General features: G+C 34.2%; 2 protein-coding genes, 3 non-coding genes and 1 pseudogene across 5 annotated transcripts; 5 read left to right on the top strand and 1 right to left on the bottom strand.

The window, feature by feature from the left end:
- The first annotated feature begins 14,721 nt into the window (after nt 1–14,721).
- LOC145586856 (11-beta-hydroxysteroid dehydrogenase 1A-like) lies at nt 14,722–21,377 on the top strand. The gene is made up of 6 exons (XM_081643802.1): nt 14,722–14,930; nt 19,085–19,277; nt 20,035–20,120; nt 20,245–20,376; nt 20,453–20,617; nt 20,762–21,377. Exons 1-6 carry the CDS (start codon nt 14,748–14,750, stop codon nt 21,050–21,052), a joined length of 1,050 nt encoding a protein of 349 aa, XP_081499928.1. The 5' UTR covers nt 14,722–14,747; the 3' UTR covers nt 21,053–21,377.
- Nucleotides 21,378–23,363: 1,986 nt separating this feature from the next.
- LOC145574975 (11-beta-hydroxysteroid dehydrogenase A-like) lies at nt 23,364–27,039 on the top strand (annotated as a pseudogene).
- LOC145600275 (recQ-mediated genome instability protein 1-like) lies at nt 24,766–45,380 on the bottom strand. Its single transcript, XM_081656200.1, has 9 exons — nt 43,747–45,380; nt 42,410–42,580; nt 41,614–41,759; nt 39,901–40,070; nt 29,199–29,701; nt 28,658–28,768; nt 28,441–28,569; nt 27,618–28,235; nt 24,766–25,533 (listed from the first exon to the last, which is right to left on the bottom strand). Exons 1-8 carry the CDS (start codon nt 44,368–44,370, stop codon nt 28,065–28,067), a joined length of 2,025 nt encoding a protein of 674 aa, XP_081512326.1. The 5' UTR covers nt 44,371–45,380; the 3' UTR covers nt 24,766–25,533; nt 27,618–28,064.
- Nucleotides 45,381–56,599: 11,219 nt separating this feature from the next.
- LOC145608827 (small nucleolar RNA U31b) lies at nt 56,600–56,688 on the top strand. The gene has a single exon (XR_014105905.1). It is a non-coding gene; the product is annotated as a small nucleolar RNA U31b (small nucleolar RNA).
- Nucleotides 56,689–56,737: 49 nt separating this feature from the next.
- Nucleotides 56,738–56,825, top strand: LOC145608662 (small nucleolar RNA Z195/SNORD33/SNORD32 family). The gene has a single exon (XR_014105861.1). It is a non-coding gene; the product is annotated as a small nucleolar RNA Z195/SNORD33/SNORD32 family (small nucleolar RNA).
- Nucleotides 56,826–56,988: 163 nt separating this feature from the next.
- Nucleotides 56,989–57,081, top strand: LOC145608669 (small nucleolar RNA Z196/R39/R59 family). Its single transcript, XR_014105862.1, has one exon. It is a non-coding gene; the product is annotated as a small nucleolar RNA Z196/R39/R59 family (small nucleolar RNA).
- The last annotated feature ends 15,008 nt before the right edge of the window (nt 57,082–72,089 follow it).

The raw sequence follows: 72,089 nt of genomic DNA, 5'->3' as shown, positions 1-72,089 counted from the left end.
AAGGAAACCAACTATTGAGGAAAAAATCATGAAATAACATACTTCCTCTGTTTTTTATACTTGCAACACTTTTCTTTTCACGCTTGTCGATGCATGTTTTGAATCGTTAATATCTTTGATTATCAATATGTAAAAGTTATAAATTTTAGATATTAAAATTGTACAAATCAAGACGAATCTATCAAGATCCCACATGACTATATTTTTGCTTATGTATAAATCGTCAAATCTAGTAAAAATGAAACACATGAATAGTGTAAAATTCAAAGTGTTGCAACTATAAAAAAAACGAATGAAGTATGTTTAAGCCAAACCTCTTTACATCTAAGGGGAAAAGGGCCTGAAACTTTAGGATTAGTAACATTTCTGTATATTGCTTAGAGAAATTTGTGAAAAAGGACCTTTTAAGTGAAAAGTTGTGAAAAGGGACATTTAAGTTACTAGGGCAGTCAACGCGCGTGTTGCGCGCGAAGTGGTTAGCCATTACGACTTAATTTTTCTTGGCCTACTTTTGCACTTTTTTTAGGACAATGTTGAGATAATTTATTGGTAAAAGAATATCTCTCTATTGCATAGGCATTGTTTTTTGCATTTGTAAGTTGAAAATTTAGTGTGATTGGTAAAACTTATAACACAATATAATTAGGTGATTGCTAAAATTTATTGGTAAATTTGAAAGTTACATGCAATTAAGCCATAACTCCCATTAAATATCAAACATTTTAAACATTACTATTCTATTTTCCATTGAATTTCTAATTAATTAGGCAGATCTTCAAATTCATCCATCTAATAGAGTCTTCTAATTAATTTCAATCATGGGAAATAGACTGATGCATACAACGTGTAGAAAAAGTCTATTTATATGATGAAATTTTAGTTGTCGGTTAGTTTATGAAAAAGCATGGTATGTTATTATTGTGTAAAATAAAGGACAGTCACAGTAACTTTAATTGACTTAAAACGGATGGTTATGTGCTAACCTATACCATTGTAAATGATCGGGTGCTAAATTGTTGGTCCTTCCCCTTGGACATAGACTATATATAAATATGTAATAGCAAGTTTGCATGCATAATAAAAGTCAAGCAAATAGCCAAATTATTTTTTTAGGTGTTTAGCGAGCCATAAGGGGAGAGGTGAGAAATTGATAATCGATCCCATGATCTCCTGAAATCAGGAGGGAACACTATCAAGAGGTAGCCAGATTATAAAATATTGGGATTTATTTCAGGAAACAAGATAATTGTGAATATTGTGAAAATATATCCTAGAGAATATTGTGAGCTCGCTATTTTAGGTTATTTGGTCTTGCCCTCCAAGTATACCTAATATATAAATATTGTATGTGGCCATTGTGATTAATGGGAATTACACAGAGAATTATACGATCATATTTTATCATGGTATCAGAGCCTGAGTGAGATCCAAAATTAATTTGGGATTTATTTCAGGAAACAAGATAATTGTGAATATTGTGAAAATATATCCTAGATAATATTGTGAGCTATTTTAGGTTATTTGGTCTTGCCCTCCAAGTATACCTAATATATAAATATTGTATGTGGCCATTGTGATTAATGGGAATTACACAGAGAATTATACGATCATATTTTATCATAAAACCGTATGAGTGATATGACAACTTCATAGCACGTCATTATGAATTAATGATAACCTCTTTGCAAGAAGTGTTCCCGAAACACGTACAATGGAGTGAAAATCTTAGAAGAGACTCCATTCCACAACATAATTCTTAAGATACTTGTTGCTGATTGCTACAGTCATTCCCATGAATTGTCCATTTTCCTCTTTCAACTAATAAAGAAAATAGAAATACCAGCAAGCCTTGTGAGATGCAAAAATACCTGTGATAAAATGTGGAAGAATAATATATATTGATAGAAGTCATTTTTATACCAAAAAAAAAAAAAAAGGCAAATCATTGGCTGCCAAAACAACCTACAACAAATTAATTGAAAAGAAGCATTACATTATTACAATATGTTGAAATCAAGGTAATCGAATATAGCAGCAGAATATTGCAAAAATTTGGGCCGTATCGATCTTCGATAGAATGGGAAAACATAATTTATATGATTTCCCTCTAAATAATAGTAATAATTTTGAAATCAAAATAGGATTCTAATTGCAAGTACAAAAGCTAATACTTTGTTAATTCAGAAGCAGAAGTACAAAACATTTATACTCACAGAGTGACGGTCATGGAAGCTTGGTCAATGACTGAACAAACAAAATCTCCACCCTTGACATAATAGAGAAGCAAAGAGAGTTACCGGAGCTACCGGTGACCCACCTCATAGAGACCCTGTCCGCCCTCTTCCACCACCTCCCCCTCTCCTCGTTTCCTTGTCATTTCTTCTTTTTCCCTTTGTTTCTTGGATTATTTCTTCATATTATCTACTTTTCTTGGCCCCAATTTGATTATAATTGTTCTTGATTTAGAAATTTTGGAATTTTTTTTTGCCCCAATTTGATTTTAATTGTTCTGATTGTGGAACTAGGTACTTCAATTTAATGGAGATGTGAACGGAGATGGAGAAGAAATAGAAAGTTAAAAATTAATGCTTAGTAAGGGAGGTGAACAGAGATGGAGAGGAGAGTGAAAGCTCAAATTTCATTTTGGGTGAGAAAATAAACAGACAATTTGTCGGAAAAAAGTCAAAAAGACAAAAAGTGTAAGAAAAATACAAAATTACAAATAGGGGTAAGAAGGTAATTAAACATTTTGAGGGGTATAAAGATCCATGCACTGTTCATAAGAGCAAGTTTCTACTTTTTGAAAGGTAGGGATGCTTCCTCCATTTTTTTTAGTTGACACTGTTTGACTTTGACACTATTCACACAACACACTTTGACTCGCTTTTGTAGTTTATAGATACGATAAAACATATTCATGTGGGATCTTGTTTGAATCGTTTCAAGTATATGTTATTAATATCCACTTTTTATAATTTTACAATGTTGATAATTAGAGATATTAATCTTAAAAAATCTGTGTTGGCAACCGTGATAAGAGAAAGGTGTCAACTAAAAAAACAGATGAAGTATTTTGTTTTTAAGGGGTACTTAGCTTGGGTGAGTTTTCTGTGGTGGTCAGCGCCGGAGTTCTGTCGTTGACTTTAATGCGTTAGTCATGTGAGTTAAACAAAAAAAGAAAAAAAAAAGTTCCCCCTAAATTTCCTTCCTATTTGAACTACCCCTTTTATTTATTTTTTTTCCCTTTTCTCTTTCTTTCTCTATCCCAAAATTTTGGTTTTTTTTTTAAACTCATGTGAGTAACACGTGAAGGTCAACACCGAAGCTTCGGCGTTGACCACCTAGAAAACTCACCCAAGTACCCTTAAAAAAATACAACTTAAAAGGTCATTTTTCACAACTTTTCACTTAAAAGTTCCTTTTACAAAAAGAGAAAATACAAGTTTATCTTCATGATAAACAAATTTTGTTTATCATGAGGGTATAATTGTCAAACTATATAATTATGTCTGGGTAGTCTTGTAATTTCAACAATATGTGAAGTTAACAATGTTAACTTTGTGAAGCACAACATTAATGAAAGAAAAGCTTCAAGAAAATTTTCAGAAGCTTCAATGGAAAAAGTGAAGCTCGAAATTAGCTTCAATGGGGGAAGATAATACCTTTACCCTTAGGGGTTCACCATGCCCTTAATTTCACCCTTTTTCATAGGGTTTTCGTTTTATTTGGCGGCGAAGCTACCGGAGATAGTGGTGTAGGATGTAAGGGGTGGAGATTGCAGAATGAAGAAGAAGAAGATGGAGGATGATGGAGAAGTTAGTTTCAATGGAGGAAGAACGAGAATGAAGGAAGTAGATGGGTAACGTGAGTAATGTCCGTTACTTTTGCGAATTGAGGAAGTAAACAGCTAGATGTCACTCAGTCAAAAAAATTATTATTTTAATCAATCTACACTATTTTCAAGACAAGATAAACATCTCATGTTTATCATGAAGATAAACTGGGGCTCCCCCCCTCACAAAAAGCAACCACTTAAAAGGTTATTTTTCACAAATTTCTCTACTGCCTAAGATAGAGCCACTTGTAACTATTAGTTTAATATCTCACTTTATAAATATATACAAACAATATTCAATTAAGTAAAATATTTCATAAATGATACTATTTACAAATTTTACTTTAACTACATTTTGTGGTTAATAAAAAAAATATATAATCAAATTGTAAATTGTTAGATTCATATCATGGTACTTATTTATAGTATTAACTGTTTTGAATTTTAGAAAATATTAAACTCGTTGTAAATTGGTTGTGGTAGGTTAACTCATGAACATAGTTATCTAAAAAAAATATCGAATATTTCCATAGTGAACAAATTTTAATCATCTCTATATGTGTTCAATACCAGCTTTTGAGTAGTAGTTGAGTGTTCGTACAATAGAGAACAACTACCCCAAAAAATATTATAGTTTTCAAAATAAAAGCGAAGAAAAATAATTGAAAATGTTGATTTACACTAAATCATGAAAATGAAATTGATTTTGAAATATTGCGAAAAAAGGTCTTATTATCATCATTACATGAGTTTATACAATATTTAATTTATTTTTTATATACGTGAATAGTTTTTTTTAGTATTTTGATGAAAACAAGTAAAAGAAATATAATGATACTTAGATTTGGGCACGTCAGAGGTTATAGGGAAAAAGAAATTTTGTAATTTTATGCTTAATGGGAAGCATGTGCTATAGCATGAGTAGGAATTTACACTGATCTAAAATCGAGGATTTTTAAGGATTGGAGATCGAAATCGAATCATTCATTCCGGTTACGGTCAAGACTTCATTTTTGTTCGTTCTGGTTTCGGACTTGTTAACTTCTTTACTGAAGAAAAAAAAAAGACCACAAAAATTTAACTACAGTATTGTATAGACTTATGTAAACCAAATTTACCAACAACCTTCACATAAAAATTATAAAAGTATATAAAAATATAAATAAATAAATAAATAAATAGAGATATTTTTGTTTCTCGGTAAAACAAGTAATCAAGTGCACAAATAAAAAAATCGTATCAAGCATCAATTGTAATCCAACATATAATTGATTTTTATGTTAATTCAAGATTTTAATTTCATATTGAACAAAGAATAAAAAAAAAAAGAAATAATAGTGGCACATAAGTGATTTCAATCTATTGGTATTAAGCAATGAGCGACAAAGACTTCGTGACTCCGACAAGCGCTACTAGGCGAATGTAGTAGCCGATAGTTATTTCCTCAAGCGTTGAGGTCGAAAATGCAAGAATCGGTGAAGGCTTGAGGGCGTTTTTGCTGGTGTAAGGAGTTTTCACGCGCCGACCCAGTTTGTACGGTCGTCGCGGTGGATGAAGGGAGTATTTGAGGGCATGGCTAAGGTAAACACGTGATAGGACAGAAGAGTGAGTGAAAGAGTGAGGGGGTGTGCAGCTGCGCGACTTAGGGAGTTAAGGTTGTTAGTTGTGAACTGTTTTGTTGATTTAAATAAAATAAAAGCAATTTTAAAAAAGAAATACAATTTCATCATATTTCAGGTCTAGTTTACTCGGACCGGACTAAAAACCCAGAATCATTGATTTTTAAAGATCGAGATCGGACCTGAATCCATCGATTTGGTCCAAACATGTCCGATTCCGGACAGTTTTCAAGTCCGACCCTGCTTGTGTACACCCCTTAGCATGAGTATGGCTTCCTTTTTCTCTAAAAAATCTACAAAGTCAAATTGAAGTAGGGTTTGAGATTATATTTTTGTTCACATATATATTAGAAAAATTTGTCAAAAATAAGTAAATCTTTACTCGATCTTCCTAAAATAAGCAAACTTTTTTATTAACTCAAAATAAGTCGACTATTATAAAGTATCTTCTAACAGGTTGGCTTTATAACTAACCGATTGTTTGGTTGATGAAGCTGCGTGTTTTAACATGATTGGTTCATTTTAAAATTTTAATTAATTAATATTAATTATCTCAATTAATAAAAATAAATAAAATAAAAACCCTTTCCCTCTCCTTCCCTGCCACCATCCACTACCCCGCTAGCGCCCCCTTATTCCATCGGCGCTCCCTTTCCCTCTCCTTCTCTGACCACCATCGCTAACAAATCCCCCCTTTCGTCACAGACTAACCCCCACCCGACTCCCCTTTGTTTCGCATACCATCCCCCACCCTAACACCACTACTGATGAAACGCCTTTCCCCTTTCGTTGCTGTTATAAACTAATTAACCTCCAACGAACACATTGATTTTGCGATTGACGATGGTAGCTCGATGTTAGGAATAGTGGAATGGTTGGATTTGTGGGTTGATGAGGACATTGATTTTGCAATTGACGATGGTAGCTCGTTGTTTTGGTTGTTGTTGGTGTTGCTGCAATGTTGGCTAAGCGTTGGTGGCGATTTAAGGCCTGATGTTTGTTGTGAGTTGTGTAGTGAGAAGACAGTCGGGTTGCGTTAGGGGAAGGAGAAAGATGGCTTGGTGGTGGTGAGATATTGTGAGCTACTGCACCAATGTGGATTCTCTTAATTTGAAAGTAACAAGATATGTTAGGGCATTTATAGTCCTTCAATGCATATAACATTGGCTAAATGTCACAAGTGATGGGTAGTATTTGGTAAGAAAAAGATTTTTTTTTTTTTTTTAACAAAGGTTGAAAAGGTGGAACAACACTAAAAAAAAACTACACACTACTATTAAAGTAAATTAAATGTATTGTAGCCTCCCCTACAATTTGGTAAGCCTGGTGAACACGCTCTCTGTCCGCCTTGTAAATACAACATCAGTGAAAGTGGACCATAGGAATTATTGATTATGTCTAAGCAGTCAAAGTAAAATGATGATGTCCCCAGATCATCACCCCTTAAGAGAGTAACCAAATTATAAGAATCAATGAACACAAGTGGCGACTAGATGTTAGCATTTGAAGCCTACTTTAAGCCGTACAAACAAATCAAAGCTACGGAGTGCAAGGATGAAGTACGTGAAGAGATCTGGAGGATCAGCGTTGTCAAGACACCAACCCATTCCTGCTCTTCATGTGTCTTTGAACCACATACCATCAATTTGTATCTTCACCGTACCGAGTCCGGACATGTATAAGTGATCCCTAAATATGCCACATAAAATCTAGGTAGGGGCAAACCATCGACAATAACAGGAGAGGAAGAACTCTCCAAAGTTGGATCTTCATCCAATTAGATAGTATGAGTATGTAGGATATCCAAAATGTGCAAAGCGATTGGCTTAAGTGAATTAAGAGAGAAAACCCTATTATTCCTATAAATAACCAAAGCCCCCAAAGAGTACCAATGAAGTCAAGGTGCTAATATGGGGACTCGAAAGCAATTTTTTATTATTAGTATAGTAATAATATATTGAGACAATTATTGTTTTCAATTTTACGGGTTTTTTTTTCTTAAATAAAAGGATTTTTTTTTTTTGTCAAAAACTACTTTATAAAACCTAAATCTTGTGAGAAACTACTCTTAAATATTTTCCTATATATATATAGAAAATAGATGAACCCAAATGTGGTTTTTTTTTTTCTTCTCATTTTAAAATTAATTCTAAATTTTAAAATGAGCAAAAATTATTAAAAAAAAAACAAAAAAAAACAAAAAAAAAAAACCTTTAATAAACCTTACACCTGGGTGTATAAAATTTTTGGTTTTTTTTTGTAATTTTGCAAAAAACCATCTTTTGTAAGAAACTAGTCTTAAATTCATGCGATGCACGGTTATTTATTGTATCATATTTTTTATAATTAAAATATTATGGGATTTCAACATCATACATAATGAGTTCATATATAATAAGAAGAATAGAATAAAGCCATAAAATTTTATCAACAAAATTAAGAATAACCAAACAAAATGTTTGTTTATTTTCATTTTTATTGTAAATTAGGGAGTAAAAGAAAAAGTAAACATTACTAACGAATCTTATAGTAATAGAAAATTGTTCAATAATTTATATAGGCATCCTGTACTCCACATTACAATTGGGTTTATGAACAATTAACTTTCCTTGATATAAAACACTAGTTTTGGTTTAGCATTTCTATATTTATATTTTTGAAAAAAAAAATTGACAAAATGTTAAATTTGTGAAGGTTATTTTCTTTTGACAGAGGATTTTTAAAAAACGTATACTTAAAATCTATAATTTTTTTTCCAAAACATAATTTATTTTTTTTTTGAAAGACGAAAACATAAATTATTTTTTAAAATAAAAAACAAAACATGTACAACGTATTTAATTAGTAGTCGTGGTGAGTATGCACTAAAAAAAGAACGATTTCCCTTAATATAGTTAAAATAGAAATTAATTCCCATTATGCTTCGTTTTAAAAACAAATTCCCAAAGTAGTGTCCACGTAGGATTGGTTTTCGGTTTAACTTAAAACCGCTAACGGTATTAGCGGTTTTGCAATTTTTGTAAAATAAAGTCAAAGAGACCTGTTTTTATTGAAAGGAGATCTCTTTGAAGTTGTAAGTGTAATTGCCAGCGCTCTCTTTTCTTGTTGTGGGCTAAGAATTAACAAGGACACAAAGAGACCTGTCGTATTGAAAGGCGGTCTCTTTGAAATAATTTTCTTGTATACTATGCCTTGTGAATTAACCAAGGACGCAAAGAGACCTGTTATTGTTAGAGGCGGTCTCTTTTTTAAAACCGCTATTACCATTAGCGGTTTTAAGTTGAACCAAAAGCCAAAAAAAAAACGATCTTACGTGGACACTATGTAGGGAATTTATTTTTAAATCAATGTATTGTGGGAATTGATTTTTATTTCAACAATATTATGGGAAATCGTTCCTAAAAAAAAAAAGGGGGCTTTTTCTTTTGACAGATGATTTTTTTTAAAAAAAACGTTTAATTTAAATCTATTAATTTATTTTTTGAAACCAAAATCTATAATTAATTAATGATTAAGGCCTTTTTTTTACCAAAACATAAATAGTTTTTTTTTTTCAAATAAAAAAACATGTACAACATATTTAATACTCCATAATAGCAGTGAGTATTCCCTCAAAAAAAATAATAATAATAGTAGTAGTATACATAGAAACTTGGATTACCTATTATCAAATACCTTAGGATCATAAGTCATTGGATTCTATTAACAGTTGTATAGATAGATTTTTTTTTTTTATTTAATTTAATAACTGAACTCTAAGTTTAGCTATTATTGTTGTTATCATGAAAAGCAGGCAATTATTGATTTTACATAATTATAAATTAGTTCAAAGGGTATCTATAATCTATATATATATATATATATATATATATATATATATATAAAGGGGAGTTTTTTCCCGAGTTTTTAGAGAGCCACGTAGGATCTAATTTTTCTCAGCGCGCCATGTAGGATTATAAATCTTAGTAGTAACCAATTAAATAAGAGATTATTAATTTCTTTTAGAATTAAATAATTTAAATGTCATGTAAGCAAAATTGGCGAATGAGATTTTTAAGTTTAAATTAATTAAATATTATATATTATCTTTTAATATTAGAAATTTTATCTAAACATATAACAAATTTTAGGCTCATAAATACAAAAAAAAAAAAAAAAAAAAAAAAAAAAAAAACATTATTTAAAAAAAATCAAACAAACCGTGCATCGCACGGGCTTCATCTAGTATAATTTAAGAGTAAGTTGATGGTTTCTCCAAAACCCCAATCCTCAATTCTCATGCACTCCCCTTTTATTTTTTTTTATTTATTTTTTTAATAACTTCCATGTTTTTTTTAAAAAAACAAAAATAATCCTCCAAATAACTTCCACTTCTTTCCTAAACTTCCACTTCTTTCCTAATAATAATAATAATAATAATAATAATAAACACTTCCACTTTTACTATTTTTATTATTTTTCCTTTTTTGAATTATTATTTTTCCTAATAACACACATACTATCCATTTTAATTAATATTAAAAAAAAACAAAAAATTACCAATTTTATTAATCTACTGAGTATCGAAACAAAAATAGCACGTTTTCTACGCGTGGTCGATTGGAACACAAAAAACACTAACTCGATAACTTCTGACCGAGCTGAGTAACCCCTACTCGACCAAGTATCCCCTAACTGATTAACCATCTTGATTGACCGAGTAACCCCAAACCGAGTAGCCTCCGATCGAGTAACCTTTGACATATCGTGTAACCCCTGATTGACTGAGTAACCCCTAAACAAATAACCCGGCCACACGATGTGGCCAGCCACATATGAAACTTTGTGAAACATAAAATGTATACATCATCTTTTTGATGCAACTAGCGACAACGTATGACCACTTGAATTGCAAAAGAACAAAGTAATCTTTATAACCTTGACTAATATTTTAAATATTCGTTCAGCAACTACCTTATTATTAATTCAATAACAAAAATAATTAAACAACACATTTTTTGTGTGACAAGTTGTAAAAGAATAAAGTCACTTCTATAACACGAACAGAGTAACCCTCATAACACCAACAAGTTACCTCACAGTGAATGGATGAACCCTATAAAACTAATAAAGTAACTCCCATATGAGTTGGACACACGGTGTTATAATAGTTAGTTACCATATCAAAATCAACTTTCCGTATTTGAAAAACAATTTTTGTCATTAAATATATTTTTAATATCATTTTGTAAAATATATATACTGTGCATTTGCACGGGTACACTCTAGTTTATACTAATATAAGAACTTCTCTATACTTCTTAAATTATTATATTTAGGGGAAAAAAAATACAAGTGAAAGTTAATTTTTGCTTGTTAATTTGGAGATGCGGCAGTTATTTGGAGTTACAGGTTTTTTTTTTATTAAAAAAAAAAGAAAATTTAAAATGTAAAAGTTAATAAGATTTAAGGATTAAGATTTTGGAGGCTTGTCATTAAAAGTTTTAAAAACAACTCTTAAATTATATATTAAACTAGAGTGTACCCGTGCAAAATGCACGGGATATATATTTTATAGAAAGACATTACAAAAATCCAATAACAAAAATATATTTTAAATACGTGAAGTTGTTTGTGCTATAGCAACGGACTCTTTTATGTGTCTGGATACTTCGTGTAGCTAGATATTATAGAAGTTACTTTATCAGTGTTATAGGGGTTACTCTGTCAATGTTATAGGGGTTACCCGTTAAGTGTTATTGTTGTTATCTCGACAATGTTATAAGGGTTATGTGTTTTGTGTTATAGAGGGTTACTCCGTCAATATTATAGGGGTTACTCCAGTCTGTTTGTCGGGGAAAAAAAAATATGTTGTCACATAAAAAACATTATGTATGTATCTTTTGTTTCGATGATTATTGAATTAATAAAGAGGTAAATAGTGGAACTTATGGTAGCGATATTACTAAAAAAAAAATGTACACATAATTTTGGAAAAACATGTGCAATTATTGTAATATTGGTGTTTTTAAAAAGAAATTGGGTAATATAATAAAATATTACGTTGGTAGTTTTTTTGGGGTAGTGCGTGTTATTAGGAAAAATAACTGTGGAAGTTTTTTTTGGAGGGTTTTTTTTATTTTTATTTTTTTAAAAAATGACAGGTGGAAGTTATTTGTAGGGAAAAAAAGGAAAAAAAAAAAAAAAAAAAAAAAGGGATTAAATGAGAATTGAGGGATTGGGTTTTGGAGTGATGTGGTGAGAAGTTGTTAAAATGACTCTTAAATCAGTGTTATAGGGGTTACTCTGTCAATGTTATAGGGGTTACTCGTTAAGTGTTATTGTTGTTATCTCGCCAATGTTATAAGGGTTATGTGTTTTGTGTTATAGAGGGTTACTCCGTCAATATTATAGGGGTTACTCCAGTCTGTTTGTCGGAAAAAAAAAATGTTGTCACATAAAAAAACATTATGTATGTATCTTTTGTTTCAATGATTATTGAATTAATAAAGAGGTAAATAGTGGAACTTATGGTAGCGATACTAAAAAAAAAAAAAAAAAAGTACACATAATTTTGTAAAAACATGTGCAATTATTGTAATATTGGTGTTTTTAAAAAGAAATTGGGTAATATAATAAAATATTACGTTAGTAGTTTTTTTTGGGTAGTGTGTGTTAAATAGGAAAAATAACTGTGGAAGTTTTTTTAGGAGGGTTTTTTTTATTTATTTTTAAAAAAAAATGACAGGTGGAAGTTATTTGTAGGGAAAAAAAAAAGGAAAAAAAAGGGATTGAATGAGAATTGAGGGATTGAGTTTTGGAGTGATGCGGTGAGAAGTTGTTAAAACGACGACTCTTAAATTATATAAAAGATTGGTTTAATAGAACTTATAGAAGCAGTATAAAATAGTTCAAAGCGTGTTTTTATACTAATAAGAACTTATCTATACTACTTAAATTATTGATATTAACAAATAAATCTATTTCTAAACATAGTACTCCGTATGATTCAAATAAAATCTAATTATCGGATAACTATACTTCAAAAGGCATGAGTAATATAGTTAGGAATTGGGATGGAAGAGATGTTTGGTTGATTTTTTTTTTTTAAAGGTAAATAAATCGAAAAGATACAATCTAATAATCCAGTGACTGTACTTCGAAAAGGCATGAATAATATACTCCCTCCGTCCCATAATTACAGGCAAATAACTCTAAAAAGTATGGTTTTTAAGGAGGATGGAAAAAGTAGAGGAATATTGTATGAAAAAAATAAAAAGTGAAGAATGTTGTATGGGGATAATAAAAAGTAGAGAATATTGTATAGAAAAATTAAAAAGTAAGTAATGATTGTTTGGGTAAGTGTGTACTTTGTATGAAAAAGAGAAAAAGTAAGTAATGATTTTTTAGGTATGTGTGTAATTTGTATGGAAAAGCTAAAAAGTAAGTAATGATTAGGTGTTATTTTTAGTAATAGGAGGAACATTTTGGGACACCCAAAATAGTATATTTGCCTGTAATTATGGGACGGATGGAGTAGTTGGTAATTGGGATGGTAGTGATGTTGGATTGATTTTTTTTTTTTTTTTTTTTGATAGGCATGATTAGGGATTGGGATACGTGTGATTTTTTTTTTTTTTTTGTTATTAAAAAAAATTATTTTTAAAGAGGAAAAACAGGAAGAGGACAAGTGTCCTTCCAACTTCTTGTTTTAAAATAGGAAAAAGATATATGCAACTCTAAGGGCTGCATATAGCATTACCCTTTAAAATAATAGTATTGAAGTACTGAGTTTTTATAAGAAACCTCCATACAATTTTTATTTTGTTATTTATTTATTTTTAATTTGGCAAAGACTACCTTAATCATTTTATTTTTATTTTTTTTTTGCAAAAACATACCTTTTTGACGGAAAATAAAGTCAAACCCCATTTTCTAGCGTTAACCACCCCAACTAGTGGCGGATCTAGAAATTTGAAAATGGGGGTCCTGAATTTTTTAAACTTATATAACCCAAAAATTGGAAACGTTGATATTATTAATGTTTCTTTATTGCATAATGTTTCTACTTTCTAATTCATCTTTAGCCTGTAAGTTTACGTACATCTTTTGTTCCTTTAACATTGCAACATGGGGGTAGTAATCACTCTTTTCATTTTTTTCAATTCACAATTTTAACCTTTAAAAAAAAATTAATTACGAGTATGTAACAGTAACAATAACAATAACCCCAAGTGATTATTTTTCCTTACGTATAAACCTTATAGAATTAGAATGGGAAAGCGCAAACGTTGCAATATTTTAAATCCAAAAATAATATATTATTTGCAATTTTATATGGAGAAATAATGTATGATTTATCTTTTAGGAAATCAACTTTTTAGGATGGGAGAGCAAAAACTACGATATGAAATTGATTTTTTTTAACACGCCTTAAATTTCATAATTCTAATGCAAAAATATAGGGGATGCAAGTGCTTCCCTTGGTGGCCACATAGATCCGCCAATGACCCCAACCCCACCCTAGTTCACAAATTCATCCCCTCCTTAACTCCACCCACTAAACCGCCTCCCCACCTCATCCCCACCAACGAAATGAAACTCATATCTTTCCACCACCCTGTGAAATCTGGGATTAGGGTCGTTCGAGCGTAAATTTAGGGTTTGGGGATCCGGCTAGGAGGTGTCGACATTGACAGTGGAGGGGAGAAAGGTGGCTAGGGGTATAGAGGAGCACTTAGGGTAGTCAACGATGTTAAAGGGGTGGGTATAAGGTAGTTAACACCGTGAAAGGGTGGTTTTGTGGGTGGGGTTGGATAGGGAGGTGGTTTTGTGGGTGGATTGGGATAGTCAACACTTGAAAAAAGGGTCAAACCCCATTTTTTCGACATTAAGGTATTTTTTGCAAAAAAAAAAACAAAAAAAAATTAATTTAAGGTACATCATTGCAAAAAAAAAAAATAAATAAATAAATTATAAGATGGTTTGTTGCAAAAAAAAATTCTTGATTTTTTGCAAAATTATTATTTTTTTTTTTTACTGTGCGATTACTCCTCTAATCTACACTACCCTAATCTTAAAAAATTAATTACTCGAGTAAATGGCTTTGAACTAGTTTTCAAAAAAAAAAAAAAAATAAATAAATAAATAAAAATAAAAAATACTTTCAACTAGCTACCACGTGTCTTTCTTGTTGCATGAAACCATGACACCAAACTAAAAAGAAAATTGACACGAATTATCAATGCCATTTAGAATTCTACATTATAAGTTTTGGTATAATCAATTTGCACATTTGATACAATTAATTAAAGATGGATTTGATAAACGAAATCTTGAACATAGCAGCTCCACCCTTTATATTCTTCTTTCTTTGTTTCTTTTTACCACTTTTTCAATTTCTCAAGTTCTCCGTTTCTATCTTAAGCTCAATCTACTCCGAAGATGTTGCCGGAAAAGTTGTTATCATCACCGGCGCTTCCTCCGGTATCGGTGAGGTAATTAATTCTAAATCACGACTAATATCTTAATTAGTGTTGCAATCGTAGTTATGATCTGGATCTAGTTAGCCACTAGCCAGTCCTCCTAAGAACCTCCTAGGCTTAATTTTTAATTTTAATTATATTTTTATTTTTTGTTTTTTTAAATCTTTGATTCTTAATTAATTGTCACATTATCTCACTTTATTATAACTAGTATTTCTTTCAACTTAATTGGTTTGGCCCATAGAAAAAATGTGGTTAATCAAGGTTTGGACCGAAATTCTACAAGGGGATGGATGCAACTATGCAAGTAGCCAAGTAGGGTTAGTTATTAGTGAGGATATGTTACTATATGAGTAAATAGTGCAATAATGGCTCAAAGGTATATAGAGCTAACAATTAGGGACATCAAGAGTATCGTAATTATGTAAATCTTGGTTAGTTGTTATGTTGTCCCAAGCAAGGTGAAAATAATTATATTCACCTAGGTGCATGGTGCATCCAAGAGTAATTTTTGCTCATTTAATGATTAAAAGAGCAATAATCATCGAAATAAGTATACACCAATACCCTTATGTGCATGGTGTGCACACAGGTGTACATAACAATCTCTCCAAACAAAGTCGCCCTCTTACTATTCTTATATTTACCATTTCATTTTATTCTATAATACAAACTTATTTGTGCAATGGAGCTACTATATACCCGCTCCGTTTTTAAATGCTGTTTTCACATTTGATGACACAAAACTTTGACCATCAATATCGATCATTAATCACATTTAGTAAAAATTAAAAAAAAAATTAAAAATTAAACATTGTAACAATCTATCTATGTATATATACTAAAATAACAACCGATGATATCATCATTGCCTACGTGTCACTTTTTTATTTAAATTTTTCCCTCTAAAATGTAAGGATGATGTCATATTTTTTCCCTTTTTAAACTACCTTATTTAACGAAAATAAATTCCATTTGAATTTTTAAATTTTAAATTTTGGGTTTTCAACCCATATTATGCTATTTAGTTAATAATATAATTTAATTAAAATACTTAATTAAAAATGAAAATTATACTCTTTTGGGAATTGCATATTAATATTTTATTAGAAATTAGTTAAGAAAAAGGAAGAAGTTATTTTCTTTCAGTACGTGTTAAAAGTCTATAATTCAATTCTTATTTTAAAACCGCGCACAGAGTTAATCTAGTTCAACAACATATTACATGTTCACATTTAATTTATAAATAACATTTTAGCTAAATAAAATATTAAAAATTAAACATTGTAACAAATTCAAGGTTGGTTTTTGAAGTGATGAAATGGAAATGAAAAACCGATCTTATGGGTACGATAATTATTTATAAGAAAAAATAAGGGAAATTCTCTTTGGTAACACTGTCATTTCTACTTTTCTAAGTGGTAAACTGTGAAAAAACTTATTATCATTGGTAAATCTAAACTATTGATTACCAAAGAGAATGACTATTTTATATATAATTCACTAACCATGGTTAATATTAAACCCAAATCCCAAAAAAAAAAAAAATCAAACCCCGTACCACCTTACCTAGCCACCAGCGACAGCAACACCACTGCCGGTGGCTAGGCGCCCAACCCCCGGTCGGCGACGTCTGGACTCCCCCATGCCCGACGCCCAACCTCCCCCACTACCGACGCCCAGCCTCCCCGTCCCCCACCTCCTCTCTTTCCCTTTACCTCGATCCCCCATTTCCCCTACCCGAAAACCCTTAAACCCACCCCAAACCACCGAGAAAACCACTCCTCCTCCCCGAAAAACCTCCTCCCCTGTAAGCCGACCACGGAAACCCTAAATCCCACCCAAAACCATCGGAAAACCCAACCTGTTTTCTGGGTTTGGTTTCGAACCCCAAAACGGGTTTGGGTATTTTCTTGTGTTTTTGGGTGGGTTTAAGGGTTTTCGGCCGGCGAATAGGAGAGATAGGGTGTCGCCGGCCGTGGGGGAGGTTGGGCGTCCGCCGACTGAGCTTGGAGCGCCTGGCCGCCGGCAAAGGAGGGTTTTGGTTTTAATTCTGGGTGGTGGTTGATGATGACGGTTCAGGGGGAGAAGGAGGTTGCGATCTGGGTGGTGGTTGTTGATGACGGTTTAGGGGGAGGGGGAGGCCGGCGAGTCAGCGGATGTGGGGCTGGCGCCACCGTGCCGGCGTGGGTAGGGGCGGGAATGGTGTCTGGTTGGTGGGGTTGATTTTTTTTTTTTAATTTTTTTTTAATAAGTAAAATAATAATAATAATAATAATAATAATAATAATAATAATAATAATAATAATAATAATAATAATAATAATAAAATAAATTAAAAAATAACTAACTATAGTTGAATATTTAACTATACTTTATCACTAATGTTATGGTTAGTTAATATAAAAAGTTTGAGTTTACCAAAGATAATAAAAAATTTTGCAATTCACCATTGAGAAAATTAAATATTACAGTGTTACTAAAGAGAATTTCCCAAAAAATTATATCAAATGGGGTCTTATTAGATTCATAATAATGTGTATTGAATTAATGTAATTTTATAAAAAAATTTAATTCAAACTTAAAGATATTTAGCTATAAAGAACGGTACATACTGACAATGATGATAAGGTGTGTCAAAACCCAATTTGACTATTTAATATAGTGCCACAGGCCTTGTTTGTAATTAGTTGTAGGAAAGGGAAAAAAAACTCTACCACTATGAACACCAGTTACCTCTATTTAAGGCCTCTACTCTTCACCTTTAAAAACAACAATATTACGTAGACCACTAAATATTTAACACTTGGAAATTTTAACCGGTATACTCGATCATAATAATTAGCTAGGGACTATTTAAGAAGGATCCCTTTAAGGTTGGTACCATCATGATCACTGGAACCTTTTAAGGAAGAATGTCCATTGTCGGAAATTGACTTTTAAGAAGAATTCAAGAATATCTAACTAGCTTATTACGGAGTACATAATTGCAAATTTTGGTGTGGCGATTAAAGTAGGATAGGCTGGGGAGCATCATACACATGTCAAAAGAAAAAATGCGGATGCCCTGCACTACAAGAAAATAACCTTTTCGTAGCGATTATTTTAACCTTTAGTATCGATTGTAATTGCAACAAAAAGTTTTCCCAACGAATGGTCATTCGATATAATATCCCCCGTTGCCTTAGCCTTTAGTAGTGGCTTTTAATATCGCTGTGGTTGGCCTCAATAATCGATACGAAAAACTACATCCAATCGTGGTGATTATTGTAGCGATTACAATCGCTATAAATGTTTAACTCATTTTCTGCAAAAAAATAATAATAAATTATGCGTATGATCTTTACAAGATTCGAACATGCAACCTCAAACTCTTATATTAAATGTTTCGCCAATAAGCTATGACATATTTTATGTATTCTTTGTCAAACAATATTTATATATCTAGTGTTGAAAAGGCTTTTCGTATCGATTTTTAGGATTTAGTGGCGATTGTAAATGATACAATTTCTCAAAATTATATAAATGTGTAAAAATAGTGTGGATATGTATTATTATGTTTTCCGTATCGATTTTGTATGGGAAAACCATGGCGATTGTAAAAATGATACGACATCCTTAATTATTTCACAAACATATTTGCATATTGTAGCGAATGTACAATCGCTACGAAATAATCGCTACGAAAAGAGATTTTTCTTGTAGTGCCGGTTTCTCATAGTGATTTGTTTCTCACATGCATTTTTATAAATAAATCAACAATTTTATTCAGCTTTATTCAATTGTGGAGCCCATAATAATGAAAAAGTTGTTGATTTATTCACGAAAATGCCCTTATGAGAAACAGGGAATTTCCCCAAAAAATTCATTTTACTTGTGGCCCGATAACTTAGAAGATCAATAGATAGTTGAGGGGGTACTATTATATGAAAGTGAGAATTTTAAATTCCGTCAAAAGGAGTTTACCTTGTAATTTGGTTTTCGCTTAGTTCTTTAATTAAAAATAAAATAAACCTTAATCAATGCTGTGATAAATAGGAGAGAACAATATTGGGATTCATCCTATAATTATGATCATTTTGATTGAGTTAATTTATCTTTAATTAGTATTTTTTTTTGGGTGAATTAGTGTTGTCTTTAACATGTAATGTACGTGGTATGAGTAGCAATTGGCATATGAGTATGCAAGAAGAGGAGCATGCCTGGTGCTAGCAGCGAGAAGAGAGCAAAGCCTCCGAGATGTAGCCTATATGTGCCTTGAGCTTGGTTCACCAGATTCTATTACAGTTACTGCCGATGTTTCAATTGTTGATGATTGCAAACGAATTGTTGATTCCGCCATATCACATTTCGGAAGGGGTAAGTTGCACTAGCTTTTAATATTTTATATCTATCTTACACTCCTAGCCACCCGATGGGTAATAATATTCTCAATAGGCCAGGTCTTCAAAGGGTGGCTCTAATATAAGAACTCAATAGATGCATCTATTTTGGATAAATCTTCATTTAGCTAAACCAAGCCTACTCCCACGGACAACGTGACTATACCATACAAGCCCTACGTGTTTACAACCTAAAAACAATTGGTAATATATGGAGTAGCACGCCAAACTTATAAGTTGTGCAAAGTGGCGGATCCAGGATTCCAAAGTAGGGGTAGCACTAAACAATAGGGAAAAATAATATAAAGCTACTAGCCTACTAACTTGAGACTTAAAAAAAAAGAGCTAAATTTAAGCTGGTAAGACTACAAGGATACCAGAAAGTTTAAACTTCCTACATAGCAACCACTGAAGCACCTTCAATAATGTTGTCAAGTTAGCATTTTTAATCTTTATAAGCTATTTTACAGAAGGCCTTTTTGTAAACAATTTTTTTTTTTTTTTCGGGGGTAGCACGTGCCCCCCCGAGTCACTACGTGGATCCGCCAACCTTGATCTTCAATGAAGGACAATTATTCTTGACACATATGTATTATTAATTTATTAATTATTATCTTAACAATTTCTCATTATATTATCTATTTGCCATAGAAGTTCACTGTAATTTTATTTCTAAAGATGGCCTAAGATTTCAATTTATTGTGTTGATGATATATTGATTTTGTTAATTGAAGTGGACCATCTGGTGAATAATGCTGGCATTACATCAATTAGCATGCTTGAAGATTATGAAGACATCATTATACCAGCATCCATCATGGTAGATTCTTTCTTTTAGTGCGTAGGACATCCATTTTTCTTTTTCCCGCGTTTAATTTGAAATATACAGAATATGGCATTAGTCATTTAGGTCTCAACTATTATATATTTATCACTATTTGCAGGATATCAATTTTTGGGGTGCTGTATATGTAACTCGTTTTGCAATTCCACACCTTAGAAAAACTGAAGGAAAGATCATTGTCATGTCTTCCTCGGCTGCTTGGTTGCCGACCCCACGAATGAGCATTTACAATGTATGAATTGTCTTCGTCTACAATCAATAAAATACGCGACTTGGTTATAAGTTTAAGGTAATGTTATAATTTTCAGGCAAGCAAAGCAGCAATGATAGCCTTCTATGAGACAATAAGGGTAGAGCTCGGGTCAGATATTCAAATAACTATAGCAACTCCTGGATTTGTAGAGTCTGAAATGACAAAAGGGAAGCACCTTGCACCCGAAGGTTTGATGAATGTGGATGTGAACTTGAGAGATGTAAGATTTTATTGATCTTATTTCTAATTTGTTATTATCAGTAGTAATCATAATCAATTCCAACAATTGATTTTAATGGAAAATAATACAAATAAGGTTATGTAAACTATTTCTTATGTGAGTAACCTTGGTGATTAATCATAGGTGCAAGTGAGTGCATCACCAATAGTCACGGGACAAAGGTGCGCGAAGGCCATAATAAACAGTGCATGTAGGGGTGATAGATATGTGACGGAACCAACATGGTATAGGGTACTAAGCTGGTGGAAAGCATTTACTCCGGAGCTCCTAGACTGGTTTTTCTCGGCGTTCTATCTTATCAAGATTGGTGATTCACCCTTTAATTCATTAAGCAAGATGATATTGGATCTCCCCGGGTTAAGGGCTATGGTTTATCCATCTTCAGTCTACTCACCCGGAGTCAAAACCAAGTAATATGTTACTCTTGTATTGCTTGTTGTGTCTTAATAGTCTAGATAGCCAAAAATATAAAAAACTGTTGGTTCTTTCATCATGGACTTGCAACAATTATACGTTGTATTACATAGTACGAGTACCAAATTACGTATTGGGCTAGTTTATATTATATTACTTGGTTCATTGGATGTCCTACTAAATGCAAGTTATTACTCTAGGAAATAATTATATTATGTACCATAATCTCATACATAAAGTAAGAGTTATTCTTGTACGATCCTTCTCGGCTAGATGTGTGATTTTTTGGCAAAAAGTAAATTGTGCAAGGGACTTTTTATCTTTATTTTTTTGCCCCATACCTAATATTTGGTATAATTTTAATAACTTTGATTATAGATTCCCATTAATATATAAGAAATTATATAGTCGGTTGGGATCATGTTAGATTCATCTAATTGTACATTTTATTAGTGTTAAGTTTTTATAACTTTTTTTTTTTTTTGACAAGGAGTTTTTTACGCTTACAGAAATGGGAATACCGAATATTTACGTTTTTAACACCCATTTTGAAGACAATGGGCAAAAACATAGAGAAAAAGGGAGTACCAGTTACCATACAAAATCAAGCAAAAACAAACTACTTTTTGACAATTTTGCCATACATGAATTTTTTTTTTTTTTTGGGACAAGCCATACATGAATAGTGTTTTTTTTTTTTTTTTTTGGACAAGCCATACATGAATAGTATTATATTGTCGAAATAAGTCATTAAATTGACAATATAAGCTTACGAATTGTTGATATAAGCAATAAAATTTTGGATATTAGTAGTATAAGCTAATAAAGCCCAGTTCACTTCACCTAATTTTTGGTGAAATGAAACTAATTTCACTGAACTGAAATTATTTTTGCTGAAATGAAATTATTTTTACTTATTCTCTTTTATATTTCTTCTTTAGAGTTACTGATTTTTAATGAACTGAAATTATTTGTACTGAACTGAAATAATTTTTTCTAAGCAGAACTTATTTTTACTAAAACAAAACTTATTTTTACTGAACAAAACTTATTATACTGAACAGAAGTTATTTATACTGAGCTGAAATTATTTATACTAAACTAAAATTATTGACATATATAAGCAATTGAAACATCAATATAAGTTATTAAATTATTAATGTGTTAATATGAATTATTAATTAAATTGCTGATTAAAGCCATAAAATTATTGATACAAGTCACTACATTGCCCGAATTTAAACTACAAAATTGTTGATATTGTTAGCAAATAAGGGGTGTAATTGTCTTTTATCAATGCGGAACAAGTCAATATAAAATAAGAACAAGAAAAGCAATAAAGAAGATAAACAAGCACAAGGATTTACGTGGTTAGGTCAAATTAGACCTACATCCATAAGTGAGGGATTCGAGAGCTTCTTCACTATAATGGAGAAATAACGAGAGAATAATACAAGGAGTCCTAAATCTAATAATGGCTCAAAATGTATGATCTAATTGTTCAGCTAAAGGGTCCTTTTATAACATAAGGAAACCTTAATTAAACCCTAAAATTTTTCCCCAAGTATATATAGTCAAATAGTCGTCATAGAAAAGATATAATTTTAGGATATCATCCCTAAAATAATTAAGCTAAAACCGGACCTAAAATTTTGAGATTTCGACTAGGCACTGACGTGCTATATCAAGCACTTCGTCAAGTCTTTGTAAAATGGTCATAATTTTCTCGTTTCTTATCATAATTGAATATTATCATTGGAAAGCTCTTGAACCAAGCTATCACCTCCAACTTGAATCACCTCAAAATCACTTATAGTTTGAGGGATATCTGCATTCAAAGTCAGTCCTACTAGATTTCGAGTCACAAATTAACAGATATAAGCAACAGCATTATCGATATAAATTATTGAACACTTGATCTAAACTATTAAATTGATTATACAAGTCATTAATTTGTATAGGAGTTAATAAATTTGCTACATAATTCATCATACATATATGTACAAGTAAATGTTAAAAGCAAGCAAGCAATCAAGCAATCATTTCTCATGTTAGATATACATCTTTAACATACTACATTGTGTTTGTATAGGTGTATTTGTGTTTCCTAATATAATCGCACAAAATATACTCCTTGCTAACGTGTCTTACATATCGTATAGAAGGTCTAAATTGTTGCCACATCACACCATATTGGAAATTGGATCGAGTTTCCATCTTCCATGCCAAATTTAGTGTACTAAATCACTTAATATCACACCCACCTTTGATCCCTCTCTTTCTCTTATACACAAGACAAGCTAAATTAGCTATGAAAAACCTTATAAATCAGATTCTAGACGTTGCAACTTCATGCTTAGCTTTCATAGCACTAATCTTTATTCTTCCACCTTTCTTATGTTTGAAGTTCTTTCTCTCAAGTCTAAATTTCATCTTCAGCGAAAATGTGTCCGGAAAAGTTGTGCTCATTACCGGAGCATCCTCCGGCATTGGCGAGGTTCATCTATCCCTAACTTGTTTGTTGTCTGAGTTGTCTCTATGGTTCCTTTCGTTTTTACACGCAACATGTTTGACTTTAGCACTATTTATAAGCAATGTTTATTATTTTATTGTTGCAGCAATTAGAGGCTCAGAGTTGGGCATTTCCCTTAATAAAAATTTATCCGTTAATATCTTCGGAATATATAAGTAAAAATTATAATATAAAACTTGATGTTGTGAAAGTATAATGATAAATTTAATAAGACTCCACTTAATTATATTTTTCTTTACCTTTAAATTAATATGCGTAGTCAATGAATAGTGAATGAATAGTAGAAAACCTAATCGTTGTTATAATTAACACGTCAAAATTCTAAGCATATAGCGTGAGAGATTCAAATTTTATGACTTTGGATTGAAGATCGTGAAAAGTCGAATAAACAATCTTTTAAAGATGAAGTGCACAAAATCTAGTTGTATCTAGGCAAAGCAATATGTTAAATCACAATTACAAAAACCTACGCCACATTTGTCATTGTTATTCTACCAATGGCATTGTTAATCTGTTTGCATCCCAATACTTGTTTTTTTTTTTTAAATTGGCAAAGTAAAGTTGATGTGTATTTTTGTATTGGAAATACTTTTGTATTAGTTTGCACTACCACTTTGTCATTCTCTCACAGATGATAATATGATATTGACTTGTTTTGATCCTCAAAGCATCTTGCATATGAGTATGCAAGGAGAGGAGCCAAATTAGCCCTTGTAGCCAGACGGCGGCAACGTCTCCAAGATGTTGCTGACACCAGCCGTTATCTTGGTGCACCTGATGTTCTTGTCATCTCGGCAGATGTTACCAAAGTTGAAGATTCTAAGCATTTCATCAATGAAACAGTGAATCATTTTGGTAGATGTAAGTAAAGTTTATGCTTAAAGCTTTGCATTGACTACATGGGGTATATGCATTAATGCATAACATATTGAATTTACTACAGGATTAATTAGTACAACAGAAATATAACAAGAAGAAGTTTTTTACATGTATGCTACACAACAGTAACATTATTCATAACCAAAATAATTTAGTACAGAATAGATATCATCTTACATTCAAACACTAGATGCAAAAAATATACTTAAACCACGATATTATTTAAATTGGTGTAGAGAGCCACAGGACAATGACGTACACAATTTGATCAGGATAAACCACCCCCCCCCCCCCCTTCCCAGCTCCCCCGGGGTGTAAGTTGATCATCCACATTACACTAGAATATTATGATACAATGAAAACATGTGAATGTTTATTGACGAAGCTTCTATCATTTATAATATACCATAAAGTACGTAAATACAATGAGCCATTATGGCAGGGTGAGGGGAGGGAATCATACTGGTTTAACCCTTGCATTAAGCCGATACAGCTTATTTTAATGATTCACCACTCCTGGAGATCTTTTCAGGAAACGAACTTCTGGGGCTCAGTGTATAGTACCCACTTTGCAATTCCACATCTAAAAGCAAGCAGAGGCAAGATAATAGTTACTGCCTCGTCTGGAGCCTGGTTGCCTGTTCCACGAATGGCTTTCTACTCTGTGAACATCTCACCATACTTGATAAAACCGATTCTATGTTTATTATTTCTTCATCTCACTTGTTCACCTATGGCCCTTACAGGCAAGTAAAGCAGCAGTTTTAAGCTTCTTCGAGACATTGAGAGTTGAGCTTGGAGGAGACATAGGGATCACAATTGTAACTCCTGGGCTGACTGAATCAGAATTGACCAAAGGAAAGATCCTCTCAAAGGATGGCAAAATGGTACTTGATCAAAATATGACAGATGTAAGTTTGCCTCGTATCTTTTCTAGAGTTGCATTTCAAAAAATAAGATAATGATACTATGTTCAATTACAGCATATACCATGATGTCTATCATATAAGGCATAAGGCAAACCTTCTATGCAATGAATTCTTTCATTCATGTCACCTGCAAAATATATCTAGAAACACTTGTGTTAGTAAAATATATAATAAAAACATAGAAGGTAACTAGAAATACCACAGCAACTAATCAAGCTCATTAGAAAAAATACTGTGAAGTTGATGATGGCCTTACTAAATTTGTAGGAAACACTAATTATACTTCACACTAAGAAATTTGATTGAGCAACCTACATTAAACTCGATCAACTCATTTATATCTAATAAAAACTTCTGAAACAAACATTAATCACAATTTCATCTAACAAAAAGTGTAGTAAGACAGTCTCGAGAGATGATGGAATCAATCAAAGCCTTAATCCCATAAGTGGGGTAAAGCTGATGGAATATAGTGTAGATAATAATTAAAATTTTAATCTGAGATTGGTGAAATTCTCTTATATTAACCAGTCTTTTCGAAGTGTAAACATCATATGTTTACATATCATATAAACCAATCTTTTCAAAGACAGGAAAAAAAAAAAAAAAAAAAAAAGTGGAAACACATGATGTTTGCATCTTAGGTAGCAGAGTGTTCTCCACAAAACTGCATCTAAACCAATCTTTACAACGTCTTAACATCATATGTTTACAGCACAATTACTGAATTTAGTCATCTGCTGCATATTTTATGCCAGGTACAAATTAGTGCAGTCCCAGTAACATCAGCGGATAGATGTGCAAAGGCCATAGTAGATAGTGCTTGCTGTGGTGACAAATATTTGACAGTGCCATCATGGATGAGGGTAACAATCCTATGGAAGGTATTTCTACCTGAAGTACTAGAGTGGTGTAACCGAATGCTCTTAGTGGCTGGACCTGAAAGACCGCCAACAGAAGCGCCTAGCAAGAAAATCCTGGATCTTACTGGATTACAAAAGGTCATGTATCCACCTTCAATCCAATGACCAAAGTCCACAGTTGTAACCATTGGATTGAGGTGTCCCACAGGCGGAAAAACAGTTTTTTTTTCTAGGCGACTTCCTTGTGACAATTGTATATGCAGAATAACAACAAATTTTATGTTGGAATGCACTTATAGACTGTTGAGACTTCTGAAATTAACGGCCCCCTTGGCAAAATTACCAATACATATGTTCTAAGGCGGACACTATACACTAGCCATGGAATACCATATTCCTTGTCTCCAAGATAAAATAGTGTAACCATTAATTTTAAAAAAAAAAAAAAACTAAGCAGCAAATAACTGCATCCAACTCTAGCTGGCTGAATTTGGTTGCTCATACAACCAAGTGTACTTCGCCATGGTGTAATGAACTAACTTAGGGGAGGGTATTATGGGTAGTTTAGTATGTTAAATAGTCATCAAATGTAATATGGGCAATTTGGGAAGTTTAGTATTACTAGGTTTGTAGTTTTTTAACCTTTGTATAAATAGAGAGAGGGAAGAAGAACAAGGTAGACAGAAATTTGGTGTAAACCTTTTGGAGAGTTATGGCCTTAAGCCATTATTGGAGAGTTGTGAGCTAAACTCGCTATCTAAGATTGATACCTTAAGCTATTAATTATCTTTTGTAACCCTTCCAACATTATCAATCTAAAAGCTTTCTTCATTATTGATTTGCTAGTTAAAATCAGAAATCATTGTTGTTACATTGACTTTGTTGTGTGATCGAACTCAATCCCTTACACTTGGTATCACAGCCCATAACCCAGCCCTTCAAAACCCACAACTACCAGTATTCAACCTTTGAGCCCATAACCCACTTGGTGTGACCGAACTCAGTACCCTTACACATGGCATCCAATCCCACATTTTTTTCCTAATAACTGCAACAATACCAATACAAACTTATCTAAGGATTTTGATGATACTAGCCCAGCATGTATGCAAAATCACTTTTTACAAGGGGGGTCATCAAAACCATATTTTTTAAGGGGAAAGTAATCATAACCATGTTGGGGAGCTTTGCTATAACAATGTTGGGAATGTGTGAGGTGTGACAATGCATGATAGCATTTTTTGTCAGCAAACAACTTTAAAATCCTTTAACAGGAATTAAACAGCTAATAGGTTATGTAACTTGTAGTAAGAAGAATTCTCGCAAATGAATATAGAATATGAGTTTAAATGTACAAGTACCTCTATAGATCTCCAAAAATGGAGAACGCTTGGTTGTGAACATGCTATCTTGAAGGAGACAGATGCTGAGACCTTTGAACTTCAGTATATTACCAAACAGAAGAGAAAACCTTTCATCCGCCAAAATTGACCAAATCAAATTCCGCCATGCTCCAAAATGGATTAATGTAGAATAAAAAGTAGATACTGCAGCCTTTCAGATAATGTCACCGTTCAGCATCATACTTGCAAAAGGCAGTCTCAACTCCCAATCATAACAGGGTACAAATAGCAAACACCTTCCCAACCTTAGAAAGCAAGCAACTTGAAAAGATGCCTCTATGTGACCCATACATATCAAGATACACTCTTAGTCTCTTACTGATTCACCTATTCACATATCTAAGAATTTTCATATCATTGTGTTTGAAATAATCAAGAAAGGAACCACAGTGTGCATTTGTCGGCTCAAGGCGACAAATTGATCACATCTAACTGGCTATTTTGGGACATTGGGCCAGAAGAGGCAGGCTTCAGTCTTTTCAAAAGTAACAATGCATCTGATGCAGGACAATTTTGGTTCATCTCAAGAGCAATCGGGTACGTAGAAGTCTCATTCATCTCCACAAGCATCGTACCCTGAAAGAGAAAAAATGAGTTAACAATTGCTCTTTCTTCTATTGAGATAGCTACTAAAGGAATGGGGTGGGAGGGGGCCAGGGAAGTGGGAAGCCAAGATATGACTATCATCCCTTTCCAGGGAAAACAACTATGATTAAACATCCTAAAAACCACCGCATAAATGCAAAAGCTAAGAGGAAAAGTGAATTCTAAAAGAGCTTGCCTCAAAATTCATTAAGAATAATTGAAATTGATTCAATTTGCTCTTCAGGTCTCCTACTACTTTCTCATTTGAGGAGGAAAGAGCAGCATTCACCTCTTCAGGTGAATAACCTATCGCTTTCTGCACAACCTGATAAAAGACAATGATACTACAATTCAGTGTGTCCCAAATTTCACATATAAGTGCATAACAGAAGCAAGCCAACAACTCAACTCACATTATGGTGAATAAAGATTTCAGATATAAGGCTCCCATCTTCAACATAAACTTGAAGCTCAAACGTAGATCGCCCCTTGTACCGAAATCTATTCACACCAGTCAAAATGCACTGCAAAATTTAATATTAGAGATCACAATTAATAACATGTGCCCAAATAGTGCATGGTCGAAGTCACACATATAAATTCATACTTCTAAATAGAATTTTATCTAGATATAAGAACACATCAGAGGATCAAAAAAATTGTATAAGAATGAAGATAAGTATCAACCAAACCTTAGTTTCAACATTTTTACATTGTAGGCTATCTACACTTATGAATAACAACTGAATTTAACAAAAAAAAAAGGTCATGGTAGAGTCAAGGAATGGAGAGAGAATCTGCTAGGAAATACATCAAGTTCAACAATGACGAAGTGGACATACTTATTTGCAAAAGAATTACATCATAATATCTTAGCAATATGATACATCCATTGTCAATTATGCATTTGAAGAGCCTATAGAAATTAGAAACATCCAAAATCCAAACGCATACCTTGATATTCCCTCGGACAGAAGGCTGGTTACCCTGCACAGCAGCCCATTTTGCTGACAGACTTGCCAAATATATGAAAGGTAATTCCTTCTCTCCGCTTAATATAAATGGGTGCTCCATATAATCAAGCATGAGAGCATCTTCATTTTCAATGGCAGTGGCAGAAACTGGATTGATCCCAGTAGATTGTCTAGCAGGAGGTTGCTCAGAACCTTCGGCTGCTGTAGGAAACTTCTGAGCATTTATAGTGATAGAACAATGCGCAGTCTCTCGGCTAATAAGATGCTCAGAAGATACCCTACTATTAAATGGTTCAGTAGTTTCCCTACTTGAAGGAAGCACACCAGCTTCGACACTGTTATAACGTTGAGCAGTTTCTCTACTGATGTAAACTTGAGCAGAGTCTCTACTTAGAGAATGTTGGTCAGATCTTTCTGATGGAAGCTCAGTAACAGTTCTGCCTGCCAGAGGGACTTGCCTAATCCTGCTGCTTGGATCAACACCTACCACATAAGAGCAAAATCATACTTTATACGTGATTTCATATGCAATTGTGAGCACACATTTTTCCTTAAATATTGAATGAGAGAGCAAAAAAAACTACTGTGTTAAACAACTTCGAAATCTTTTTGGAAAACCAACAAATAGGTATATTAAACTAAAAATTCATACATCTAGCTAGCAACACAACTGCTACTGAAAACATCTCTCTATATGCATCATAACATAAAATAAACTTTACGAAGGTTATAAGTCAATAGATTAAAAGACTATTAAGCAGAGGTATAGCAGGGCTATTTTAGTCTTTTATCCTAGAGAATCAAGTTTGTTACAAGGTTGTTATTTCTGCTATTGTATGACAGCTACTGTATGCTCATGATTGGCTGAATGCTTCTAGATAGATTCCCTTAGCCGTTATTTGATGAGCTGAGTAATAAAGCATGTGATGGTCTTATTTTGTATTTAAGGTGCAATGCATCATAACATCAGTAATGAGAATTGATCTGATATTTCCTCTGCTATATTTCTTCTCTGTTTCTCTCGGTTTTCCCCTTGCATCATTCGATTTATTTTAGTCTTCATGGTATCAGAGCGGTGATGCAAAATCGGGATTAAATCTTGCAGATTGGAATTCATTCTCATTTGTTTCATCTTTTTTCTTCTTTCTTAAACTGCTGCAATATTCTTCTGTTGTGTCTGAGCCTTTCTGAATCTTTTTCTTCTTATATTCTCTCTTTCAATCTTTTCTATCTATACAAATCATGGAAGCAGACACAAGCAGCGTTTTATACATGCACCCTAATGATGGTTCATATTCAATCAGTGTAGACAAGCTTACTGGTTCTGCTGATTACAGATCCTGGAAACGATCTATGGAAATAGCTTTAACAGCTAAGAAGAAGGCTGGTTTTATTCATGGAACAGTGCTCAGATCCACTTATGCTGATCCAGTCAAGGCAGACCAATGGGATACATGCAACTCCATGGTAATTTCTTGGATTCATAGTTGTTTATCTGATACTATTAAAAAATCAGTGTTATATGTTAGCACAGCAAGAGAAACTTGGGTTCAGCTTGAGAAAAGATTTTCTATGTCTAGTGGTTCTAGAAAATATAAGCTGAACAAAGATCTGTACAGTCTAAAACAGAACAATAGCTCTATCAATGTGTATTATACTAGCATGACTAGTTTGTGGGAGGAAATAGATGCTATGAATGTTTTGCCTGTTGTTAATGAATCTAATGCTGAGATTAGAACATTCATGAATGCTGCTGCAAAATATCAAGAAGAAAATAGACTTTTTCAGTTTTTAAATGGTTTGGATGAGCATTTTGGGCCTATGAGAAGCCAACTGCTCATGCTTACACCATTGCCTACTGTAGAATCAGCATGTTCAATGCTGCAGCAGGAGGAGAGTCAAAGGGAGATTTTACATATGCCCAAGCCTGAACTAGACATTTCTGCAATGTATAGCAGAAATTTTAGTAGCTCAGGAAATTCTGGTTCATTTGGTTCTGGCTCAGGAAGCAATAGCAGACCTGTTGTGTGTAATGTGTGTGGTGTGAAAGGGCATGGTTCTGATAGGTGCTGGAAGGTGATAGGCTATCCTAGTTGGCATCATAAATACAAATCTGGTCCTGTCAAACTAGGTGCCAGATCTCAGGATCAAAAATGGAACAAATCAACACCAAAAATGGTTGTTGTTGCACAGCATACAGTGCCATTACCTTGACTCAACAGCAGTTTGAGTAGTTGTTGAAACAGCTACCAATAGCAACTGCAAAAAGCAGTGATACTGATGATGAGCTAGACAACAATTTTTCTGGCATGGTTTCCTGCAATACCACTGTATCTAACAGTGAGGAATGGATTATAGACTCAAGAGCTTCTGATCATATGACTTCTTGCTTGAATTTTCTCACAAATCCCAGAATTTGTAATGATCATCTCAAGATCAATCTTCCAACTGGTGCTACTGCTCAAGTCTCTCATATAGGAACTGTGGAACTTCCTAATTCTCTTTATTTGCAAAATGTACTTGTAGTTCCTCATTTCAAACATAATCTGCTGTCTGTTCACAAACTCATGAAAGATTCACAATGTGAAGTCTCTTTCAGCAAAACTCATTGTGTCATTAAAGATACAGTCACAAAAAAGATTAAAGGGATTGGAAGAGCTAGAAATGGCTTGTACTATTTGGTGAACACTCCCTTTGATGGTTCTTCTGCTAGTGATTCTTCTTTCTCATGCCTCACAGCTCATCAAATAACGGCTAAGGGAATCTATCTAGAAGCATTCAGCCAATCATGAGCATATAGTAGCTGTCATACAATAGCAGAAATAACAACCTTGTAACAAACTTGATTCTCTAGGATAAAAGACTAAAATAGCCCTGCTATACCTCTGCTTAATAAAGACCTTACACAAGCAACTTACTCGAGATCTAACCATGCATGCATCATCTAGATTTGAGTACAAAATGAGCAATCTCTAAAAGTTCAGCCACAAAATCAAAGAAAACATAAACCAACAATACACTCACCAGTAAAGGATCCAACATTTAATAGATAGCATTAACAAACAGCATTTTTTATTTAAAAAAAAAATTCTATTAAAACTGACAAACTGAGGTTTTGAATAATAGACAGCAAACTGAATTTATGTTCACTTAAAAATATATATATACTACCTCTTATCTACCTTTTTTATTATGCACGCTTACCAGTGCACCACTTTGATCAAATATATCAACAGTTGCATATTACTGTAATAAAGATACATATGTTCAATACAAATAAAGTACTCAATCAAACAATACCCTTTATGACTATGTTATGCTATATACATTAAGAGTAATTTAGAAATTTCTGAATAGTACCAAGAATCCAAATGGGAAGAACAAAAAAGGACCGGAAGTACAAGTCCTAAGAATTTATGTTATTATCATAGATACTCAAAGTTACAAGTTTGCCCTTGCCCAACCCACTTCTTTATGTTCATCTCTCATTTCTAATCACATGCGGATTTTGGTCTAAAATTCTCCCTTTTTATTATTTTAAATTAGTAATAGGCCATCCACTTGGAAATGCAATAATTAAATTAAAAAAAAAATAAAGGAAGTAGTGATAAACATGGGCAGCGGGCCGGGCCGGGCCGCCGCGGGCCAAGCCTAGCCGTGCCGCGGTGGGGGCGTGCCATGTCAGCTCCGCGGTGGGCCGCGCTGTGCCTTGCCTAATTTTGGCACACCCCAGCGCACAGCACGGCCCACGTGCCTTGGCGGGTCGTGCCGTGCCGAACCACGGGCCAAACTATGCCACTTTTTGTTTTTTTGTTTTTTTGTTTTTTTTTTTTATAATAATAAATGTAAACAGAAAACGATATAAATATTTTTAAGTACAACTTGATTTTATATAAATAATGTGATTAATTTATGTTTATGTTAATATATTTTGTTTTGAACAACTTTATTTTAATTAAGGTTATATAAATTATATATCTAATTATGTTTAAGTTTATATAAACAAATAAAAACAATTTTATTAATTTAGCAAAAAACAACAATGCATATAATAAAAAAAATGATGAGTGCGATAATCCGAAAACACAAAAAATTGAAGAATAACTTATTTTATTGTATGCCGGTAGCCGGTACGATAAATCGATAATACAAATAATTAATAATAATTAAAAAACATACAATATTTTGTGAATAACTTTATTTATTATACGGAATACGAGGTTCGATAATACAAAAATTGTACAATAGTGTATAATGTAAATATGTAATAATGTAATTATTATTGTTCGTCTTTGTCTTCTTGTGGTTCAAGTTCATCGGCCAATTGAGTTGATTGAGAAGTATGAGAACTAAAACAAGTCGACGACCTTCATCGTCGTCTTTTTGTGCATAAGTACGATCTTGAGAACGAGTTTCGGCATCCAACCAATCCTTTAAGCAAACACACATTTCAAGAGTGTTTCGGGTTTTAGTCTTGTTCTTCTATCGTCTAAAACCCGTGCCGACGCACTAAAAGCTCTTTCGGAGGCAACGGAGGAGACTTGGATAGCAAAAATATCACGAGCCATTGCCGACAAAATTGAATGTTTCATGGTTTGTGATTTCCACCAATCAAGGATGTCGAGACCAAACTTCTCTTCATCGTCCATGCCTTTCATGAAGTCGTAACTTAGGTACAATTGCAACTCCGAAACATCGTTTTGTGTTCTCCTAGTTGATGGTGATCCGTACCTGAAAACTTGGACATCATGTTAGCAGCATGTGCAAATAAACCTTTGGCCCGTTTACTTACGTTTTTGGATGTTTGAGAAGGGGCAAATCGAGACACGGTTCCATATTTACTTTCATAAACTCTATAGAATGAGAAAAACTCATTAGTCACCTTATTTTTACTAGTTTCAACATCATCTTCAAAATTCATGTTACTATAATAAATATCAATTAATAAAAAAGTGTCATCATATTTTTGCCTAGGATCTAAAACTGAAGCAAAAATATAAATCATAGAAATATTAGTGTAATATTTACGCCATTTTTCCTCCATAGATGGAAGATATCAATGATAATCATGTTCTGATTATTGTTTGGCAAAAAGTTGTGCAAGTAAACAAGCATTGCTAAGAAAAGAATGGGAACAAGGATTATATATAGAAGAAAAACAATGTGTCATACTATAAAGTAATAGTAAAAACTGCATATATTTTTCACAATTAGCCCAATCATCTTCTAGTAAAGCACATTGTAGAAATTTCATATTATGACTCAACATTTCTTAGGTGGAGTTCCACCTAGTTGGACAATCCGGTGCTATTTTTATAGTCTTTATCCTTTATTTCCCGCAAAAACCTTTCCATTCTTGATATCTCAAGTTAGAGCTATTAATAGACATAATAGCATTCCTTATTTTGTGATAAAATGGACCAATTGCTTGTGTTCCATCCTTCACACACAAGTTAAGAACATGACAAATGCATCTAACATAAACTGCATCTCCATCTAATATTACATCGGTCAATTGGGGTTTAGCCAAATTCGCACTATATGTCATGTAAGTTGCATTATCAAAAGTCATATACATGATTTTATCCTTAAGACTATATACATCAATGGCTTCCATTAAACGATGAGAATTGTTAAGACCGGTATGAAGATATTCAAGCATTTTAAAATGAATAATGCGCTTTTGTAACAACCAATCACTATCCAACCAATGACAAGTAACACATAAATAGTGAAGTCCGTATCCACTATCCCATGCGTCGGCAGTTAAAGAAGCTATACTAGGAAGATTACTCAATTCCTTTAATAATTTCAATTTATACTCTTGATAATTCTTCATGGCAGCAGATCGAACGGTTTTTCGAGTGTTTTTTTGTGTTTGGGTTGTAGTGCTCGGTTAATGTAGTTGTTAAAGGCATCATTTTCGGCGAAAATAAAAGGTTGTTCGGCATGTACAATCACTCTCCCAAGTTCATCTCTATCTCTCTCATAACTGTAAATGAAGCCTTGTGGATGGAATTGTGAAATTTTGGATTGGGTTGGGTTGGATCATTAGATGGTCCACCACATCTTTTTGAATGTCTACTAAAGTGTCCCGTCTCTCCCTTGGTATCGGCCGAGAAAATTTTACAACAAGTCCGACATCGGACTTTGGTTCCATTTTTACTCAATTGATAATGTGCCCAAACTTCACTCTTTCGGTTGTTTTGAGCAAATTCCTCTTCAGTACACCATTCTAATATATTAGGATTTTGGGTGTTAGGCATTTGTATTGTTTACTCGACCCGGAGGCTTGTGTTTGGCTACCTTGGCCTTGGGTATTAGGAAGAGAAAATTCATGTTGTGATCCATATAAATAAGGTGAGAATTGAGTTTGTTGAAATCCCGAACTAGGCATAGTCCAAGGAGCCATATCATCCATTTGTTCGTGCCCTCCCGTGGTTTGGGGATGAAAGAAAGGGGTGGAAGTAAAGGTGGGCACGGGCCGGCACGGCACGGCGGCCCACCTGTGGGCCGTGGGCCGTGCCGTAAACACAAATTCCAAATTTGGCACAGGTAGGGCGGGGGCACGGCGGGCATCACGGTGGCCGGCACAGCACGAGGCCTGCCAGGCACAGCTAGTTATAGGGATTTTGGGTGGGAAAAATGGGCAAAAACTAGCAGTTTTAGAGCTGTTGGAAAACGGCTAGTTCACACGGGCCGTGCCAGGCCGAGCGTGCCGTGCCACGCCGTGCCTGGCCGTTCCACGTGTCGTGCCGGCGAGCCGGCTACCGTGCCAACCGTCGTGCCCCGTGCCAAATCTGGAATTTGTGTTCAGTCACGGCCCATGGCCCACGGGTGCGCCGTCGGCTAGTGTCGTGCCGGGCCCATGCCACCCACGACCCGTGCCCACCTTTACTTCCATCCCTTTCTTTCATCCCCAAACCACGGGAGGGCACGAACAAATGGATTATATGGTTCCTTGGACTATGCCTAGTTCGGGATTTCAACAAACTCAATTCACACCTTATTTATACGGATCACAACAAGAATTTTCTCTTCCTAATACCCAAGGCCAAGGTAGCCAAACACAAGCTTCCGGGTCGAGTAAACAATCCATACAAATGCCTAACACCCAAAATCCTAACATATTAGAATGGTGTACTGAAGAGGAATTTGCTCAAAGCAACCGAAAGAGTGAAGTTTGGGCACATTATCAATTGAGTAAAAATGGAACCAAAGTCCGGTGTCGGACTTGTTGTAAAATTTTCTCGGCTGTTACCAAGGGAGAGACGGGACACCTTAGTAGATATTCAAAAAGATGTGGTGGACCATCTAATGATCCAACCCAACCCAATCCAAAATTTCACAATTCCATCCACAAGGCTTCATTTACAGTTATGAGAGAGATAGAGATGAACTTGGGAGAATGATTGTACATTCCGAACAACCTTTTATTTTCGCCGAAAATGATGCCTTTAACAACTACATTAACCGAGCACTACAACCCAAACATAAAACAACACTCGAAAAACCGTTCGATCTGCTGCCATGAAGAATTATCAAGAGTATAAATTGAAATTATTAAAGGAATTGGGTAATCTTCCTAGTAGAACTTCTTTAACTGCCGACGCGTGGGATAGTGGATACGGACTTCACTATTTATGTGTTACTTGTCATTGGTTGGATAATGATTGGTTGTTACAAAAGCGCATTATTCATTTTAAAATGCTTGAATATCCTCATACCGGTCTTAACAATTCTCATCATTTAATGGAAGTTATTGATGTATATAGTCTTAAGGATAAAATCATGTATATGACTTTCGATAATGCAACCTTACATGACATATAGTGCGAATTTGGCTAAACCCCAATTGACTGATGTAATATTAGATGGAGATGCAGTTCATGTTAGATGCATTTGTCATGTTCTTAACTTGTGTGTGAAGGATGGAACACAAGCAATTGGTCCATTTTATCACAAAATAAGGAATGATATTATGTCTATTAATAGCTCTAACTTGAGATATCAAGAATGTAAAAGGTTTTTGCGGGCAACAAAGGATAAAGACTATAAAAATAGCACCGGATTGTCCAACTAGGTGGAGCTGCACCTAAGAAATGTTGAGTCATAATATGAAATTTCCACAATGTGCTTTACTAAAAGATGATTGGGCTAATTGTGAAAAATATATGCAGTTTTTACTATTACTTTATAGTATGACACATTGTTTTTCTTCTATATATAATCCTTGTTCTCATTCTTTTCTTAGCAATGCTTGTTTACTTGCACAACTTTTTGCCAAACACTAATCAGAACATGATTATCATTGATATCTTCCATCTATGGAGGAAAAATGGCGTAAATATTACACTAATATTTTTATGATTTATATTTTTGCTTCAGTTTTAGATCCTAGGCAAAAATATGATGACACTTTTTTATTAATTGATATTTATTATAGTAACATGAATTTTGAAGATGATGTTGAAACTTTTAAAAATAAGGTGACTCATGAGTTTTTCTCATTCTATAGAGTTTATGAAAGTAAATATGGAACCGTGTCTCGATTTGCCCCATCTCAAACATCCAAAAACGTAAGTAAACGGGCCAAAGGTTTATTTGCACAAGCTGCTAACATGATGTCTTAGTTTTCAGGTACGGATCACCATCATCTAGGAGAACACAAAGCGATGTTTCGGAGTTGCAATTGTACCTAAGTTACGACTTCATGAAAGGCATGGACGATGAAGAGAAGTTTGGTTTCGACATCCTTGATTGGTGGAAATCACAAACTATGAAACATCCAATTTTGTCGGCAATGGCTCGTGATATTTTTGCTATCCAAGTCTCCTGCGTTGCCTCCGAAAGAGCTTTTAGTACGTCGGCACGGGTTTTAGACGATAGAAGAACAAGCCTAAAACCCGAAACACTCTTGAAATGTGTGTTTGCTTAAAGGATTGGTTGGATGCCGAAACTCGTTCTCAAGATCGTACTTACGCACAAAACGACGACGATGAAGGTCGTCGACTTGTTTTAGTTCTCATACTTCTCAATCAACTTAATTGGCCGATAAACTTGAACCACAAGAAGACGAAGACGAACAATAATAACTACATTATTATTACATATTTACATTATACACTATTGTACAATTTTTGTATTATTGAACCTCGAATTCCGTATAATAAATGAAGTTATTCACAAAATATTGTACGATTTTTAATTATTATAAATTATTTGTATTATCGATTTATCATACCGGCTACCAGCATATAATAAAATAAGTTATTCTTCGATTTTTTATGTTTTCGTATAATCGCACTCGTCATTTTTTTTATTATTATTATATGCATTGTTGTTTTTTGCTAAATTAATAAAATTGTTTTTATTTGTTTATATAAACTTAAACATAATTAGATAAATAATTTATATAACCTTAATTAAAATAAAGTTGTTCAAAACAAAATATATTAACATTAACATAAACATAATTTAATCACATTATTTATATAAAATTAAGTTGTACTAAAAAATATATATATCGTTTTTTATTTACATTTATTATTATAAAAAAGAAACAAAAAGTGGCACGGTTTGGGTCGTGCCGTGTCTTGGGCTGGGGTGTGCCAAAATTAGGCACGGCACGCCCCCCACCGCGGCACGGCCCGCGGTGGCACAGTTCAGCCCGTTGCCCATGTTTAGGTGAAAGTGTTTGGAAAGGGCAAGTTAGGGGAGTGAAAGGGCATGTTAGGGGAAGGAAAGGTGTTAGGGGGGGCATTGAAGTGTTTGGGTTTGGTGATTCCCTACGTTTTGACTTGGCTTTTCTAGAGGAGAAAGTGTTCGAGTTTGATGCCATGATATTTAATAATAATAACAACAACAACAACAACAACAACAATAATAATAATAACAATAACTATAACAAATTAAAATAAATTGAGTTAGATCTTACAATGACGCTTCAATTGCTTTCCCAAACTTATAATTTCTCGAACTTATAATTTCCCGAGTGTAAATATAAGATTTTTTTTTTTTTGTAGTAGACTAATAATAGTAAAAATGTAAAATTTATAAGAGAGTAGGAATTTTTTTTTTTCTTTGCATAAAAGAGAAAGAGTAAGATTGTAGGAATTAGAGAATAAGAGAGAAGAGATGAGTCGATGAATTGTGAAAATTTTGGAGAAAGAAATGGGGTATTTAATTATTTATAGGGATTTTGGGTGGGAAAAATGGGCAAAAACTAGCCGTTATAACTAGCCGTTTTAGAGCTGTTAGAAAACGGCTAGTTGGCACGTGCCGGGCGGGCCTCGTGTCGTGCCGTGCCCAGTTGTGCCACGTGGCGGGCCTGCGGGGCGTGCCGGCCACCGTGCCGCCCATCGTTTCTCGTGCCGTGCCCATGCCAAATCTGGAATTTGTGTTCACGGCACGGCCCACGGCCCACAGGTGTGCCGCCGTGCCGTGTCGTGCCGAACCCATGCCGGCACGGCCCATGCCCACCTTTAAGTAGTGAATACATAAACACAATTCATAGAGAACAAAAGGTGAATGTGGAAGAGTACATTAATCATACAAAACAACAATAAATATGAAACAGCCCAAACAAATTAGGACAGCAATTCCGAAACAAATTGGAAAGATCTATGTCCTCCCAATCAAACCATCAAAATAATAAACGAAGCTACAGCTTAGTAGCTTACCCAAGGTATTTCCACGAAACTGAGTTGCAGCATGTAGCATAGAAGTTGTGGTGTTCCCTGAGACATGATTAGCATCATTCAATGGCATGGCTTCAATACTAACATCATTTTGTGGCCAAGCAGCACGAGTTGCTCTCGCCGACAATGGAGGAACAATACCATTTCTTGTTCTGGATACATTTAATTTAAGAGAAAGACACAATAAATAAGTAAAATTATATCTCAAACTTCAACACTGCTCACCAACTTGCTTCTGTGCTAGCAAAAAAGTGGGATAATACCCATTCTAAACACATGTCAACATAAGAAAATAGAATTTTTAACATAACAGATGATAAGAAATGTGTCAACTATAATTATTCTAAGCATGTTTACATTGAAGATCACTTCATAAATTATAACTATGTTTATTTTCAACAACCTTCTTTCCTAGCACATCAAACAAAAGGAAATTAAACATTTATTTATGTGCTATTAATGTCCAGTAATATAAAGAAACGCTTTGTACTTAACTCAATTATTGAAGAACTTAAAACTCAAACAAATCAACTGAAGACATGACTCAAATATCAACCTAATTCGAAGCAAGCATCACACCCAAATACCCAATAAGCTTTGAAATAGTACCAGCATTAAAACTTGTGCATTGCAGCAGCTAAAACATAATATGAGTAAACAATACAGATATTGATATAAAGTTGTACAATATAGTTAGATAATAAAAATAAAATTTAAACTAAAAATATAAAAACCTAAAATATTCCAAATTGTAAACGTATTCTCATACTTTAGGAAGATTGTACTCCCTCCATTTGATCTTCCATCACTAGTGCACCATATGGATTCAGTTACACAATATAATAATACTCAAGGCTCTAAACACCCTATTTCCTATCCAAAAAGTACAAAATAAAATTAAAAATAACAATGCTCACTTTCCACTTTCATCTTTCATTATCCATAGCTATAGTAAATAGAAAGGTATTTAGTAGAACAAAAGGAGAATTATCTATAAATTATAAAGAGTCTTGTAACAATTTATTAAATAATTTCACAAAGCTTTACATAGTTTTTTTGTAGTATGTTGTTATATAAGTATATTAAATATAGATCTTATTTTCAAATATATTTCGAGCTGTTTCCATTGGTATAATGATGATGAGATTCTGTAGCAAAAACCTACGTCCTACTGAGTATTATAATAAGCATTGGTCTATGATTGCAAATTAAACTCTTTTTTAGTTTATATATTTAAGCTTATTTATGTATTTTAATCAAACTGATACTCCAGTCATATTGTAACTTTTTTTTATTTTTTAGATTGAAATGACACGCATATATGGCACAATCTATGCTTTCGTAAATTTCTTCGTTTATCTGATTAGATTGGCCAATTACTACAGATTCTAAATTGATATTTCTATCTTATAATACAAAATATTTTCAACATAATGCTACAGCAGCAATTGTCCCAACAGGTTACAAAACTCCAAAGTGCTGATCAACATGAAACTTTTCTTCAGGAATTCATCAAAATGATGCAACTAGTATATCATACGAAGTATGTCAGTCATATACACTGAATTTAATGATAGAAGACATCAAAATCTAACCAAAACCAATAAAACAAATGAAACACAAAAAAAAAGAGAGAGACAAGCACAAAATCTTTTCACTTACAAATAAAACATTAACAAAACCATTTGTTTATACCTTTTTCCCCTTGGAGGCTTGTTAACTTCCTGAACGAGCCTCTGCCTGGCTGCCTCAAGCTCTCCAACAGAGCCACCAAGAATTTCCAATACTTCAGGAACCAACATCAGAATCCCACGCCGTACATTCACATCCCGAATGGCAACCTACACAAGAACACCAACTTTGTTTAGCCTGTCAAAATGAAAAACATCAAACAGTTGCCAAAAGAAGTACCATCAGATCCAACAATACTTCACAGAATCATAGACATTAAAATGAGCTTTAAGATGATATATAAGCAGCATTCGTTTTCGTTTAGAATGTGTCTGACCACATTCTCCGGTGGGTCATGAACAAATATAAGGAATGGATTTGTCACAAGTCCCAAAAAACAAAGATTTGCTTAATAATATGAAGACAGACCAACATCAGGGGTAAAATGCCAATTCAAAAAAAAAATCTCATAATACGTAATTATCAAGACATAGAGTTCTGTGACTTCTATCAACTCAATTGTATAAAAACCTCCATAGAACTCCATCTTATTTTGTCTTTTACACACAATATTTTCTTCTATAAAAAGACAAGGAGCCATTTGGGTGGAAAGCAGAACTGCAACATAGAAATTAAAGGTCAGAAATCAAAACAATAGGGTGCCCATGTGGATAAATCTCACCCGCCAATCATAAACTTAGCAAGAAACAAGACTACAGACCAATCATAACCAGAAGCATTACAAATACACAAATATGACAGATACTAAAATGATGATTTGAGGAAAACAAATGCATTAAAGATGGTAGAGCAAGTCAACCTTAAACCCAGCAGGTGCAAGGGCTTCAAGACTTTTGATAGGCCTATACTCCATGCCAAATACACGTTGAACGCCATCGGTCATGGAGAGCTTGAGGCATCTTTTATGCCCTGAAGGTGCATTCTTGTACCTCTCCTTCAGAGGACAACTAATATTGACTACTTCATCAACCTAAGAAAAGAAAAAAAAAATCTGAATAGTGTAGTAGTCAGAAGTAATATATAACTCATGACAAGACAACAAGTACGGTGAAACCTCACATTCCCACCCTCCCCCCAATCACCAATGATACCCTAAATTCTTGGAAAAGATTTGACATTAGCCTTTTTGCTGTATCTTCATTTTCGTAGAGGAGGGGGGTTGGTGAGGCATAAGACATTTTAGTTGGTGTTTTGGTCATCAAAAGCATGCAAATTCCAGCCATCTTCGCATTTATAAAGTGTTTGACTACAACTGATTCTATTTTAAACTTTTGTATCAGATGTCAAGGCTTTGATTGATTGATTGATTAGATACATCAACATATATAATACACAAGTTTGCAAAACTTGAGCCATTTTGAATAATTTTGACTATCAAGTCTAGTAATTTTGCTTCTTGAATACTTAACGCTGTGTTTAAATAGCGAAGAAGGAAGGAAGGAAAGGAATGGGAGGGAAAAAAGGAGGAAAGGAAGGGAAAAGAAAGGGAGGGGGAGGTGAGCTCCATCTTCCCTCCAAATCTCTTCAGTTTTGGAGATATTACGGTTATTAGAGCGAGGGAAAATGGATTTCTCCCTCTCCTTCCCCTTCCTTCCCCTGATCCTTTTACCCAAAAAAAGAATTTGTCTCCCTCCTTTTATCTTTTCTTCTTTTCTTTTCATTTCTTTCTATCCAAACAAAGTGTAAATGAATACCCCCTAGAGACCAATGATAATGTAATTTATTTCATTGATCAAATGCTATCAATAACAATTCAAAAAAATAACATATACCATCTTTTACTCAATAATTATACTAGTATTTCTTTTGTACTAAATGATACACATAATTAGCTTTTTTTTTTTTTTTTTGACGAAAACATAATTAGCTTGCTAAATTTTAAGCTGTATAAACTTCTAAGGACTGCTAAATCGCCACTTCAAACTTAAAAATGAAGTTCATAATTCACAAGTTATCAGCAACAAAATATCATCAAGCTTTCTAGTATAATCTTAAAAGCCCTAAATCAAAAATAAAATCTTAAAAGCCCTAAATCAAAAATAAAATATAAAATCTTAAAAGCCCTAAATCAAAAATAAAATATAAAAACTATAAGCCAAATTAGACCAAAATAATTAACTTTGAAAAAATCATTACCTGCAAAACAAAAGGGCCAGTAAGATCAACAAGATGCAAATCCTTCACATTTTCAGGAAGAATTCCAGCACCAGAATAATTCATATCCGAATTCAAAATCTGCCCAAAACAAAGCTTAGCCTTAGTTTCAACATCGAAATTGGCAAAACCCGGGACAGTATTCTGAAGGCCAAATTTACAAGAATCAAGCCACTCTCTCCTCAAATTCACCCCCATTCTCCTCAAATGATCATTAACCGGACAACCCGAAGCGGCGAAAGAAGCAGTAACCACCGGCGGAGGAGAGAGATTATCAGAAACATCCATAAAATCCTCACCGGAAACATGAACTGACGGATGTTCGGAGACGGCGGCGGTGGCGGTGGCGGTGGCGGCGGTTGTAGAGGTGGTGGTGGTGGTGGTGGAATTTAGGGTTACAGAATTGATATTAGGGATAGGGTCTGGAGATGGAGTTTCAATGTCATCTTCCTCCGTCATTCGTTCGTTGACATCTTGTTGTGGCGGTTGTTGTTGTTGTTGCGGTGGTTGAGGGTGATTAGGGTTTTCGTGTAACAGAGGTTGTTGTGGAACATCTTCGTCTTCGTCGGAGGAGGTGTAGACGGTACGAAGTCGCCTTCTGGACATTGAATTGAACTTTAAAGTGCAGTGAACAGAGAAGGGAGAGAGGAGAGGGAGTAGGATTTCAGAAATGAAAAGGCAAATAATTTTCCCTCCAAATGGAAAGAGGACAATACTAGTACGAGTATATTAGTGTACATGTCCGTGGAATAGGGTGTTTTGTCCTTTTCTAGGGTTTTGCGGCGATTCATCTTCTTCCCCTCAATTCTGAACCTTTCTCCACTAATTTCACTTCTGTAATATCAATTTTAGCCATGGCTGATGATCTGATCAAGGATTGGGAGAAACTACAACTAACGAATGATGAAAATACTATTATTGAAGCGAATTCAGAGACAACAGATGACGATTTTACGGAAGAGCAAATTCGATTGGCACTTGTTGGGAAGTTATGCACTGTAAAGCCCTTTAATACCGATGCAATGAAACGAACCTTAGCGAATGTTTGGAGGATGAATGACAACTTCGCGATTAGATTTCTGGAAACAAACCTCTTTGTCTTCCAGTTCTTCAATGAAACAGATAAGAACAGAGTATTGGAGGGTATGCCGTGGTTCTTTGATGGAAAGGCGCTGCTATTGAAGGAAATGCAAGGGGATGTTCAACCCAGAATTCTTGATGTACCATTTGGCAGGCGAAATAAACAGGTTATGCAATCAATTGGTGACTCTCTGGGTGGCTTTCTTGAGTTGGATGAATCTGATCCGCTCGGGTGGGGTAGTTTTATGAGAATTAAAGTTCTGGTGGATGTGACGAAACCCCTTAGACGAGGGATTTTCCTGGCTACAGGTAATGCCGGACCGAAGTGGCTTGATTTCAAATATGAACGATTGGATGATTTTTGTTTCTATTGTGGGATCCTTGATCATACTGACAGAGATTGTGGGAAAAATGAGGAAGATAGTATGGACAAACAGGAATTTGTCTACCAATATGGGCCGTGGCTGAGAGCGTCACCTATGAAAATCTCCCATTCTTCTGTGAAAGTTAGAGAGAAGGAAAAGAAGTTGGTTGATATGCTGAAATCGGGAGGGAGAGGTCGTGCTGCTCAATACAGTGATGCAAAAACTGTAAAATTAGGCCCTGTTGGGGCAGCAAGAAGACTGATGTTTGCTTCCCCAAAATCACCGAATAGTGAAATTGTGCCAAAGACAAGAGAAGCCACCTTAGTTAAGGTGATTGATGATCGTACTAACAAGGTTGTATTAAGACCTCGTGTGGTATGTAGGATGGGAAATTCTGATAATGTAGCGACGGAGGAGGGAAAGCAGGAGGGCTGGCAATCTGATAAGGTGACTTTGGTGGAAGAGAATATGGCAGATGAGGGGGAAAAGGTGGGGGAGGAGGGGGAAAATGCGGAAAATGCAGAAAACTTTTCATCCTCTTATGAGGATATGGACATGATGGAGGAAGGTTATTGATGTGTCCATTTTATATATTATTTTACCCCCGTCCCTTGGTCATAATTAGTAGTGTTTTTGGCTCTTTAGAGCCACTTTAATTACTAATTGGTGTTTTCCAGTGTTTTCGTAGATTTGGTTGACTTTTGCAGGGATTTACACTTCTGGAGTACTTTCCCGAGATATTTTGGAGCAATCACGAGCATTGGAGAAGCACGACCAGAGTTTATAGCCCAGGGCCGGTTAGAGCCATCGAACCGGTGATTAAGGGCTCGGTATAGGTGATACCGGGGCATTTGGACCGAGTATTCAAGACCCAAAGAGGAAACCCAGATTGGCCCAAAGAATTGGAGCCCAATCGAAGTCTAAATAGTGGCCCAAATGAGCCGCCCGGCCAAAGAGGCTGGCGCCCGGTGACGCGCCCGGCCGGGCGGGAGAAGCTATGGCTGGCGCCCGGTGACGCGCCCGGCCGGGCGCGAGATTAGTGTTAGAGTCAAAAAAGGCGCGCCCGATCGGGCGCGTGTATTTTTAGGAGACGATTAGTGTCGTTTTAATTTGTTTTAGTTTAGGATTTTTGTACGGAGTATAAATACTCCTCCGTAATACGATTTTAGTACTTCTTTCTTAGACTTTCTCTCTCTACTTAGTTTTCTCTCTCTCTTAATCTCTCTCTAAACCTTTGTTTTTAATTCTTTCATTAATTCCAGATTTATTTTGGTAACGATTTCTCTTCCCTTCATCTTAGTTATTTATTTTATTCCTTTCACCATGATTTATTTTATTACTTTGATTAGTTTAGTTTTTAATATGTGTGAGTAGTTTAATTTCTAGGGTTTATGGGGATCTAATAAATAATATGAAGGGGTAAATTATTGTTGTTGATTATCAGTGCTAGATTAATTTCCTATTGATTGATTTAATGCTCTGTGACTAGATTAGGCCTATCTTTTATGCATGAGTTTGGCAATATTGATTCAAGAATCGAGAGATGAGAATTAATGTTTAGGTCTAGTTTCAATAGGCAAGTTAATTTATAAATGGTTAAGTCAAGATACGAGAGATGAGATGTAATACCGGTAAATTAATTGTGTGATTGTAATACGTAGCGAGAGCCCTTTACAATCTGGTTAATTGATGCATTGATGATTGACTATTATTGATTATTGGTATTGCATGATGATTTCTTATTGGATTGTTTTAATGTTTACAATTGCGGCTTGTAAAGTATAGCAATATTAAATTGATGAATCGAGCAGATGTTAATTTGATATCAAAGGCTATTTTCAATAAGAACTTAGGTCTAGTAAATTGCGAGAGCCTGTTAGATCTATGTTGATTAATAAATTGCGAGAGCCTGTTAATCATGTTATCTATGCCATGTCAATGATTGATTACTATGTTTTACCCCGGAATATTATTTATTGGTGAACCTATGCCCTAGATCCTTTCATATATTGTTTTCTTCCCATTCTCAACCTTAGTAGTTTAATCTTTTACTTAATTATAAATATTGGTTACTTAAATAATTTAGATTATAATATTTAATTAGGAGTAAAAAGACTTGTTTCCCTGTGGAGATCAACCCTACTTCCCTATCTACCTTAGTTAGTGATTTAGGTAATTATTTTTTATTAGGGGATACGACTTTACCCTGTCAGTTATAGTGATCAGGGTAGTCTGGTTGGTAAGGGGATTGAGAAAAAAGGGAGACAGCTTCGAAAAGTTCATATCATTAGTTCCAGTAACCGGCTTACTCACAATGACTTATCTATCCAATCAATTGGTGGCAAGAGGAAGGAGGGGACTGATTTTGAGAGTGAAGTGGATGGTGACATGATAGATAGCAGTAAGAGAATTAAGGTAGCAGAGAAGGAGTTGGGTGTTGGAAATTTTCTGAAAGTAGCGGAGGTTGGTACATCCCAACCCCGTGAACAACAATGAAAACCCTAAGCTGGAACTGCCGGGGATTGGGCAATCCCCGGAAAGTTACTGCCCTCCGATCGTGGTGTTGGAGGGACCGCCCAAACCTCGTCTTTGTTATGGAGACGATGATTGATAATAGTAGACTTGAGTTAGTTTGGAATAATTGTGGCTTCACTGAGGGTCTTTGTTTAAGCAGTAATGGGAATTCAGGTGGTATGGGTTTGTGGTGGAGAGATCTTAATGTGCGGGTGATTTCTTATTCTACCCATCATATAGCGGTGGAGGTGTGTGATAGTACTAATGTTGCTAAGTGGGCAGCTGTGGGGGTTTATGGTTGGCCAGAAACGGGCAATAAACACCTTACCTTCGAATTAATGAAGTCCTTAAAGGAGACCATCGATCTGCCTATTTTATTTTTTGGGGATTTTAACGAAATTCTTTTTGAAAATGAGAAGTATGGAGGGGTTCGAAGGAGTGACAGAAAGATGGAGTTGTTTCGTGATGCGATCGACTTGTGCTCCCTTACTGATCTTGGCTATCGAGGGTGTATTTTTACATGGCAAAGAGGCAATGATCCCCGGGGCATTGTCCGAGAACGTCTTGATCGCTTCCTCGCTTGTGATAGGTGGAGCTCCTTATTCCAGCAGGCTTCTGTCCGGCATTTCCCAATATATTATTCTGATCATGCCCCTATTTTACTACAAGCGGGGGAAAATGTCCAAAATCGAAAAGGTGGTCGACGTTTTCATTTCGAGGCTATGTGGTTATCCAAGCCAGAGTGTCATGAGGTGGTAAAGGAGGTGTGGGAAGGAAATTCGTATCAGAGTATGGAGGGCAGAATTGCTTTGTGTGCGTCCCACTTGAGAAAATGGGCTGACTCTAAGTTTGGCAATGTAAAGAAAAAAATTGGTGAGAAGGAGAAGGAACTTGGTGAATGGCAGAAACAAGTTCCTGATGCTACTATGCTTGAGAGGTGTATGGAGATTGTTGCGGAGCTTGATGAACTTCATAGAAATGAGGAATATTTTTGGCATGCCCGTGCCCGTGCTAATGAGTTGAAAGACGGCGATAGAAATACGTCTTACTTTCACCACAAAGCTTCTCATAGGAGGCGGAGGAATTTTATTCATAAAATGGAAGATGAAAGTGGCATGGTGCATGAGAATATGGAAAAAATTGGAGATATTATCTCTGATTATTTTACTAACATTTTTTCCACATCTTCGCCTTCCGACTTTGAGGAGGCTACTGCAGGGATTATGCCGCTTGTCTCGGAGGATATGAATTATGATCTTAATCGGGAACCGAGTGCGGAGGAAATTGTTAAAGCTCTCTCCCAAATGCATCCAAATAAGGCGCCCGGTGTTGATGGTATGCATGCTCTTTTTTTTCAAAAATGTTGGCATGTTGTTGGCCCCGATGTGGTTTCTTTTGTGAAAAATTGGTGGAACAATGCTGTGGATTTGTCTGATATTAATAAAACTTGTATTGTCCTTATCCCCAAATGTCATGAGGCGCAAAGAATGAGTGATTTCCGCCCCATCAGTTTATGCAATGTTATATATAAAATCATCTCGAAAGTGTTAGCGAACAGATTAAAAGTAATTCTTCCGGATATTATCTCTTGTAATCAGAGTGCTTTTGTTCCGGGAAGATTGATTACTGATAATGCAATTGTGGCTTTCGAGATCTTTCATGCAATGAAGAGAAAGGGTGAGGGGAAAACCGGAAATGTGGCCATGAAGTTGGATATGAGCAAGGCCTACGACTGGGTCGAATGGTCCTTCTTGGAGAAAGTGATGTACAAGTTTGGCTTTGATGGGGTTTGGGTGAGACGTATCATGGACTGTTTATCGAGTGTGAGTTATGCTTTTAAATGGAATGGGAAGATTGATGGGGAAGTGATTCCTTCGAGGGGGCTCCGAAAAGGAGACCCAATCTCACCATATCTATTCTTATTGTGTGCGGAGGCTTTCTCGTGCTTGTTAACTAAGGTTGCTAATGAGAATTCTATTCACGGGGCTCAGATCTGTAGAGGTGCCCCTCGGGTTTCTCATCTATTTTTCGCTGATGATAGTATTCTTTTTGCTAGAGCGACACTTCAGGAGTGCTCTAAGATTGCTAATATTATTAGCACATATGAAGAGGCTTCGGGACAAAAGATTAACTTTGATATATAAATCTGAGGTGTCTTTTAGTAAAAATGTGGATGTTGTTCGACGCCGTGATATTCTCGCGGTGCTTGGTATGAGACAAGTTGCAAGGCACGAGAAGTATTTGGGGCTACCGACGATGATTGGGCGTTCTAAGAAAGCTGTGTTCTCATGTTTGAAAGAGAGAATTTGGAAGAAAATGCAAGGGTGGAAGGAGAACTTTTTGTCTCAAGTAGGGAAAGAGGTTCTTATTAAGGCCGTGGGTCAAGCAATTCCAACTTATATGATGGGTATTTTTAAAATACCGGATGGTATAATTAATGAGATGCATTATATGTTGGCGAGATTTTGGTGGGGAGCTAGAGGTACTAATCGTAAAATTCACTGGGTGAGTTGGGAAAAACTTTGTTTGCCAAAAAATTTGGGTGGAATGGGATTCCGAGATCTAAAAATTTTTAACTAAGCTTTGTTAGCTAAACAAGGTTGGCGACTTATGTGTGATACTTCCTCCTTGACGTATAAAATTTTGAAGGCCCGGTATTTCAAGAATGGGGATTTCTTATCTTCGAATCGGGGTCATGACCCTAGCTATGTTTGGAGGAGCATTTGGGGAGCGAAGGCTCTTCTTCTCGATGACTTAAAATGGAGGGTGGGGAATGGTGAAAGCATCAATGTCTGGGATGATGCTTGGCTGCCCGGAGAGAGTGCTTGTAAAGTGCCAACACCCAATGTTGAGAGCCCCCCTGATCTAAGAGTTGCTGATTTGATTGATAGCAATAGGAAGTGTTGGAATTTGGAGGCTTTGCATTCTCACCTCACGTTGGAAGATGCTAACATTGTAAAATGTATCCCTTTGAGCTGTAGGAACACGTCTGACTTGAGGTATTGGTGGTCGTCTTCTAATGGTCTGTACACTACCAAATCTGCCTATTGGCTTGGTCGTATGGGTCATATTAGCAGCTGGAGATTTAGGCTCAATGGGGAGAGGGAAGAGTTATGGGATAGGATTTGGAATATTGGTGGTCCCCCTAAGCTTTGCCAATTTCTTTGGAGGGCTTGTACTGGTTCCATGGCAACGTTGGGTAGGCTTTTAGATCGTCATATACGTGATGATGGTATTTGTGAGATATGTCACTCAGAGCAAGAATCTATTTGTCATGCGATCTTTAAGTGCTCTGAGGTTAAGAATGTCTGGGAACACTCCCCTTTATGGTCTCTTTTTCAAGATGCCCCAATGGATTCGTTTAGGGACCTGTTTCTATGGGTTATGGTGAGATTGAATAGAGCGGAACTGCTTTCCTTTGTTGCTACGGCTTGGGCTACTTGGTCTTATCGCAATTCTGTGGTACATCAGTCCCCTTGGCAGAATATCACAGTTGGTGTGCTGGGTTTCTTGAAATTGGTGGATGATTTTCAAGTGTATGCGGCCTCGGTTTCTCATGGTGCTGGTTCTTCTCGGGCTGCTGCTGTGGGCAATGCTGTGGTGTCTCGTAAGGGATGGGTCTGTCCTGCTTAAGGGCGTGTGAAAGTAAACACTGATGCGGCAATATTGGCTGATGGTGTGGGTCTGGGCGTGTGCATCAGGGATGAGGAAGGGAAGCTCTTGGCAGTGGCTGTCCATAAAGTTGGAGTTGTGCTGTCTGTGAGGATGGCAGAGATCCTTGCTGCTAGGTGTGGTGTTCTTCTTGCTAAACAACTGGGGTACAAGTTTGTCGAGCTCGAGTGTGATGCGTTGGAAGTGGTGCAAGCTATTTGCTGTCCGAAGTCGGGGAGAGCGACTGAAGATCTGCTGCTGGAAGATATCAAGGACGTCATTGCTTGCTTTGAGTTTTTTTCTTGCAATCATGTTAAGAGATGTGGTAATGTAGTGGCTCACTTTGATGCTAGATTAGTTCCTTTAGATGGGGTTGAACATGTTTTTCTGAACTCATTTCCGCAAGGGATTTCTACTCTTGTTGTTCTTGATGTAACTTAATCATCTATTAATAATATTTCCCCATCTTGCTTCAAAAAAAAATATTAGTGTACATTGAATTGCGGGCATTTGTTTCACAAAATATAGGTATCAAAAAATATAGGTATGAGGTAGGGTTGGGTTTAGAATTAGTAAGGCCTATTCTCTTGAGCTTAATTTCAATTCAATTTAATTTTTAATTTCCTTCTCTCATAAATCAGTTCATTTTAGTAAACTAGAATAGGTCCTAAAATACATGTCATATGTTTGGTTGTTAAAAGTATGAATTTTAAATCAATACCAGGGGGGAGGTGGGTTTGGCTAATTTCATTCCCTTAGGTATCAAATACATAGGTGTTTGGTTCACTTAATTAAGGTATAAGGTATGGGTTTAAAATGGTTTAAACTCATACCTTGTGTTTGTTTTATGATTTTAAGAGTTTCAAACTCATACCTCAAACCCCCCAAGGTATGGGGTTTAGAAACCTTGGGGGAGAGATGGGTTTGGCTCATTCCCACACTTTTAGGTATCAAATAATAGAAAAAAAATTGCATTCCATAATCATACCAAACATATGGTATTAAGAATCGAGTTTCAAACCCATACCACTATGGTTTCATTCCTGATTCCAACCCCATACCAGTTTGCAAACCAAACGCCCCCTCAGGGGATGAGATCTCATTTCAAAATTGAACCAAATACATGGTATTAAATATCAAATTCCAACCCGATACCACCTTTACATCATCTATCTATACTTAGTATTTAAAAACTATAACCAAGAAACTAAAAAAGACACATGTCCTCATTCATTCTATTACACTTCTCTAACTATAGTGTCATATGTCATCTTACACTATTAATTTTTTATTAGCACTCACATCAGTGAGCATTTTTTTGCTCATGAGCAAAAATGGTGAGCAAATTTGTTAAAAATGGTGACCCATCAATGAGCATATTGAAAAATGCTCATGAGCATTTCTGATTTTGCTCATCCTATGAGCAAATTTGAGGATGAACAGTAACTACGTGGGGCCCAGCAACTCTCCAATGTCCCTGTCAGCTTCTTCCTCCAATAAGCAAATATTACCGTTTTTAAACGATAATTAATTTAAAACGGCTATTTTGGCTGATTTATAATTAAATAAAAAAAAATTATCAACGGTTATAATTTTTTTTTCTCTACAAATAGAGATCCATTTTGACATATTTTGGTATAATTTCAAAAATCATAAAAACACTCTATATTATTCTTACTCCCATTTCTAGTGAGATTTATAATTTATAATTGTTTAGCAATTAAAATTTCAATATTATTAATTAATATTTAATAATTGTAACAAGTTAAATAATAGTATAATTGTAATTAGTAGCACTAAAACTTTATTTAACCAAAACATAATTAAAAATAATATGGTGATGTGTAAGAGATAGAAATGTTGGTGGGGTATGTGTAAAAGTAAAAGAGAGAATGATGAGCATTTTTTTTTTTGCTCACTAGTGGGATAAAATTTGCTCACAAAAAATGCCCATGGTTGGAAAGAGAGAGAAAGTGGCTAGAGAGAGAATGAACAAATTTTTTTTTGCTCACTAGTGTGAGTGCTCTTACACCATTTTTTTTTTTTAATTCTTTCATTAAACTTATACTTTATCATTCATACACACTTCATCTCTCCCCTTTAATTCAACATTTTCCTATTCTCTCTTTAATTTTAGCCCTTCCACCTTCTATTTAAGCCTCTTTTTCGATCAAAGTTCCAAAATTCTAATTTCTTTAGTCATGTTTCCGATACACATATTATACCCTATAATGACTTACTGATATTTCCTCACTTAACTCTCAATACAATTTTTCTGATTACATATTATACCCTATAATGACTTAATGATATTTCCTCACTTATCTCAATACAATTTTATATGAATAACCCGTGCATTGCACGGGCAGAAGGCTAATTCTTGATTTCAAACTCATACCACTCTACTAAACAAATATCTCCTAAAATTCCACCATAAAAAAAATACCAAAAGCGTAGTATTAAATGACCATATTGCCCCAAGTAAATTGTTAAATTCCACAATAAGTATACTCGTTTAGGAGATTTGGGTATGGGTACAGATCCAAGTGTCTGGTACATCATCTCCTAAAAATTAGGATACGGGGACTCTATCCGGATTTTAGACACGGGTACTAGTATATATATAATATAAAATTTAAAAAAAAATAGATACTTCATAAAGAGTAAGAGCATCAACAATAGTGAGGATAAATATATCCTTTCCCATTTTATTTCTTTTTTTCTCCAATCAGACACATCATATTCTCTTTCTTCCACATTACTTACCACTATCTCCATCCTTTTTCTCATTCTCCTTCTCTAATATTTTCAACATCAATAAGGATCCTTTCCCATTTTCAATGTCCTATTTACATATACCCCACTATATATTCTATCTCTTATTTATATAATTATTTATTAATATAATAGTTTAAAAAAAACAAAAACCAAAAATAATAAAGCTTTTGGCACAAGAGCCAAGGAAAAGGATCCTTTCCATTAAGAGGAAACCACCTTTTCTTCTTCTTAAGAGGATCCTTTCCCCCTCTTTCACATCAATGAGGATCCTTTTAGCCAACAAAAAAGTGAGCTAAAAGGATACAAATCATCATTGTTGCTGGTGCTCTAATAGTAATAATAAACTAATAAATCACATTTAATATGAGTTGACAAAAAAAAAATGGAGTACAATAATAATTATCATTGATACTATTGTAAAAATAATAGAGGCTCAAATTTGTTGACCGGGTTTAAGGCCTTTAAGTGCTCTCACATATTGAATCAAAAACCTGGCCACCACCTTAGTGTAACATAAATAAATAAAAAATATAAACCTTTTAAGCTTACTGCTAGGGTTGTACACAGTTTGGTCAAAACCGTAACCAAACTAGACCAAACCGTATTTTAGCAATTTGGTTGAATTACGGTTTATAAAATACGGTTTGGTTTCGGATTTTTTATAAATACGGTTTACGGTTTGGTTTGGATTTCAAAAATTATATGTCAAACCAAACCGTAAACCAATAAATCACATTTTAATATTTAAATAAAAAAATAATTAATTATTACTTCCTCCATTTCTTTTTAGTTGACACGTTTCTTTAGTCACGTTTGTTAATGCACAAATTCAATCATTAATATCTTTAACTTCTGATAAACAAAAATTATAAAATGTTGATATTTTGAAAATATATATTGTAACAAATTTAACAATATCTCACTCGACTATATTTTTCTTCACATATGTCTAACAAAACATGGTCAAAGAAAGATGTGTGAATAGTGCTAAAGTCAAAATGTGTCAACTAATAAAAAACGGAGGTAGTATATATTAAAAATAATAAAATAAAATCAAAAATCAAAAATCAAAATACAACAAGGTGCAGTGGATTTGTGGTATATGATTAAATTCATTTGGGATAATTATTTAAACATTATTTTAGTTAATGAAGTATTATTTGTAGGGAACAATGTCGTCTTATCATAAATCGCAAACCAAACCACACCAAACCGTATTATTACGGTTTGATTTGGTCTAGTTTCAATACTAATATAGTTTGGTTTGAAAAATTTACCAAAATCGTATTTTGCGGTTTAGTTTGGTTTGAACTCAAAGCGCACCAAACCAAACCGTGTTCACCCCTACTTACAGCTATGTGAATAGGAGAAAGGAAAGATTAAAAAAAAAACCAAACAAACTTTAGATACTTTTATCAAATGCACATATGATAGAATAGAGGAAAAATATATAAATGTCGAGAAGAAGTCATTGAAAGTTGCAGAGCTTAAACAACTACGTAATTTTATCTTGTTTTCTTTAATGTCGTATTTGAGTGTAAAAAGCCTATTCCGACCCAAATTTCATACCCGTGTCGAGTCGAATCAACAACTAATTGGTGGTTGTGGCTGTCGGGATTATTGTTGATGGTCCGACGGGAAAGAGGGTATGATGAAATGGGTTGTATTGATTCTTGTGAATTGAAGTCTCCATTGAAAGGGAGGGAGTTGGACTCAGAGAGGACGACGTGGTAATTTCATGGAAAGACGGTGTTTGCTGCGGTGGTGGTTGTGGTAGTTGTTGCTGCCATGGGAAGGGGAGGGAATCCAAGAAGACGGTGGCTGGGTCTGGCTTACTCCGGCGAGTGGTTTACTCCGACATGGGTGGGAAGAAGATATTTTTTTGTTTAGTTTTTAATTGTTTAAAAAAATTATATATAAAACCCAATTAAAAAGTGACACGTGTCAAATTACTCTTTAAAACAGGTTACCAATTTAATCAACCGATCAATAAATGAAAAAGACTATTTTGAGAATATGGGGTACTCGGTACAAAGGTGAGATTATTTATGGAATACGCAAATGTATGATTATTTTAAGAAGATATGTCAAAGGTGAGATTATTCTTTTTAATTTTTCCTAAAAAAAAACTATATCCATATGCTTAACCACTTTGTTCAATTTTAAAAAACTCAAATATCTGCTCACCAAAAAAAAAAAAAAAAAAAAAAAAACTCAAATATCTGCGGGCCTGCGGCTGGCGGCCCAGCATAGCGCGCACCCTAATTTGGGCTGCTTAAAACTTCCAAGTTCCAACTATAAAGTCCCTCCACAACTCATTCCCAATTACAACAAACTCAGAAACCCTAATTTCTTCTTGTATTCATCCATCCTTCATTGAGCAGTATTCATCTAAAACCTTTTCAAACTTTCTCAACAATCTCTTTCGTTTTTCATATTATGAGCCTGAATATGATGATATTTCATGTCGCCCCAGTCTTACAAGCATCTTAATTAGATGCTTTATTATGGTGATTGACCAATTTTTATCTGATTCTTCATTTTTTCTTTTTCAAATCTAACATTTTTTCTGAATATATTTTGCAAGGAGATATGAGGATATACTTTACCCAATATATTTTTCTGAATTCAAATTGATGAATTCTTTTTACATGCACTACCATCTGATCTCTCTTGCGTTTTCCAACCAATTTAATTTATTTTTGGGATTTTTTTTTAGTAGTTTCAATTTTTTTTTTGTAATCAATTTTTCAATAAAATAAGCGCAATTAAGTTATTTGATAGTACACAAACATGATTTGCGAACAATTTTATTTTATTTTTTTGATAAATCAAATGCAATCAATGATGAAAAATTATCCGAAAAATTCCTGAGTTAATTTCAGTGATTAATCGTATAAATATTCACCATCTTTCGGCTGAGATTGCATAAAATTAATTATTAATTTACTATATTGCCCAAGGTATCTAGCGCTTAACTTCCTTATAGTTGGGTGCTTCGTTTTGTTGGGCAAAAATTGTGAACAGATTTTGCGACACAGATTGCTCGATAATTTCACGGGCTTTCTGTTACTTATTTCTCTGTTTACATTTCCTCTTTATCGACTCAAGTCGTTACTTTTGTACTTGTTCGGGATTAATTGTTACGTTGATAGTAAAATTTGAATTGGTAATGTGACAATTAAATTGGGACGAGTATTGATAAAGGGTCTGAAGTTTGACTCTTTGGCTATATTGTAGTGCCTTAGGGATGAATGCAGCACCCGATATTAAACCCATGCTTGTATTAGAGTTCAGCTTATTACTATCAGTAAGCTGGGATTATGAGTTTGGGATACTGTGAATAACAACATTTTTTACTGGTAACATGAATTGGATTGCTTTATTTTATCAAACAGCTCGGCTTGTGTGAATAGAGAGGGGAAAGAATAGCTCTTAAGATGTGTTTACCAATCTTTTGGTAGTTGAAGTGATTGTTGCAGTAGTTTTGGCAGTTAAAAGTTCTCATAGCTATTAAGATAGGTTAAGCTATGGATTGGTGTGAGGTTTTGACTTGATAATCTGTTGTTCATTTGATTAGCTTCTACTCGGGTATGTTCTATCTAGTGCAACAGTTAAATAAATTTAACATCTTAAATTTGACAAGTAACTGGTGAGATGACAGGCAATCAGTTCCACTTCTGAATTGAATTGATTTGTTCTCAGAAATGAATTGTTCTGTGGTTTGTTGACTTTTGTTTCACTGGCGGATCAATCTAGATTTAGTGACTTGTTGGACATAATCCTAATTCATAATACCACGATGTGTAAGGACATTAACTAATAAACTGATACTTGTATAAGAAATTAAACATGGATAAATGAGAACAAATTTTAGTTCGTTGCTCAAAGCAACTATGACGTGGAATCTTACTTAGGCCTGTTCTAATTTACCAAAAACAATTGAATTAATTGGATTTGAACTAAATTGAATAGAGCTGAAATAAATTTTTTTTTAAAGAAGAAAATTACAAACTGGATTGAATGGAGCTGAACTGAAATTAAGGTGAATGGAACAAGTCATTAATCTTATTATCACTCATAACACAACAATCAAATAATTTTGTGAAACAAATTTAAATCATAAAAAAAAACCTTTCAGTTTTTGGTAGGATCCTCATAAGACAAATGGACCAAAAGAGCGAGCAAACAGTTTAGTCGGAATACTGCTTGATTGGTTGAATGATTGATTGATTGGATCAGATGACAAGCGAAATGAAGGAGTGAGGCAAAGGACCACGACTTTTGACCCCTCCTCAAGCCAAACGGGAAAAACTTACCTACAAACCTACAAGGAAAGATTAAACAACCTGTTTCTGTCTGAATCCGATAACTCGAGAACTCAAACCCGAGATCCTGATACTCCTATCGGCAAGCTGAGAACATACACAATGAGCAGAAGTTAGCTAACCCCGGGGTGATCCGGGGATAACCACTCCGATGATAAAGTTAGAATGTATTTTAGAGAAGGTAAGTAAGAGAGAGAAAGTAGAGAGAGCGAGAGAGTAATTAATGCTTACCATTAATGAAGTTTAACCTACTATTTATAATGAACAACAAGACGGGTGGCTACAAAGCATGCAAAGCCTTTTTCGCCAAGTGTCACGCCATTGTTGCCACGTGTCGAATACCGACAGGCCGTTATGTCTACCTTGTGGAACATATCAGCCCATTTATCAGCTGAACTAGACTAAGGTCCATATTATGAAAGATGTCAGCCCGTTTCACATATCTTCCCATACAAGGTCACTTGGGGGGGAAAACGGAGTTTTTTCCGCTCCCAATTTTTATTAAAGTAGACCTTGTCTGCTGTAGGCATACAAGGTCGCTTGGGGGGAAAAACGGAGTTTTTTCCGCTCCCAATTTTTATTAAAGTAGACCTTGTCTGCTGTAAGCATACAAGGTCACTTGGGGGGGGGGAAACGGAGTTTTTTCCGCTCCTTTACTCTTTCTATACATAAAACGTTCACCATATACATACCAGAAAATCATAATAAAATAGTCAATAAAATTTTTTAAGATAACATCCCAGATATTGCAGTACATAATCTCTATAAAGTGCTCGACAAAGTGCAAGAAATGGAAGCCTGAACATATCATAATATAAAGTCCTAAAAGTGAGAACGTCGCCTAATAAACGAACGTCCTCACTTGGGGGGCTAGTTGTATGAGAAGATATGTGAAACGGGCTGACATCTTTCATAATATGGACCTTAGTCTAGTTCAACTGGTAAATGAGTTGATATGTTCCACAAGGTAGACATAACGGCCTGTCGGCATTCGACACATGGCAACAATGGCGTGACACTTGGCGAAAAAGGCTTTGCATGCTTTTTAGCCACCTGTCTTGTTGTTCATTATAAATAGTAGGTTAAACTTCATTAATGGTAAGCATTAATTAATCTCTCTCTCTCTCTACTTTCTCTCTCTTACTTACCTTCTCTAAAACACATTCTAACTTTATCATCGGAGTGGTTATCCCCGGATAACCCCGGGGTTAGCTAACTTCTGCTCATTGTGTAGGTTCTCAGCTTGCCGATAGGAGTATCAGGATCTCGGGTTTGGATTCTCGAGTTATCGGATCCAGACAGAAACACAACCAAACTCCAAAGAAAGAAAGGTAAAATATAGCCAAAGAAGGAAAACTTAAAATCAAAAGAAGAAAACAAAGAAAAAGAAACATTATTACTTCGTATTATCATTACTATACAAGTTTGCTACAATAAGAGACTCTTGGGGGCGAAAGAGTAAATGAGATGTGATTGAGGGTAAATGTTAAACGAACATGAGGCCCAATGTGGAAATTGGGAAATACGTATACCCCATTAGGCTATTACCCCAAAAGTCTTGATGTTTTTTTTTTGTTTTTTTTTGTTTTTTGTTTTTTTTTGGGTTTTTCTACATAGTAATCTTGTTATTTTCATTTTTCTACGTTGTACCCTAACACTCCCTCCGTTTTTAAATACTTGCTTCACTTTCCTTTTTCGGCCGTTTTTAAATATCTGCTCCATTTCCTTTTATGAAAAACTTTGACAATATTTAATTCATTTCTCACACTACATAATACCTTTTTTTTCCTCCTATTCTTCCACTACTTTTACTTTTTACAATTTTTTATTTTCTCAACTACCCCACTACCTCCATATTTTATTACTTTCTCCAATTTCTTCTAAAACTCTGCGTATAGAGAAATGAAGCAAATATTTAAAAACGGAAGGAGTATTACTTTCCAAACTATAACCCCAATATACATTTTGTTTCCTTATGGTAACCTTGCTGTTAAAAAATTCCGTTAGTAAGACCCACTCTTCATTTATTAATATTTTTTTATCAATTTACGTGTTGAAAAAATATTTCGTTAATGGTTTTGGGGGCTATTTTGGCACTTAAGGGTCCAAGTTAAATTCAGATTTTACAAAAAAAATAATGTAGAAGTCTCGTCTTGTGTATTAAAACGTGAGCACGTAAATCGAGATATTTCTTAATAAGAAAAACGAGGTATTTAAGTTATTTTTTTTGCCAAATCTTGGTTCAATTTGGTCCTTTAACAACTAAAATAGCACCTAAAACTTTTAACGGAACATTTTCCAACGAGCAAATCCATAAAAAAATATTAATAAAGGGAGAGTGGACCCCACTAACGGAATTTTTTAACGACGGGATAACGTCAAGGTCATCCATCGTATGGAAACAAAATATATATTGGGGTTGCAGTGTGAAAAGTAATATATGTTGGAGCACAATATAGAAAAGTGAAAATAACAGGGTTACTATATAGAAAAACCCTTTTTGCTTTTAAAAAAATTATTTAGAATATAATAAAATAAAATATTAATATAAAAAAAATCCGAGCTTGTTCACGAGCTTTCGAGCTAAGTCATGAATAGCTCGGGATTGGCTTGTTAAATATCGAGCCAAACCCAAACTCGAGTCAAGCACTCTCGAGTTGAGTTTAACCGAGCCGAGCATCAAACAACAGGCTTGACTCGTTATCACCCTTAGGAGCCTCACAAGGTAGCTAGTCAAAACAAAAACTTGCAAATTTTCAAATGAAAGTCTTGGAGATGACTACGCGGGACGATCATGGGACAGAAACCTACCAATCATCATTTTTTTTTTTAAAGTCGCTTAGTGCATATTATTATATCATAGTATTCAAGCTAAGTGGTGAGCTACGAAATTCTCATAACGATTAGCATGAGACCAAAACATGGAAGGAAAATTAGAGCTAGACAAAACAATATCCTTGACGATGTTATCAATACTGGAGAGCGTAAAAGAGTTCTTTTTTAGCTTTGTAATCAAAGTTTTAGAGTCTAACTCAACAATCATATTTCTGTAACCATACTCATTTGCCTTCTTTAAGCCACAAAGCACATCCTTACCCTCAGCTACAAGAGGCTCCTACCTTGCCTTCACTCTTCTTACTTCAGCAAAGAGAACTTTATCGGAGCTATCTCGATCAACATCTCTAAGACCAATCCATCCCTCATCTTTGGTTAAAGCATCTACATTGATCTTTATAACCCTAGGTGGGGGAGGAGTCTACACCACTCTAACCCGAGGCCGAGAATGTATCTCCTTTCTCATACATATTCTAAGTATATTCACAACAATCAAGCACTATCCGGTTCACAAGAGTTCTCAAAGACCCATCTGTTTTGCCTGCACCAAACGAACCAAAAGAGAAACAAGATCCTTTGATAGCTTTCCTTGCTTAGCTTATCAACCCATAGGAGTATGAAAACCCCAAAATTCCAAGCTGAACCCAAATTTAAAGCTTTAGAGTAGCCACTTTGAGTCCACTGCAAATTGGTACTTGGGCAAGAAATTGTGGCATGAATGATATACTCTCATTCTAAACCTCAATTAAATGTCGTTTCTCAAGCACGCCACGAGTTGGAAGCGAATTAGAGAATCACTTCTAGATAAGTGGCGAACTTTCGAGGTATCAATTTCAAGAGTTAAGACCAGAAACTTTAAAAGTTCTTAAGTATCAAAGACATACCAGACATGCAGGCCGATTTGACTTCATAGCTCCCATATTTCGACCATGCCCACTTTAGAGAATCCCCAGGGAGTCTTTTGCTGATGGGAATGGCAAGGATGAGCTGCTGATCACGTTCATTGAAAACACTTTCCACCTTCCCCAAATTTAATTTTTGACATTCGATCTTTCACAAAAGCAAAAAGGCTTTTTTTTCCCACCCCACCTCAAATACTTCACATGATTATCAGTTATTTCCAAACAAGAATCCAGTTAAGAAACTCTAGAAGCAAGATCAACCCCTTTACTAAAAGAAACCTCCAACTTTTCCAGATTGATTTTTTGTCTGGAAGTTGCTTTGTATTTGTTGAGAATATTAGAAATGACTAAACATTTCTATCGGGTGGCTTTCGTGAAAAGTAGGTTGTCATCTGCGAAAACAAATGAGAAATCTTTAGGGCTCTTCCACTAGCTCGAACACCATGGAATTGTTTTTTCTCCGTAGCTAACTTTAACATTCTAGAAAGTACAATTGCAACTAGAATAAAAAGATAAGGAGAAATAGGATCACCTTGACGAAGGCCTCTTGAAGGAATTAAGACCCCCGAAGGCTTGCCACTTATTATAAAAGAATGTTGCACCGTCGACGCAAAAATCATGGTTATGTCAACCCAAACTCTAATAATTTTGTTAACAGTCTCCGAAGAAATTCCCATCCCACAGGGTCATAGGTTTTACTCATATCAAGCTTCATCTCAATAAATTATTGGCAACTCTTAGCCCTCTTTTTCATAGTATGGAATTGTTCAAGTGCAATCAAAGCATTCTCAGTAATTAATCTCCTTGGAACAAAAGCACTCTGATTCTTAAAAACAATATCTTGTAAGAGAGGTTTGAGCCAGTTTTCAACATATATTGAAGAAAGTTTGTAAAGGACATTACACAAAGCAATGGGGCGAAACTGAGAAATACAAGCACGATCTTTCACTTTTGGGATGAGAGCCACATTGGTCCCTGTAGACGCCTAAAAATGTCTCCCCAAAACCAAACCCGATGATGAACAACCTTTCACCGCCATTATTGGCCGGGTTGAGTATTTAATCTTGGAGTGCTTATATCCATATTTCCATTTCATAAACCAACCCAACTCCTAGCCCATTTCCCCAAACCATAACTTATTTTCCTCTTTTCGTGCCTTTAAACCCAAAATAATTCATTTCGTGTCCTTTAAAATCATTCATTTCCTGTCCTTTTTTATAAAAACGTTTATTCCAGTTTATTTTGATCTATAATATGGGTCCAATGATTAAATAGTTGGATGGGGTTTGAAAAGATCTTTCCAATCAACGATATATTATAAGCCCAAATCCGAGTTATAACGAATAAGTTATGACCAAAATATTAAACTGAGCCCAAACCGAACCTAAGCCCACCTTACCTACGACCCAATGATCATGTGGAGGGTCCAAATTATTTAATCCCATTCCTAAACCAATTAGGATTAATTAGAATCTTCTATAAGTTTCTAAAATATCTTAATTATCCTTTTTGAAAAGATAAGATTAACGAGTTTGAAATTGAATAAAACTTTTCTTTTTGAAAATCCTTTTTATACCCGAATTGAAAGACGTTCAAAGATAGTCAGATATTATTTTCGTGCTTCATATTTTTTATCCAAATTTTATATGGTTGGATATCCCTTGAAATTATCTTTCCAATGATATATTATAATATCAATTCCGAGCTATAACGAAAAAAATATGAATTAAATAAAAAACTCTATCCAAAACTGACACCGTCCCACTATTTCGGCCATATATTTTATTATACAAAATATTTTAATCTGATTCTAATTGGGTTATAAAGTAGACTTCAAGAGATTTCCAAAGATATCTTATTTATCTTTTTCCGATTTCTAGATCAAAAGATATGATAAAAACAAAAATTGCAAAAACTGCTGTCTATCGCAAGAGTTTTATCCGATTCGAATTCTTATCTTGTTTTTTCGACCCTTCTTTTTGCTCTATAAATAGAGGTCATATCTCCCCTTTTTTCAACAAGCTTGATCATCAAATAATTCTCTTCTCCCTCTTTAACCTAATTTCTAGCCTCCTTATTCTTCCATAATAATTCCCCTAAGCACTCCAAGGAGTACATACTTAACCCGAGGTTCCGTCCTTAAACCAAGGCGTGAAAGGTACACATTACCGAGGGTTTGGATCAAATCAACTCTACTTTTAATTTAATTTAATTTTCAATTTGATTTATATTTTTATTGAAGTTACTAGCAATTTATTCATGATGTAGCAATTTAAAGGAACGCGCGGAATGTGAGTAATTAATTAATTTAATTACTCTTATTTTATTATATATTACTAGTATCATGATTAGGGTTGTTACTATTATTATTTGATTTGGATAACACTATTATTGTTAAATTGCTTCCAATATTAATGCTTATTCTATTATATTTTTTATGATCACCATATTGCATGTTAAAGGGAATATGTAATTGAAAATCACGCCTAATAAGATAATTTGGACGACCGTTTAGGTTCCTTTTTAATCTTGTTATTAAATCAAGTGATCACAAATATTTTAGAATTATATGTTGCATTAATATTAAACCAATTTATCATAATAATAGTTTGGAGCAAATTGAATATTTTGTTTGCATGCCTTTGAGATCGCAGGATCACTTTTCTCTATAAGAATCGAGTAGAGGCCAATACGGGCGAATGTGACTCCATGACTCACTTCGTACCATCATCCCCGATCCTCCTTTCGTGGTTCCGAACCATATGGATTTAGTAATCTCATGGATTATGAATGGGGTGTAACCTTCACGAGTCAATCGTTGTTGCCTATTGTTGTCCCTTTATTCGTGGTTGCTTTTTATGATCCGTGAACGGTTTACAAGTTCCTTAAAAACTTGTTGGCGGCTCCCTACTTTCCTTGTCCCTAATCGTATTATGTCAATTCCCACTTCCTATGAGTACCAAACATATTCACAACATGCTTTTAACGTAGGCGCACTTCGAACGACGCCTACAGTCCCGTTAACATGACTAAGAGAGATTCTACCAGAAATAATATTGTTCACCAAATTTGTCACATCATTACCAACAATATGGCAGTATTTATGATAAAATATAACATGTAAACCATCAGGGTTAAGGGCCTTGTAGGAACTCATTTGAGAGAGGGTAACAAAAGTTTCATCTTTTGAATATGATCATCAAAGAGAGCCATTTATACCTTCCGACACCAGATTCAACACACTAAGTAGAACCTCCTCCACAAAGTGCTCATCAAACCTCCCTGTAGTGAAGAGAAAATAATATAACTTCATGATGATGCCCTCAACCTCCTTCTCTCGGATCTCCGAATAGCCTCAACATTCGTTAAGCCCTTAATATAGTAATTTTTCTTCCGGTACGACGCTTTATGATGAAAATATTTTGTATTTCGATCACCATCTTTGTTTATGGAGACCCTTGATCGATGAAAACAAAAGCGTTTTTTTTTTTTCGTGAGGTCATCTAAAATAGCTTCAAGAAGTTTTTATTGTTAGAAGTTTGGGTTAACTCCTTGATTATTTTGTGCACATTTTAGAGCCTATTTAGTGTCTTCAATTTGCTTACCAGGCTAGATTGTCAAAAGAAGCCATGCTCCATTAAGAGAGATGTTTCGCCACCATATCAAGGTTGTGCGTCACACTCAGGTGCCTAGATTATTTATTCCAAGAATCCTGAGCAACCTCCTCTTTAAAAAGCCAACATGTTTTATCGCCCCACCTGCCTTCTCATTGCCACTAGTAATTTTATTGAAATCGCCACCAAAAATAATGGGATGAGGAGGGCGTAGAAAAATGTCACAAATAAGAGCCCAATTGTTGCCTTTAAGAGCCTTGTCAGCCCACCATAAATCCCAACAAATCTCCATTTCCTACCTCCAATCTCAATGCTGTCATCGCAAATATGATGGTCCGGAAAAGAAACTAAGGCAAAGTCCACTCCTTCCCTCCTGAAAGTATATAAACCTCTTGACTTACCTTTGATGTCAACACCCATGGCTATAGAGAAGCCAAACTACCTTTTAAAATTCTCCGAACACCCACTATCAATCATTGTCTCTGATAAGAAAACAACGCCGGTCACAAAGTGCGACTACAATATCAGAGTGCACGAACTGTACGAGGGTTGCCAGTACCCCGACAGTTCCAATCATCATCATTTGGTCTATGCCTCCAACAACACCAACAAGCGAGCTTGACTAAATACTGAATATCTTATCATATATACACCCGGGTTACACGGTACACCCGATCAAGATATAAGGGTTATAAAAACGCGAAAAGAACACTATGTACAAATATGAAGTAACAAGTAAAAAAAATTTAAAATGATTCTCTCCTTGATTTAAGGGACTAATTTGTACAATTACTTATATTCCTTGATTTATGGAATTGATTTATTATTTACACTAGTGTAGTAGTTAGAATCGAAAATGATACATGGAGTTCAAATTTTAATGTAACACATGTTTGTAGGCGGTTTTACTGCATAATTATAAAGTACCAAAAGAGAGTCATTGTGTGGGCATGATTAAAGTTTGATAAGTCAATGATATGTGTTTCTGTTAGACGATAAGGGTATTTGGTGCCTTTTTTTTACAAACTTCAAGGGTACATGGTGCATTTAAAAGTTTTCATGGGTACACGGTGCATTTTTCAAAATCTTAGGGGTACACAAAATAATTTTCTTTCTTTATTTATTTTAATGTTAATAGATTGTTTATTAGTATGTTACAATAACATATCTACACTATAAAGTATATACAAGTATAATATTCATGTTCGAACTAATTACATTTCAATCATCTATATATAAATACAACTTTAATGCTAGGTAAATAGTAGTTCAATACAAATTAAAAAGTGTTGATGAAATTTTGAATGATAACATAATGGCCAAAATAAAATTTGACAAATTTGTACTTCATATTATTTTAGTATATATATTATTGGTTTAAATAAGACTATTACATTATATATGATTATATATTGATGTCAAATATAATCATAACTTATTATTATTTAGGTAATTATCATTACTTGAACCCAAAAAAAAAAAAAAAAAAAAAAAAAAAAAAAAAAAAAAAAAAAAACTATTTCTAAGATTTAATAGGAAATAAAAAGATGTCAAATACACATACTATTGAAATTGCTTTATTTAGAAAATGCGCCCCGAGAGATGAGATAGTGACACGTGTCAAATTTTCTTCTAGTGTCTTGTGTTTTAGTATGATTACTAGTTTAAGTCCCGTGCAGATGCACGGTTATTATTAAATTTTATAAAGAGTGATTGCATTGAATTTTATAAAAAAATTAAACTCATAATACTAATTCAAAAATAAATATAACTTTAGTTTTATATGTAACTCTATCAATGTCAAGATTAGTGACACTTAGACTTGATTTTAAAAAAAAGAGGTCTTTGAAGTTTTTATTTTTTGTAAATTTTTTTTAAGGATAGTACCCGCACATGCTGCGTTAGTAATTTAGTATTGATACGACTTTTAAGAGTAGAAAATAAAGTGTATATATATATATCTTAACAAAATGATTTTATTTTTAATTGAATTAAACATTATTGCAAAAGTAACAAAATTGGAAGAAAAAAAAGTTAATAGTATTATCGAAGACTAAAATAATATATAGCAGTATTGTTTAATAATATTTACCTTATTTTTTTACAAAAATAATACCAAATAAAAGACTACTTATATGTAAAAATAAATTAGTTGGGTTTATATGGAGAATTATTATTTTTAAGAATTTTAATTGGAAGAAAGATATTATTATAAAATGATTTCCTTAAAGAATCTGCGTAAAAATAGAAAGTAAAATGGGTGGGAAAATTGTGAATGAGATTGTGATAAGTATCATTTTAGGTTCGCTTTTATTATAGGTTAATGATAAATAAATAAATAGATTATGATACATGTATAATTGAAATTATTATTTATTTATTTATTATTTATCATCATTATTATTATTATTATTGTTGTTGTTGTTGTTGTTGTTGTTGTTGTTGTTGTTGTTGTTGTTGTTGTTGTTGTTGTTGTTGTTGTTGTTGTTGTTGTTGTTGTTGTTGTTGTTGTTGTTGTTGTTGTTGTTGTTGTTGTTGTTGTTGTTGTTGTTGTTGTTGTTGTTGTTGTTGTTGTTGTTGTTGTTGTTGTTGTTGTTGTTGTTGTTGTTGTTGTTGTTGTTGTTGTTGTTGTTGTTGTTGTTGTTGTTGTTGTTGTTGTTGTTGTTGTTGTTGTTGTTGTTGTTGTTGTTGTTGTTGTTGTTGTTGTTGTTGTTGTTGTTGTTGTTGTTGTTGTTGTTGTTGTTGTTGTTGTTGTTGTTGTTGTTGTTGTTGTTGTTGTTGTTGTTGTTGTTGTTGTTGTTGTTGTTGTTGTTGTTGTTGTTGTTGTTGTTGTTGTTGTTGTTGTTGTTGTTGTTGTTGTTGTTGTTGTTGTTGTTGTTGTTGTTGTTGTTATTATTGTGTTGTTGTTGTTGTTGTTGTTATTATTATTATTATTATTGTGTTGTTGTTGTTGTTGTTGTTATTATTATTATTATTATTGTGTTGTTGTTATTATTATTATTATTATTGTGTTGTTGTTATTATTATTGTTGTTGTTGTTGTTGTTGTTGTTGTTGTTGTTGTTGTTGTTGTTGTTGTCTTATTATTATTATTATTATTATTTCTTAGTTACATAGATATATACTTGATAATGAGCTACACATATATTACTTGATAATGAGCTACACATATATTTGTAATTTTTTTAGGCAAGTATTTTCTAATTTGGTAAAAAATACGGAAAATTCTGTGTATAATCAAACAAGAGATATTTAACAATAATTAAAAAAACATTTATTTTTTTATAAAAGTTTTTCTTTAAAAATTGTTGGTGGAAAAAAAAAAACAGCACCATCAACTGACACGTGTTATTCATGATATCTGTTTTAATATTATGTTATTGATAATTTTTCTCGGCTAACATCTCAATCATTAATCCATTATCACATGGTTTTCAAGCCAAAATATATATCCAAGTACTTACAATTTAGGCCTTGTTTAGTTCACATTAAAAAATATTTCAGTTTAGTAAAATTAATTTCAGTTCTATAAAAATAAGTTCATTTCAGCACAAATAATTTTTATTTAGTAAAAATAATTTTAGTTCAGTAAAATCAGTAAAGTTAAAGAAGAAAAATAATAGATAATCAATTAAAACAATTTCAGTTCAACAAAAATAAGGTGAAGTTAAATTCAACTATAGTGTAGCAAAACTTAGCTAACATAACAACTGAAGTTGTTGGAATAAAGAGACCCGATAGGGTGGAGCTCGCCCTACCGGGCGTGAGAACAAGTGTTTTTTGATACGACCGGGTGCCCGATAGGGTGAAGCTCGCCCGACCGGGCGCGAGTAAAGTTGAGTTTTGTCGTTTGTTCGCCCTACTGGGCGGAAGGTTGCCCTACCGGGTGCAGCCAAAACGTCAGATTACCAATGACTATTTCTCTTCCTCTTCTCCTTGTAATTTCCTCTTAACTCCGAATTAATGGGAGGTTTAAGGGGTTATTAATATACCTTAATCTATGATTAAATATTGTCCTTTTGACTTTCTAATCTCTTATCTTTTCATTTGCATTGTATATTTCTTGGTTGCAAGAACAAATATACAAGATTACATCAAACAGATTAATTTAAACACATTTCTCTTTTTGGGCATAAGTCTATGTGATTTCAACCTCTCGCCCAAAAGTGTCTATGTATGAGAGTGGTGTGTGAGCCTTAGGGAACGTGTCGGCAAATACAATTGAGCACTGCTGTTGCACCAAAATTTCGTTTTCAAGTCATTGATTTGCATCACGACACACCATATTTGTTCATTGATTAGAAGATCAACTTTTCGATCTTGTTGTTCTTTTATTTTTTGTAGCCTTGAAAAACACCTTAGTTTACAACAATTTGAAAACAAAATTATTATTTTCATGGCTATTTATTGGGAATTGATCGGAAGATTAAATAATGTGCAAAGAAATATAAGTTTTGAAGGAAATTTTGTTCACGTTTTTCTGAGAGCAGTCCCGCAAATGGCCCCCGGTCGAAGGTCAATCGTTCTCCGTCTGTGCTGAAATTTTGGGAGCTTGTTTGGGACATATGAGGATTTATTTTCAACGGTTGGATCGTTGATATCTTTTCACGTTTGGGAGTTATGGCTTCAAAGTTAAGCTGCATTTTTTGAGAGGATATTTGGGCATACTACGGAGAATGTTAATTTCAACACTTGAATTAATTCAAGGGAGGTTTTTTTTAAACTAATTTTTAATTTTGATTATGCTTAGCATGTGATTTTAATTCTAATAATCATCCTGAAAAATATATGAGTTGTGATTCTTTGGCATTATAATGTTGGATGATTATTTTGTCCATAATGTATTATTTATTATATGATTGTGTAGGGAATATTTCAAGCATTACCCCAAACTTGAACCCACTGTGATCATACACTAAAGTACGGTGGCGTCCAAAGGGAAAGAAGATAGAGCAAAAGAGTCGCCAACAAGTTTTAGAAACTTGTAAACCGTTCACGAGGTGAAGGTTACACCCCTTAACGATCCAGGAGATCGTCAAGTCCAATAGGTCTGGAACCAAGACTGGAAGTTCGGGGATGATGGTACAAATCCAACCTAAAAGAGATTGAACCTGCCCTAATAATAGGCCTCTAATTTATTCTGATTGTATTCATGTGCAATTTCTGACTAACATGCAATCAATAGGATTACCCTAAACCTGTTTAATCTATGTTGGTTGAATATTAATGCACAAATAAAACTATTATTGGCGATCACTTGAATTATAATCAAATTAACCCTAAACAAGATTATTAATTATCTTATTAAGCATGATTACAAGTATCAATTCCCTTTAAACATGCATAAAAGGTGTGATCAAACAATAACAATAAAAAAAAATCAAGCAACGTAATAATCATAATCATGATAATAATAATAATCATAATAATCATAATTATTATAACAATTATAAAAATAATCATGTTCATGTTAAAAATAAAGCATAATAATAACAAGATCCTAGGCATGATACTAACAAGATTAATAACAAACTCTAGCATGTCACTGACAGGCTCAAGTCGTATTCACCTAATCAAAAATATAACCTAAATCCACTAACTATGTAGATAGGGAAGAAGGGTCTAACCACAGGGAAACAAGTCAATTTATTCCTAATTAATTAGAAGCAATCTAAATTATCAAGTAGCCAAATTTGTTGTAAAAGAGTAATTAAACTACTAAAGGTAAAAGTAGGAAGGGAATAAAATAGGAGATAAATCAATGAAGGAAAAAACCTAGGGCATAGGTTCACTAATAAACAATATTCCAGGGCAAATCATAATAAGCAATCATCAAGCATCAATTAATCAGATTATAAAGGGCTTTCGCTACGTATTACAATCACAGAGTTAATTTACCGGTATTAAATCTCATCTCTCGAATCTCGACTTAACCATTTATAAATTAGTCCGCTTATTGAAACTAAGCCTAAACATCAATTCTCATTTCTCGAATCTCGAATTAATATTACTAAACTCATACAATTAAATCTAGCCAAACCTAATTGCATAGCATTAAATCAATCAATAGGAAATTAATCAAGCATTGATAATCAACAATCACAAATTACCCCTTCATATTATTTATTAGATCCCCATAAACCCTAGAAATAAAACTACTCAAACATAATTAAATCTAAACTAACAAGTTAAAGTGATTAAATTAAACATACTCAAAATAAAGCAATAATAATAGAGCTAAAGTAGAAACGAAAACAAT

Source organism: Chenopodium album, chromosome 2, assembly GCF_948465745.1.
Source record: "Chenopodium album chromosome 2, dcCheAlbu1.1, whole genome shotgun sequence".
NCBI lineage: Eukaryota > Viridiplantae > Streptophyta > Magnoliopsida > Caryophyllales > Amaranthaceae > Chenopodium > Chenopodium album.
Note: the sequence above shows the minus strand (reverse complement) of the source record. Positions and strands in the feature narration are given on the sequence as shown.

What these genes read in the sequence shown, in the direction of transcription:
- LOC145586856 (XM_081643802.1), top strand. Translation starts at nt 14,748, where the DNA reads ATGGATTTGATAAACGAAATCTTGAACATAGCAGCTCCACCCTTTATA. An exon ending in CATATCACATTTCGGAAGGG is followed by an intron (nt 19,278 to 20,034) that starts GTAAGTTGCACT and finishes TGTTAATTGAAG; the next exon opens with TGGACCATCTGGTGAATAAT. An exon ending in TTATACCAGCATCCATCATG is followed by an intron (nt 20,121 to 20,244) that starts GTAGATTCTTTC and finishes CACTATTTGCAG; the next exon opens with GATATCAATTTTTGGGGTGC.
- LOC145600275 (XM_081656200.1), bottom strand. Translation starts at nt 44,370, where the DNA reads ATGTCCAGAAGGCGACTTCGTACCGTCTACACCTCCTCCGACGAAGAC. An exon ending in AAGCCTCCAAGGGGAAAAAG is followed by an intron (nt 40,071 to 41,613) that starts GTATAAACAAAT and finishes AAATGTATCCAG; the next exon opens with AACAAGAAATGGTATTGTTC. An exon ending in TATTCTTAATGAATTTTGAG is followed by an intron (nt 28,236 to 28,440) that starts GCAAGCTCTTTT and finishes TTTCTCTTTCAG; the next exon opens with GGTACGATGCTTGTGGAGAT.